Here is a 70,647-nt window from a genome sequence, read left to right as displayed (position 1 = left end):
ATCATGTCAGTGAGGTTTATTGGAATTGAATCATATTGAGTCACTGAGAACATACAGGTAACATTGACCTGTTTGATTGCCAGTCTTTTCATTCGTGGTAGTGGGGAAATGACCTACCTAGTGCTGTACCTTCCAGCAACAGCAGTGGTATATTCAAGAAGAGTTTAAAAACTCACTCAACAGCTAGTGTATTTGTTACAGCCAAACAGTGTATATACAATCATAGTTTTGGGTATTATTATTTTTTTATTATTATTATTATTATTATTAATAATAATAATAATAATAATAATAATAATAATAATAAGTAATAATTGTTATTTTTACTATAATTTGATATTTATTGTTGTTGAAGTTTGTTGCATTATGTATAATTTAATTTCCCAGTGTTGCTATTATGTTTTGTTAGTCGAACTGGAGTGTCTGCCAAATACTTTAAACTTAAACTTTATTATTAACTGTGTACCAGAAACCAAGCTCTGTGTGCAGTGAGAGCTGCCTCCCAGGCTATCGCCAGGCTGCGATCAGAGGGAGGCCCGTGTGCTGTTTCTCCTGTGTGCAGTGTGCTGAGGGAGAGGTCAGCAGTAAAATGGGTGAGAGAATAAGCTGTAATAATCTGTTTGACCAGAATTTGTGAAGCAACTTCAAATAAGAATATTTTGACTGTGCTGTATAATAACAAAGGATGTGTGTTGTTTTAGATTCTACAGAATGCACAAAGTGTCCTCTGGAGTTCTGGTCAAATAAAGACCACAGCCGCTGCACTCTGAAGCAGATGGAGTTCCTCTCTTTCACTGAAAACATGGGAATCATCTTGACTCTATTCTCTCTTGCAGGCGCCTGCTTCACTATTGTTGTGGCAGTTGTGTTCTTTTGTTTCATCGACACGCCCCTGGTTAAAGCCAGTAATTCAGAGCTCAGCTTTCTGCTGTTGTTTTCTCTCACCCTGTGTTTCCTTTGTTCTCTCACTTTCATCGGTCGGCCCTCTGAGTGGTCCTGCAGACTGAGACACACAGCGTTTGGGATCACGTTTGCTCTCTGTCTGTCCTGTATTCTGTCTAAGACTATGATAGTGGTCATGGCTTTTAAAGCCTCAGTACCAGGTGCTGGGGTTCCTCAATGTTCATTGCCCTTGCAGAGACTGAGTGTATTGTGCGGTACACTTCTGCAAGTGATCATATGTGCCCTATGGCTAGCACTTGCTCCTCCAGTTCCAAACAAGAACATGGCTTACTCCACCAATAAAATCATTCTAGAATGTGATCTTGGATCAGCTGTGGGATTCTGGGGTGTGCTGGGATACATTGGACTCCTAGCTGTCTTGTGTTTCATACTGGCTTTTTTGGCTCGAAAGTTGCCAGATAACTTTAATGAGGCCAAATTCATCACATTCAGTATGCTGATATTTTGTGCAGTCTGGATCACTTTTATCCCAGCTTATGTCAGCTCTCCTGGTAAAATGACTGTAGCAGTGGAGATATTTGCCATTTTAGCTTCTAGCTTTGGTCTCCTTTTCTGCATATTTCTTCCTAAATGTTACATAATAATATTTAAACCAGATAGAAACACAAAGAAACACGTGATGGGTAAAGCACATGTGAAATCACAGTGACCTTACCCGGACAGACATCCAACTTTTAAAGGAAACTGATCTCCCATTAAGCTACTTTAAGGACTATAAGCTATCATTGCCATTAAAATACCATAAAGGAAAATAAAAACCGTAATGAATCACTGTAAATCACATGGGTAGATGAAGAATTCCAGTTTCCACTTGATGACTCCTAGATCAGTGCCTCAGCACAGTGATGAAATATATCAGATCTGTATTATGAGGTACTTCGGATTAAAGTACCATCCAAATAAATAAATGTAAAGACTTGAGAAATGTTTGTCTTATGTTGAACTTTCAAGACAATGCAGCGGAGAAACCCTTGAGGATTTAATCTTTTTGTCATAGATGCGAGCTGATTACATTATTTTTGTGTCAGTCAATAGGAATTATTTAGCAATTGGTTGAAAAGCACTGACACAGTATTGAACTCCATGCTGGAGTCCACGCCTAGCCTTAGATTGCCTTATATAAGAACCATGGCATCAGTGTGTTTGCATGCTGTCTGACAGATTTAGTCTGTGGGGGAAAGCAATGTTGTTGGTAGCTCGTTTACTTGCACTTACATTGCTAAATGCAGCACATACATGCAGACCGTATGGATCGCAAGAACTCCTTCATTTTTCGAAAGAAGGCAACATTAATATAGGAGGCATTTTTTCATTTCACCAAAATCCAAGCAGTGTGAATCCATCACTTCAGGTCAACCCAGGACAAGTAAGATGTGAAGGGTAAGATAAAGACATTTAATATTTGTAATAAATAACATGGAAATATATCAAAGTGTAAATATATATGGAGCCATTTTTAAACAATGTTTTCTGTGTTGTTCTTTTAGACTTGATCTTGGAGAGCTGCAATATGCTATGACTATGATCTTTGCCATTGAGGAGATTAACAACAGCACAGAGCTCCTGCCTGGGTTCACACTGGGATATAAGATCTTTGGCTCCTGTCCCAGCATTCCCCTGTCTGTCGGGGCCTCTCTTGCCCTAATGAATGGCCTAGTGTCAGAGAGCTGTGTCAGACCTGACACTGTGCATGCAGTCATAGGGGAAACTACATCCACAGCCACCATAGACATTGCAAGGACCATGGGGCCGTTTCACATTCCTGTGGTGAGCATGATGACCAAAGGGAACATCATCCATGATGAAACTGTCGTTGTTTCTTTTTTCCTTTTTCTTTTCTCTTTTTCTTGTCTGTTTTGGAATATGTGGTGTGGCAAAGTTTAAATTAATTAATAATCCTTCTGTTGGCTTATTTTACTGCAGCTCAGTCATTCAGCCACATGTGCCTGTCTGAGTAACAGGAAAGAGTTCCCCTCCTTCTTCAGAACCATTCCCAGTGACTACCACCAGAGCAGGGCACTGGCTAAGTTGGTCAAGCATTTTGGCTGGACTTGGGTTGGGGCCATCAGAAGCAGGAGTGATTATGGAGACGGTGGAATGGCCACTTTTCTCAGTGCAGCTGAGAAAGAGGGTGTCTGCATTGAATATTCTGTGGCCATCTATAGGACTGACCCACGTGAAAAGTTTCTCGATGTGGTCAATATCATCAGTAAGTCTACATCTAAAGTAATTGTGGCTTTTGCAGATGGCAATGATCTAGATATTCTCCTTAAGGAACTCTTCCTCCAGAATGTCACTGGTTTTCAGTGGGTTGGCAGTGAGGGTTGGATCACATACAGGTATGTTGCAACTCAGACAAACTACGCAGTGGTCGGTGGGGCAGTGGGCTTTGCCGTGCCCAATGCAATCATCCCTGGGCTGCAAGAGTTCATGCTGGATGCCCATCCCTCCATGCAGCCTGGGAATCAGGGGCTAGTGGAGATGTGGGAGAGCGTGTTTGACTGCAGCTTTGACCCTCACTCACACAGCACAGCCAAAGCCTGCACAGGGGAGGAGTCCCTGGGAGACACAGACACTCGTTTCACAGATGTATCGGATGCCAGTCTACTCAACAACATATACAAAGCCGTGTATGCTGTGGCACACTCTCTGGATGAGCTCCTTGCCTGTGAGAATGGTCGAGGGCCATTTGCAAATCAGTCCTGTGCGAGCAAAAACAAAATTGAGCCGTGGCAGGTTTGGTGACTTCCTCTCACTTCCAGGATGCAATTTATTTTTGCTCAGTAATTACAAGAACGTAATGTGTTTAAAGAGCATTTTATATTGTATTGCAGGTGTTACATTATCTGACCATGGTGAATTTCACCACAAAGCAAAGGGAAAGTGTATCTTTTGATCACCGGGGCGACCCAGCTGCTCGATATTCCCTTGTGAACTGGCAGATGAACACTGCTGGCACCATCTCTTTTGAGTCTATAGGCATTTATGATGCATCTCTACAGGCGGGCCAGCAGTTCATGATGGAAAAAGATGTCACTGCAGTCTGGGCTGGAGACAAACAGGAGGTAAATTCTCCGAGAGACACTTCACAGATAACATGTATGTGAGTGTATGTGTCAGACATATACGATGCTGTATGCTTGTGTTTTAGGTACCCAGGTCAATCTGCAGTGAGAGCTGCCTGCCAGGTACCCGGAGGGCATTTGTGAAAGGAAAGCCCATCTGCTGCTTTGACTGCCTCCGTTGTGCAGACGGCGAATTCAGTAACACCACAAGTGAGATGACGCAGCTCCTCTCCTTTACTCTAATACTGATCATGTTACTGTGTGGAAGGATCACATTAAGCACATTTGTCAGATATCTAAAAGCGGCCATCCTCCCGACACTCAATGTGTTTGTCCTTTCAGATGCAGTCATATGCTTGTCCTGTCCACCTGAATTCAAGTCAAATGAAGAGAGAACTCAGTGTGATTTGAAAAATATTGAATACTTAACTTTTAAGGAACTAATGGGGATACTGCTAGTGACATTCTCTGTGTTTGGTGGGTGTTTAACCATCACAATAGGCCTGATATTCTTCCACTACAGGCAAACACCTATTGTCAGAGCCAACAACTCAGAGCTGAGTTTCCTGCTGCTCTTCTCACTGACTCTGTGTTTCCTTTGCTCTCTTACTTTCATTGGTCGGCCCTCTCAGTGGTCCTGTATGTTGCGTCACACAGCGTTTGGGATCACCTTTGTTCTCTGCATCTCCTGTGTTCTGGGGAAAACATTAGTGGTGTTAATGGCCTTCAGAGCCAATCTTCCAGGCACTAATGTCATGAAGTGGTTTGGGCCTCTGCAACAGAGACTCAGTGTTCTTGGCTTCACCCTCATACAAGTCCTTATATGTGTCCTTTGGTTAACTATATCCCCTCCTTTCCCATACAAGAATATGCATCACTATAAAGATAAGATCATTCTAGAATGTGATGTGGGGTCAGCTATAGGATTCTGGGCCATATTGGGATACATTGGAGTCCTTGCTGTCTTGTGTTTCATACTAGCTTTTCTGGCTCGTAAACTGCCTGATAACTTTAATGAAGCCAAACTCATCACATTCAGTATGCTGATATTCTGTGCAGTCTGGATCACTTTTATCCCATCTTATGTCAGCTCTCCGGGAAAATTTACTGTAGCAGTGGAGATATTTGCCATTTTAGCATCTAGTTATGGAATGCTTTTTTGTATTTTTATCCCAAAATGTTACATTATTTTATTCAAACCAGAGAAAAACACAAAGAAGCATGTAATGGGAAAAGTGCCGACTAAAGCGCTCTGACTGCACAACCCTTGCTTTACTGTATATCATGTAGCCTCTGCAACATTTAGTTGTAGGTTGCTTATGTGACAAATGTTCACATATTTATTGCTGTACCTTCAGTTATCAGAAATGTTGTGTTGTTTTATAAACTGTCCAATACAATTATAATCATAGTTTTCTATCATTGTCAGTTATCTTTATTAAAGGCTTTGGCTAATGGAAATGTCTGTTGAATGTAATCATATATGCCACTTGTGCATCAATACTTTTAGTTAGGGGAAATATACAAAAACATCAAAGCATGAGAGACTTCCTAAAAAATTAAAACAGGCCTCGGCCCCCTAAGGGTTAATGGTAAACTGGTCATATCTGGTAATGTAATGACAACTGAATGCATTGATCTTATTATTGCTATTTCTCTACACCAGAACTTCTATCGGATGGATCAGTTTACTATGATGCACTCATAGCTTGCAGCCCTACCGTTTCATTACAAGCCAGAGTGTTAAACATACAATGTAAATCTAACCATAGCATCTAATGGTAAATGCCAAACAGTATTACTTTTGATATGCAGTGAAAGCATTACTGGTGGGTCTGTATCCGGCAGTACAGTGTCCTCCAGAATTATTGGCACCCTTGCTAAAGATGATTGAAAAGGTTTATAATAAAACACTTTATTTGTTATTAATTTTAAAATTATACTGAAAAAAAGAAAAAAAAATATTTATTTGAGGTAAATTTAGTTTGAGAATGAAGAAACCATTACTGAAAAATGTATTTCAAAAACAAAATCATGTATGTCATAATTATTAGCACACCAAGAAATTTGAATTATCCCATGCATATCTAATGATATTTTCGAAACAAAAATGGGGCGGGACCCATATGGATGATTGACAGCTGTCACTCTCCCCGCTTCTGCAGTCTGCCTTACAGGTATACTTCCTTACAGGTAAACCTGCCTTACCTGTCCACTGCATCACATGCTCCGACATAGGAAAGCATCCCACCTCTTTCCCATTCTCCTCCATTTCACTAGTAGCTCTAAGCCTCACATTAACCCTTATCTATCTATCATCACACACGCCATCTCCACTATAGGCATCCTGGGACCACAGCCAGCTACCAAGCCAATCATGCTTATTATTAGTGTTATAAAATCAAGTGTTCCAATAGTCGAACTAGTGAAAACAAATCTTGAGGTGGCCTAAGTGTTTAGGTAGTTTTAAGCAGTCCTTGCACGATAGAGACCACATAACCATTCAATGATCACAAGGCTCTGAAATAATAATAATAAAAAAACATTGCTCATGACACCAAGAGCCTACAACAAATGTTGCTCAGATGCAACAATACCAGCTACACCTGCTGTACAAATGCAGGCACCATCCTCAGCTTTGAGTCTGACCTAAGAGTGTTTGTGCTTCAGCCGCTTGTGTCTGTTACTCTCCAGTGTCCCACTGGACTCTGCAGACCGATGACATTCATTGTTATATGACATTGCATGGAAATTTCCTTTTTTTCTGTGTCATTTGGATGGTGTCAGTGCAGTTGGTGCATTATTTAATATATGATTGCTTGGTGCAGTCCCCAAACACAAATGCAATATTCTCTGTGTCATCCCATGAAATAAGATTCAAACGAGCAACAAGATGGCTTGTAAATTAAATACATTAATTTTATTATTAGTTAGTAAACATATTTATGTGATGCAATGTATTTATTATTTATTAAATCATTTTGTGAGAGTGCACTTTTGTATGTTGGACCCATTGACTGCAAGTGCATTACCCCCCCCCCCCCCCACTGTCATAGGATCCTCTCTAGTTGCCATTGGCAGGGCCGCTCTCTGCGGCCTGCGTGGCTGAATTGGGGGTTGTGAGGCCCGAGCCGAGCAGCTTCCAGCCGAGCAGCTTCTTCCTCCTCTCCACCTCCAGCTGGTCTCTCGCACTCGCGGCTGGTATCTGTTCCAGTCCAGTCTCGGATGAGATACAGGCCTCACTCGGTCTCCATCTCCGAGCTGGTGAGATGTGCTCCTTCCGTCCCCGGCCAGCTGAGGTGTCCCATTGTCAAGAGATGACAAGAGATGTTTTGGTCTGTGGATAGAGATGAAATGATGATTCAAATTAGCAAGTGTTACAACATAAACCTGCAGGCGTCCACTAAAACTCCTTAAGGATGTTAAGCCATCTGAAAATGTTGAACTCACAGCAGTCCTCTTTGCTGAACTCTTGGAACAATTTCACCAGCGAAGTCGCCAGGTCATCTGCATCGTCAACTGTTAAAAAGTGATAAAACAGCGATAGGTTAGGATAGGAGTATACCAAGCCCATCCCATAATGTGTAAGAAGAAAGACAATTGTCAAGGAAGTGAATGAATGAAGATGAGGGGTGCTTGATGTCTTATGAAGGGAGAGTGCTGATGACATGATACTTACATAACAATTAAAATAAGGTGTAATTTTAAGTATCATACAAGTTATTACATAACAAGTTCAGATGGGCAGATCCATTACCCATCATCCCAGAAGGGGCTTCCCCTGCTGGATCACTGCTCTCTTCGACTCTATTAGACATGTCCACACCATCCAACACAGCTGGACTAGCATTTTCCATCTCCAGAGACACCACCACAACTGCTACACTAGCATCTGTGCTAGCGTAAGCCATCTTAGCATGGTGGATGGGTATCTGTGTATTTTCACCTCTGTCCATTCTCTCTCCAGTTCTCTCCTTCCCCTTGTAGTGAGATGAATTCACCTATGCCAACGTCACTGCACTCGTTCAGCACACATGAGTAATTAGTGGCCATTGCTTGGGTGTGGCTATAAAAGCCTGGAAGTGTGCAATATCTTGAGATTGTGAATCGCTACCTCCTGTGCAGAGTGGCTTCCTGTTTCTCCCGCGGTAGGTAGAGTTTATATCACACTGTGGACTAACTTCGTCCTTTATTGTGGCCTGGTGATTTGATCCTCTTCTCCTTCGCTGACCTCGAGAACTGTTGTTCACTCTAGTTCCAGGTATGCTCTGTTCTTGAATGGGTTAGCAGACCTGGTCGTTGAATTTTTATATATATATTTATATCTAGTGTCATGTTTGTTTAGTGAGGACGCACGTTCCCGCGGCAGCCTGTGTCTCCGAGTAACGTGGGTATTTATTTAAATCTCCCTATTGGCATCATTTTACCTCCGTTAGTTTTTAATTATGATTTGTGTTCTGCAGACACAACCCGGCCTGGTGGAGGGCTGGAGTCACCACACGAGCTGCTGTCTTGTCTTGTCGTTCTTTTGTTTTGGTTTATACGAGTTGTTTTGCGGTCCGTGTTTTTATTTCAGTACCTGGGCATAGTTGTGCACAGCACGCCTTTATTCCTGTGTTCTGTTTGTATCGTTTGCATGTGTATAGTTCTTTTAGTACTTCAGGCATCCTGTGAGAGGGGAATCTAACTTGCCTGTAGTTTCCCTGTATATGTGTGTTTGCCCTACAGCTGGGGTCGACTGGTGCTTTCATATTTTCTTTATCCCCTTTTGTTTGTATGAGCAGGCATTGTGTTATCCTGGAGGGGGGCTAGTCACCTGGTGGTGCAGTCCCGTCACTGCATATTCACGTGTGATCATTGGTTGCTGTGTGGTTGCTGTGTCACTCTGGTCACTTTTCGTGTGCTGTGCCGTGTTTGCCTTCACAAGGGTGGTGTGAGTCCTGAAGCACACTTCCCAGTTAGCCTGCCGGCCCTCTAAGGTAAGTCTCTGCCTGCTATAGTTTGTTTCCCTTTAATTCCCTTCCCTAGCGTGTTCGTCAGCCCTAAACCTCAGGGTGCTGATTGTTTAAGCCCTTTTATTGATTATTTAATAAATACCTTTTTCTACTTTGACTAACCTTTCAGTCTAGGTCCATCCCTTCCTCTACAACATCGGTTCCCAAACTGGGGTACGCGTACCCCCAGGGGTACGCGTACCCCCAGGGGTACGCAAAGTGGTTCAGGGGGTACGCGGGGAGAAAATTTCCGCGATAACAGAAAACGGACGGAATTCGCAGAATGTACCGTTTGAAACAGAATTGCAACTTTCAGATTGAAACATCATTTTGTGCATCAAAATCGCCCAAATTCCCCTGTATTTTGTCCTGCAAGGCTGTATTTCTTTCTTATAAACACAACAACGATCGCAACGATGAACAAGCATTAATTAGAAAACAAAACCACTGAGAAAATGTCACGTCTGTGCTGAACTCCGCTCCGGCCACGCCCCCCTCCGTAGCCTGTCAAATGAATTCGCTCGTCTTCCCAATCGCAAATAATGTTTTTTTAGTCTTCTGTTCTGTTGATGGCTGGCAAACAACAACCTTAGAAGGTTTGGGTCACTTGTGGCACTTATTATTCACTAATTTTAAGCCATCAATCTCCCTCTGGGTGAACAAAATGAGCTGAAACGGATTAAAACGGAATTAAAGTAAAAGGTGAAAAGGAAAACCTTTTTTTTCAGCGGGGGGGGGGGGGGGGGGGGGGGGGGGGGGGGGGGTAGGCAGCTGGAGATTAAATGTCTGAAGGGGTACGGGACTGTAAAAAGTTTGGGAACCACTGCTCTACAAGCATACACATCATAATTACATATCTTTATAATAAATAACATCTTGTGGAATTTATGACTCTTGTGTGGTGTGTGTTTCGAACCTGTTCTCAAGGGCTGATGTGCCTATTAGGACATTTAGTTTAAATATTCTAAAAGTTCTTAAACCTTGTTACTTCAACCTCCTTTCTCTTCCTGTCGGCCATCTCCTCCTTCTGGCGCTTGGCCTCCTTCCTCAACTTTTTCTTGCTTAGGGTCCTGCTTGCTTTCTCAATCCTCTGCTTTTTTCTCCTACTCTCTGCCTCCACCTCTGACCTCAATTAGGGTGACCATATTTGAGTTTGTGAAAAAGAGGACACTTCGTAGCGGGGGAGGGGGCGTGGTAGTGTATAGCATACAGATGTGTTCTTTTATCTGGGGCAGCAACAAAGGGTTTAGAATGTTAATTGTATACTGCCCAGCACACACAGCCTTTCCCTCTTATTTGTGCCAAAATATTGAAGCTGTTCCCTTCAATAAACGGGAACCACATCATTATTGCATAAGTTTGCCTTGCTGAGCATTGTAAATTATGTACACAGTATTTTCCCAGGGAAGAAAATACTTTCTTGGCTTTAGCATTCAGTGCAGTGGGACAAGCTAGCATCTTTCTGCCAGTCGGTGATGAGTTCAGGAAAATCATTTGCCTCCATTAAACCTGTTAGGTTGGCCTTTAATGGACACACTTTAAAAGGTAGGGTGGGCAATGTATTTCGGAAGGATTTTTTGTTACGTTTCTTGAAGTTTTTCTCAGTTATACAATTGTTCAACTGAGGCCGATCCTCAGCTTGAGGTTGAGGTTTGCCACCCATCACTACTGCCGACAGAGTTAGGAGATGATCAAGAGTGATCAATGATCGGTAATGTTTTGTACATTTTTGGCTAATCACCTTTCCCCACAGGTATCAAAGGTGAATCACGGTGGGTTGGAGAAAGGGAAACCTTTATCAATCCCACCTTAATCAGCCATTTTTGTGTATGGGTAATGTAGTGAAGGAAGAGAGCAGTCACCACAACTGGACTGAATCCGGGTCTACAGGGTGCCAGACCTGACCTCTGACTGCAAAGCCAAAGAGCCAGGCTTGATGGAAGGGCAGTCAGAGGACATACTCATGTTTAGTGACGGCACTCCGTCACACTGCCCTCCCCTTCGGGAAGTACTCGCTTGCGCTTCACGCACACAGGCATTCCTCACGTACTTCTCCCATCCCATCCCACCGAGGGCAGCACGGTGGCTCAGTGGTTAGCACTGTCGCCTCACAGCAAGAAGGCCCTGGGTTCGCATCCCGGTCCTTCCAGGTCGTTCCAGGTCCTTTCTGTGTGGAGTTTGCATGTTCTCCCCGTGCCTGCGTGGGTTTACTCCGGGTACTCCGGTTTCCCCCACCATCATAAAGACATGCATTGCATTGTGTGAATATGAATGAGTGTTGGTGGTGGTCGGAGGGGCCGTTGGCGCTGATTGGCAGCCACGCTTCTGTCAGTCTGCCCAGGGCAGCTGTGGCTACTGAGGTAGCTTACCACCACCGGTATGACTGTGTGTGTACGACTACTGGACTCTGTGAAGCGACTTCGGGTATATAGAGAAGCGCTATATAAAATTGAATTGATTGATTGATCCCAGGGTGCCCCACACACAAGTGCTTCACCCATCTATGGGATCCCTCACAAAGGGGTCAACCTATCTGGGGGTCCCTCATACAGGGGTCAACCTACCTGGGGGTCCCTCATACAGTTAAGGGCAGGAGTGCAGCTGCAGGTTTGGCACCCTGTAGACCCGGTGTAACAGGCCCTAGTATACCCCCAGTCCGAACTATACCTGGGGTTAAAGGGGCCAAGGCTAGATTATACCCCGGGTATATTATGGCCTAGGCCAATTCATACCCCTCAGGCCAGATTATACCCCCATGATATCAGTAGTGTTGAGTGATATACACAAGAATTACTTAATTTTTCAACATTTTATCGGGGGTTCAGCTTTGTCAGCTAAGTTAAGTGAAAAAGCTACAAAGATCAAAGATTACTACGTCCTGAAACTTCAACTTCTAAGACTAGCAAGTCCTCGCTACAATATAAATGTTCAAAGTTAAACACTGATAACAACATCAAAACATCCACAAAGATCAAAGCTTACTACAACACTTCTCAGTAGTGTTATACATATCGGTAGCTAGTATAACTTAGCTATGCTATCGATACCTCATCGTTAGGTAACGTTAGCTAGATACAAGTTTTGGCGATCATTTGCCAAGGCTAACGGGATGCTTCAATAGATAATTATTAGCTAGCTATTCAAGCTGACACCCTATACACTTGACTGCCCCAGTGAAGTTGACTTAACGTTGGCTAATATACGCTAATAACATCATCACATAACATAATCATTGACAGTTACTAGCTAACTTACCGTAGCATAAATTACAGGGTTGTGCGCTTTCAGGTGCCTCTTGAGGTTTGTTGTGTTCTTCCAACCTATTTTGAAGCCACACGGTTTCTCTCCCATTATTTTCCCCTTATGTTAAATATATATATTTTTAATGTCAGAATATTGGTTGGGGAAATAGAAGGGGCGCAAAAAACTCTGCCCAGCATAAAAAAATCATAAAATATATATACAGTATATATATCCCCATATATATATATATAGTTTTGCTAGGCGCAGTTTTTGGCGCCCCCCTCTTATGGGGCTCCGTTTGTAAAATGTAGCACGTTTTAAAATCCTGCTCAGTTTTGGTACATTTAGCATTATCATATGGGGAAAAAAGCACGACAATTTTCAAATGTCACTTTTTCAAACATTTAGAGAGATATTCATGTAAATTCATGCAATAACTTTTCCAAGGATAATGTTTGGGAGTAACACAAAGTTGTTGAATAATATGAATGTAAATATAATATAAATAATATAAATGTTTCATCGATTTACAGCAACTATAGTAAAGCCAACTAGGCGGAGCTAAAATAGGCTAGAGATCTATTTTATGCAAGTACTTAGCAATCCAGTGTGGTGACTACCAATAGGAGTGAAGACAGCATGAGACACATTGCTAAAACAAATTATACATAAGTTGCGTGCAGTCACAGCTTTTTAAGCATAATAGCTTTAGCTTCAATACATTGCACAACTACCTAGCTCCCTAGCGATAACTAGCTAGCTAGCTACACCAACAAGCAACATTTGATCACGAATATGAATCCAATTGATCTGTTAGGCTAGGGGAAACACTTTTATCGATTAATTGTTTTTTTGTAAATGTACTCACACACCGCAATGTTTGTAACCATAGGATCGGCTATATAGGAAAACCTGTTGTTACATACAGAGATGGGCACAAATCAAAAAGTATCTAGTTAGAAATTACAAATACGTACTATAAAATACTGGTATGACAAAATGCTTTAAACTAAAATATAAGTCATTTGTAATTTGAAAATACAGAAATACATTCTATGCAAACTGATATTATCATACATTGGCCACTTCTAGATCATGTGTTTGCTAATTGCTTGTATTTTATTGTCATTCAGTAGCTTGCCTTAACATGCAGTATCTGGTCATATTTTCATTACATAGACCTGGAAAAGATTGGAAACCTCACAAAGCTCCAGTGGCGAATACCACATCAATTTTAACACACATATCTGTATTTTTCAAGCAAGCTCAGACGCAAAGCAACTAAGCACCCTTCAATCTCCAGACCACAGACAGCTACAGTGTACCACAGACAGCTACAGTGTACAAAATATAAACACATTGTTACTAGCATTCCGTACAAATAAATAAAATGCTTGTAATGTTGTTCATTCCCTTGGAAATTATTTGGGAACAGTGTAATTCCAGGATAATTCCATGTACATCAGAGTGGTGTATTATATAGAACAACCAGTCTCAGGACCTAGCCCCCTCCACCCATAATTTGTCTACACATTGAATTAAAAACCCATCACTCTTTGTTCAGGTTAAATTCGTAGTATAATTGGTTGGAGGAGTTCTGGGAGGGTGTCTGTTCTGCCAGTCCCTGTGGGAGCATCTTGATCACTATAAACTGGGCCCCCTTACCTTAACGCTTCACTGGCCTCCAGTCTGTAGATTATAGTCATGATACAGACGCCTCTATTTCTAGTGTTGGCAAGCTTGTGTGGCAAGGCATTGATGCAGAGCTGCAGTCTGCTGGGCCAGCCAGCATTGCCCCTCTTGTCATCTGAGGCAGACATCAATATCGGGGCAGTTTTTTCTTTACATAGAGAGCCACAGGTGAAGACTCATAATTTCACCTCAGAGCCACAGCTTACGTCGTGTAAAAGGTTTGTACTGAGAGTACCTTATATTACTTACTTTACATGAATGGATAAGGAGTTATACTTTTATATTTGGAATGAGACACAAGTAACAAAAGTATTGTAAAGACTAACTCTGGTGTCCATCAGCTGTTTTAAGTGTTTTTAAGTGTTTTGTATATCATGTATATTTTTACAGACTGAATCTACGTGAGTTTCAGTTTGCTCAGACACTTATTTTTGCTATAGAGGAAATAAACAACAACACAAACCTCCTACCTGGCATGACTCTGGGATATAAGATATATGATTCCTGTGGCTCCATTTCCCTGGCAATCCGTTCAGCTATGGCTTTGATGAATGGCTATGGAGAGACACTGAGTGACACATCGTGCCAACGGCCACCGGCGGTTCAAGCCATTGTTGGCGAGTCCAGCTCCTCTCCTACTATTGGAATATCATCTGCAGTGGGACCCTTCAGCATGCCTGTGGTAATACATTATAAATATGTTTAATCCCTGTGGTAATATATTATATTATAAACATTCCATGAAAAGCTGCAGGTCTGTCACAATAATGTGTTCTTCATGCTATGCAACGTTCTAATATTACAAATGACATTTCTCATTCAGCCTTCTTTTTTCCCATTTCTAGGTTAGTCACTTTGCCACATGTGCTTGTCTCAGCAACACAGACAGGTTCCCAACCTTTTTCAGAACTATTCCCAGTGACTACTATCAGAGCAGAGCCCTGGCACAGCTGGTCAGGCTGTTTGGCTGGACTTGGGTTGGAACTGTTAGAAGTAGGACTGATTATGGTAATAATGGAATGGCCACCTTTGTGGACGCTGCACACGAGCTTGGCATTTGTGTTGAGTATTCCGAGGCCTATTTCAGAACAGATCCAAAAGAGGAATTACTGAGGATCATTGAGGTGATGAAAAGGGCCACTGCCAAAGTAGTAGTGGCATTTCTAGCACTAGGGGACATAATCCCTCTTTTGAATGAGCTGGCGCTACAAAACGTGTCAGGGCTACAGTGGGTGGGCAGCGAGTCTTGGATTACTTCCAAAGGGCTATCAGAGACAAAGGCATACAGATTCCTAACAGGTGCTGTAGGGTTTGCAATTGGAAATGTAAAGCTAGAGGGCCTGAAGGAGTTTCTCACCTCTGTGCATCCCTCCAAAGAAGCACACAACCTCTTTCTCAGAGAGTTTTGGGAGACAGCATTTCAGTGCTCGTTTGAAAACAGCCCCATTGGGGGTTCACAGTGCACAGGATCAGAGAGCCTACTGACTCTGCAGAATCAGTACACTGACGTATCTGAGCTGCGCATCTCCAATAAGGTCTACACAGCAGTATATGCCATTGCACACTCTCTACATAGTCTTCTAATGGATGCTGTAGCCTCCAATGAAACCAACAGGAATGTTTTAGTTCCTGAAAAGGTAAGTATAAATAAAAAAATAAAAAAACATAAAGTAAGTGTAAGTGCTTAAAATACTCTTTAACAATGCTAATTGTCAATTTACCCAGGTGCTTGAATATTTGAAGAAGGTTAATTACACCTCCAAAACTGGGGAGCAGATTTTCTTTGACTCCAAGGGAGACCCTGCGGCCAGGTATGAGCTGGTCAGCTGGCAGCCAGACAGTGATGGAACTGTGCAGTTTAGAACTGTGGGAATCTATGACACATCAATGCCCTCAGATCAGCGTTTTATTTTGAACCGTGGTGGCATGACATGGGCTGGTGGTCAAACCAAGGTAACGTGTAGAAAAATAAGAGCACTGTATAACAATTTGTATCTGAGTTCGCTGATTTTCAGGAAGGAATTTGTTAATACTGTACAGTTGTTCACTGACTGCTAAAAGTTTTATAGCAGTTGATTGTGGTCATTTGATCTCTCTCTGTATCAAAAAGGTGCCTGTGTCTGTGTGCAGTGAGAGCTGTCCCCCAGGCACCAGGAAGGCTGTGCAGAAGGGCAAGCCTGTCTGCTGCTATGACTGTATACCATGTGGAGAGGGAGAGATCAGCAATGAAACAGGTATTGCATATGTCATGAAAACTAGCCAATAATATATATTTTGATATGCATGTAAGGAAGCATTAAGTCATCACCTTTTCAAATATTTTTTTTCAGATTCTAATGACTGCATACCTTGTGATGTGGAGTACTGGTCAAATGAGAGTAGGGATCGATGTGTCTTAAAATATATTGAATTCCTCTCTTACTCTGAAATCATGGGAATTGTGCTTGTATTTTTTTCTTTGTTTGGAACATTGATTACTATTTCGGTGGCAGCTGTGTTTTACATACACAGAGAGACACCTATTGTCAGAGCCAACAACTCAGAGCTGAGTTTCCTGCTGCTCTTCTCACTGACTCTGTGTTTCCTTTGCTCTCTTACTTTCATTGGTCGGCCCTCTCAGTGGTCCTGTATGTTGCGTCACACAGCGTTTGGGATCACCTTTGTTCTCTGCATCTCCTGTGTTCTGGGGAAAACATTAGTGGTGTTAATGGCCTTCAGAGCCACTCTTCCAGCCAGTAATGTCATGAAGTGGTTTGGGCCTCTGCAACAGAGACTCAGCGTTCTTGGCTTCACCCTCATACAAGTCCTTATATGTGTCCTTTGGTTAACTATATCACCTCCATTCCCATATAAGAATATGAACCTTTACAAAGACAAGATCATTCTAGAATGTGATGTTGGTTCAGCAGTTGGATTTTGGGCCATTTTAGGGTACATTGGACTCCTTGCTGTGTTGTGTTTCATACTGGCTTTTTTGGCTCGAAAGTTGCCAGATAACTTTAATGAAGCCAAATACATCACATTCAGTATGCTGATATTCTGTGCAGTTTGGATCGCATTCATACCAGCTTATGTCAGCTCTCCTGGGAAGTTTACTGTAGCAGTGGAGATATTTGCTATTTTGGCGTCTAGTTTCGGATTACTTTTTTGTATTTTCACTCCAAAATGTTACATTATTTTAATAAAGCCCGAGCAAAACACAAAGAAACACTTAATGGGGAAGACAGCACCAAAATCTCTGTAGGGGACAATTTAGTCCCAACTCTTCCTCTACCTGCTCTTTCATTTTTTTTCATCATTCCAAAAAAATCTATATTTACTATAATTTTCTATCATATTTTGTATTCCAACTATAATTTCTTATCAAATCCCAAAAAATGAATAAGTAGATACATCTATATGTGTTGCCACATTAAAATACGAATGGCATTACTTTAAGTGTCATTTAAAGTATTTATTTAGCACCATTAACATTGTCTCAAGGCGCTGAACTAGGTCTGATTAGTGGTATTACTCAGGCCAGAATCCCCACAGGGCTCTGACCCACTAGCTTTGCTCTCCACAGGCCCCAGTCCAGGCTGTGGCGCACTCCAGATCAGACCCAGACACAGTGGACAGCCCCTCATCACATCTTTGTCATGCATGCTGTGGATATGTATTGTATACTATGAAATAAAAAATAAGATTGCCTTTTTACATCTCTGTGACCATAACTGATCATGCTGCTGTTTGTCATGAAGCACATATTTATAGCAAGTAGTTTGTAGTAATGGCAGTGGTATGAATAGTATAACATGTTTTTTTTAACTCTTTATGACACGATATTGTATTGTGAAATAAATTAGAGAGCTCCTCATATGGGTCTGAAATTATTTTGATTTGCATACCAGATTGCGATTCATTAAAATGAGTAAGAAAAACATTTTGGACTTTGTAATATTCATGTACCAATAAAAAGAAAAAATACACTAATTAGCAAATACACTAATTTACTAATTATGGATACTTGTAATGACAGCCTAATGCCTGAGGCTTAACTCAGACGCATGCGTTGCAATGCGTTGATCCAACGGATGACGGAGGAGGAGTCTGCCGCATGGGGTTGTGTTGATAACAGAGACGTTATCGTGAGATTGACAGGTCAACAAACCAGTGACGCCGCTAGCGAGCTGTTTACTTTGTGGGTAGTAGCATGCTAACATTAGATAGCTGGCTCAGACGTATTTTTCAGTTACAATAACAGGTTTTTACATTGTACAGTGTCTATTTCTCGGTAACTTAAAAAAAAACCTAAGCAAAAAAAGGTCAAACAAACAACTTTTAGGTACAAATGCGACCATTTACGGAGTTTGGTTAGACATTTTTCAACTTTTGCCGCAAGAAACGCAACGGAGCTCAATGGAGCCACAATTCAGTTTGGCAACGGATGACGTCACCCATTCAAAGTGAATGGGGATCCGTTAACGTTGACAGTGGTATGAATAGTACAACATGTTTTTTTTTTTTTTTTTTTTTTACTTTTTATGGCACTATATTTTATTGTGAAATAAATTAGAGAGCTAGCTCCTCATATGAGTCTGAAATTATTTTGATTTGCATACCAGATTGCGAATCATTAAATGATTAAGAAAAAAATTGGTTGATCAATTTGTAATATTCATGTACCAAGAAAAAGAAAAAATACACTAATTAGCAAATACACTAATTAAATACACTCATTTACTAATTTTGGATATTTGTAATGGCAGCCTAAGTATGACACTGACCCACTGCCTTAAATACGTCACACCCCTGCATTTGTCACACCAGCACCGGGCTCTCCCTCGGCCACGCCCCCTCATGTCACACCAGCACCAGACTCTCCCCTGGCCACACCTCCTCGTTCCTCACTCACATGGTATCATCACTCCCAATCCCCAGTCTATTAGGCGCTGTATTGACATAGGTATAGGTACCCTCTTCCTCTCGTACTATCCTCTCAGGAACTCTTCTCAAAGCTGGACCTACGCAGCGCTTACAATCTTGTAATGAGTAGAAGACGGCCTTTTTTACCCCTACTGGCCACTATGAATATCTTGTGATGCCATACAGATTAGCTAACGCCCCCTCTGTGTTTCAGGCCTTCATGAACGAGAACTTCCGAGAGTAAATTCACCGCTTTGTTTTAGTCCTCATAAATGACAATTTGGTGAATCCCAATAACATGGCCGATCATCTAAACAATGTCACTAGTCCTCCAGAGGCTCCGCTCTCTTAAAGCTGAAAAGTGTCCACCAGTCTCAGGTCCAATTCCTGGGTTAAAACATCAGCCTCAACCACATCAGCATGGATGAGAAAAAGGCGGAGGTGGTACGCTCTTGGCCCATGCCTACAACAATAAAGGCCATACAGCGCTTCCTAGGCTTTGGTAATTTCTACTGTCGCTTTATTGATGAGTACTGTTGCCGCACTTCCCTCCTCAGAGGCAAACCCAAGACCCTCTCCTGGAACGAGAGTGCCACCCAAGCCTTGAAAAATTGAAGAAGGCCTTCACTACTGCCCCTGTCCTCACACATCCAGATCCAGACAAGCCCTTCATTGTGGAGGTTTATGCCTCAACTAATGGAGTCGGAGCTGTGCTTTCTCAGCAGCAGGGGAGGCCCTTAGAACTCTATCCATGTGCTTTCTTCTCCAAGAATTATGATGTGGGTAATCGAGAGCTTCTAGCTATCAAGCTGGCCTTAGGACATTGGCTAGAGCTGGCTAAACATCCCTTCCTAGTGTTGACTGACCACCGTAACCTAGAGTACCTCCGAGAAGAAAAGCGTCTTAACCCCCGACAAGCCAGGTGGGCCCTCTTCTTTACCCGTTTAATTTTACCATTTCTTTTCGCCCAGGTTCCAAAAATGTCAAGGCAGATGCTTTATCTCGGATCCACACCCCTGAGGAGATTCATGACCAGCCTGAGCCCATCTTGCCACCTGACCTGATTGTCAGTCCCATTGAATGGACCCTGGACAAGGAAATCGCAGAAGCCTCGACCGCTGACCCTGCTCCACCCCAACACTCCAGCACACCTAACCTATGTCCCCAGCACTACGTCACCAGTAGTGAGCCAGACTGTGAGCCTTTTTCTCAGGCTACCACCCTCAGACAAACGGGCAAACGGAGAGGAAGCTCTAGGAGATCGGTCACTTCCTTTGGACCTTCTGCCATGGCCAGCAGCACAGCTGGCATCAGTTCCTTCCCTGGGCCGAGTATGTACAAAACTCCCTCCGACAGCCCACAACGGGTCTCACACCGTTCCAGTGCATAATCGGCTTCCAACCTCCCTTGTTTCCATGGACAGGGGAACCATCAGAGGTACCAGCTATGAACCATTGGTTCCACCACAGTCAGAGTGTGTGGAATGAGGCCCACCATCCGGAGACACAAGCACCATGTTGACGCTCGACGGGGCCCCACTCCATCCTACACCATCGTGCAGAAGGTGCGGCTGTCAACAAGGGACATCCGGATGCGTCTCCCTAGCGAGAAGTTAAGTCCTCGTTTCATTGACCCCTTCACCATTATTGATTAATCCAGTCACCTTTAAGTTACAGCTTCCCCCACAGTATAAAATCGAGGCGACATCCTAGACCCGACCCTACTCGTCACCTTCCACAGAGAACATCCCTCTCGCCCTGCTCCATGTTCTCGGGATCGGGTAACAGCGTCGGGGTCAAAAATCCACCACGACCGTATCAAAACAACCAATCAGAGACAGGAGGAGTGTCCGATGGAGTGTCAATCACAGTTTGTGTACCCAATATGGGCAGCCCCCCTCCCCCGCACATGCTCTTACCCGGTCAAGCAATAGGACCTGAAATGATTCAAAACCAATGCCAATATTAGGTCATTACCCCTGTTGATTTTATTTTTAATCTGATTTTCGAAAACAATAAACCATGTAACAGTAACAATCCATAGCGCATGTGTCACATTACTGTGATGTTGCAGTTGGACTAACATTAGCTTGTTTCCGATGCTAAGGCTAATGGTCAGCATGGTTTTATTTGAAAGTTGCAGAAAATATGTTTGTTAAGTGTCCAGTCGTATCGGTTTGGTGTTTGTCCTGATATGTATGTGTGCTTGTTCTCACAGTTAGATGTTCTCATAAGTGGTTTACTGTTTATTATTTACTATTCACAGCAGTTTCTGTTATCAAACAAACATCTTAGCACTGAAATGAGTGTGTGCAAGTTCTTTCACCGAATAGATATTGCTGTATATTACGCATGCATGGCAGCCTCCTCTGCAGGTAAAGGGCTTTGGTGGCAGGGTTGGAGTGCAACGGAGAGTGAGGGGGAGGAACCTGGATGTTGTACTCAACATCAAACTTCAATTTGCAAGCTACGGAGTGTTACTGTGACCTGATTTTTTCACAGATTGTCTGTCTCATGAACTTCTGTCAGGACATAGTGACAGTATTAACAAAAATTACAAAAAGTTTTTTATAAAGTTTCCATACAGCAGCTTTAAGGTGTAAGTTAAACAAACAGAGAGTTGTTATATTGTTCTCACTCTGTCAATAGTTATAACTTCTATGGTAAGAACGTAGTCACATTGGTCAGAGGGCCAGGCATAAAAAGTGGAACATAGAAATTGCACAATGACCTAGCTACCTAGGGATAACTAGATAACATTGTTCATATTCGTTAGCTGTTGAACAGTGCCTTAATTCTGCCTCCTTATGCCCATGTCCTTCTTAGTAGGGAAAATATTTAACAGGGTAAGGCGGAATCTATGAAGCAGCACTATGGTTCCGACTGAGCTAAAGACCAGGCAGAAGGGTTTTAATACTTTTATTCCTTTTATTCCTTTTATCATGATTTTAGTAATCCAAGAAGCCTATCGGAACATCAGGTTCTGATACGATGTTGATCATTATTCTACTTCATGTTTTGCTCTTGCTGCTTGCTTTTATTGAATTTATGTAAAGCACTTTGAACGGCAACTCTTGTATGAAATGTGCTATATAAATAAAGTCTTACTTACTTACTTACTTACTTAGTATCAATTTCTCTGTCAACCAGGATGGCGCATTTTGAAGACCGTAAGCTCCGGACCCAAAAGGGAATTGAAATGATCTGTTTGCAAAGATTTACAGCTGTACATCGTGGTTAAGTGTGCACATTTTTTCTGTGTGTACAAACCATTATGGAACAAACTGAATGAATTATATTTCATCAGGTTGAGGTTTGCCAACCATCATTACTGGCGACAGAGTTAGGAGATGATCAAGAGTGATCAATGATTGGTAATATTTTGCTAGTTTTTTGGCTAATCACCTTTCACCACAGGTATCAAAGGTGAATCACGGTGGGTTGGAAAAAGGGAAACCTTTATCAATCCCACATTAATCAGCCTTTTTGTGTATGGGTAATGTAGTGAAGGAAGAGAGCAGTCACCACAACTGGACTGAATCTGGGTCTACAGGGTGCCAGACCTGCACTCAGTCTGACCGCAAAGCCAAAGAGCCAGGCTTGATGGAATGGCAGTCAGAGGACATACTCATGTTTAGTGACGGCACTCCCCTTCAGTAACCACTCCCTTGCGCTTCACGCACACAGGCATTCCCCACCGACCACCAACCGTACTTCTCCGATCCCAGGGTGCTTCACCTATCTAAGGGGTCCTTCACACACGGGTCAACCTACCTGGGGGTCCCTCATACAGTTTAGTGCAGGAGTGCAGGTGCGGGTTTGGCACCATGTAGACCCGGGTTCAAGTCCGGGTGGGGTGACTACTCTCTCCCTTCGTTACAGGTAAACACAATAGAAAAAAACGGGAAATATGTTTCAGGTCAAATCCAAACAAGATGCCAATCGTAATCTAGACACCCACCGCTACTGAAATTGATTGATTGAAGACTTTAACTGTTTATCTTTGAAGGGCAAAACTATGGAACACTACAATAGCTAATCAGCTAGTTGTTCATATTAGGCTAGCAAGAAAAGGTTGTTCAGAACTGCAAACTTGCTACTGGTAGTCAGCTACCTTTTGTCAGTCATTATAGCTAGGTTACAAACCAGCTTTCTCTGAGCTAACTAATGTCTTGCCTACTTGTTTAGTTCCATTATCTGGTAACCACAAGCCAGGAATGCCCATAAGCGATAAAGGTTTGTTTCTCTGCTGTGTGATCCATGTGCATGTAGAGTAACTCCTCTCCCCATACAATCACACAGACAACACAGGAAAGACTGTTGAAGAATGAAGTAACCTAATGCAAATCATTTTCAATGACGGCTGGCGATTTACAGCAACAAGAGGCAAGTGGCTATTGTAAAGCCAACTAGGCGGAGCTAAAATTGGCTAGAGATCTATTTTATGCAAGTACTTAGCAATCCAGTGTGGCGACTACCAATAGGAGTGAAGACAGCATGAGACACATTGCTAAAACAAATGATACATAAGTTGTGTGCAGTCACAGCTTTTTAGCATAATAGGTTTAGCTTCAATACATTGCACAACCACTTAGCTCCCTAGCAATAACTAGCTAGCTAGCTACACTGACAAACAACATTTTCTCACAAATATGAATATAATTCAAGTCCAATTGAAGAGAAACCTATTAGGTTAGGGAAGTGCAAAAACACTTTGATTAATGTTTTTTTGCAAATGTATTGATCTCTACATTTTATGGATCGAACGTTTAGGCTACCATGCAATGGTTAAACATAGCCTAAGTGTTATATTAAAGAAAATCGAATTATTACCAGTCCTTCCCATTAGATGTCACTCTCCTGTTCAATTTGTGCGAACGCATAGATAGACCATTACTTCCATGTCGTCACACATGTTGTTACATTGTAGCAGTCACATATTACAAAATATATTCCCACCAACATGTTTGCAATGCTTTAAAGATTTATTTTAACATGGGGTTCCACCCCAAAAGACAGTTGATCACATGCATGTATCAGACAACACTTACAATTCCTAACAGTCTACGACCATCTTGACTATACTTTAGAGGCAAATACATTTATTGAGAGCCTTAGACAGAACATAAAACTTCACATTGGGATTTTGTCTGTTATTAGCATTAGACCGGACAGATATTATTTAATATACATATGATAGATAATGTGAAAGGATTACATGATGTTAAGACAATTAAAGCCAAGAGTCCATTGTCTTCTGGTACTGGTTACTACCTGATGGCTTTCTGCCGCCAGCTAGTACTCACACACCGCAATGTTTGTAACCATAGGATTGGTTATATAGGAAAACCTGTTGTGGGCACAAATACATCAAAAAGTATCTTACAAATACATAAGTATCTTACAAATACATACTTATCAAATGTATCAAAATAAAATACAAAATACTGGTATGGTATGTCATTTGTAATTTGAAGAATACATTCTATGCAAACTGATATTATCATACATTAGCCAGTTCTAGATCATGTGTTTGCTAATTGCTTGTGTTTTATTGTCATGCAGTAGCTTGCCCTAACATGCAGTATCTGGTCATATTTTCATTACATAGACCTGGAAAATTTTGAAAACCTCACAAACCTCCAGTGATGTATCTGTATTTTTCAAGCAAGCTCAGACACAAAGCAACTAAGCACACTTCAATTTCCAGCCCACAGACAGCTACAGTGTACCACAGACAGCTACAGTTTACAAAATGTAAACACATTGGGCCTCATTCTCGAACATTTTCTTAAGTATCTTCTTAAATATCTTCTTCCGAACTTCGAAAGACCAACGTAAGAAAAGATCTCCGCCGGATTCATGAATGCCTGGAAATTGGTTCTTACACAGCCAAAGTGCTCTCAGCTGTGCTCCCCCGAATGAGGACTCTTAAATTGAACACGCGTTCTCGTACACCTGGATTTGCATACATACACGCCCGCCAGCTCCTGATAAGGGCACGCAACCGTAGTGACGTGTGCAGTCAGAATCGACAGAATCTACACGGAAGCAACTCGAAAGTAACACAATCGACAGTCATGTCACTTATACACCGGTGGTGCACAGGTCAGTAAATGAAGACCTAACTTCACCGGTGTAGAGGTGGAGGTACTGTTGCAGAATGTAGATGTGTCCATTCTATTCCACTATGGCTATATCCACGAGATTGAGTTTAGTGCTTATTTATTTATTCACTTACATTTGCAGTGTTCGTGTAGTGCTTTTATTTATTTTAGGACATCATATTGCCTCATAGAATCATGACTATAAATGTGAAACGTAATTGTTAATGATACAAATATTCTTGTATTTATTATTATTATAATTATTTAAATCCGAGGATGTCTGTAGAATTGATGTGAAAGATTCGCCAAAGATTTCTCACAAATTCAGCCCTTAAGAACAATCTGGCCAATTTACGACTGCTATTTAGCGTTCTTAAATTCTGGGCTAAGTTAAGAACGAATCCCAGATGAGAAAATTCATGAATGCCAGATTTGTCCTGGGAATGTCGTAAGTGGAGTTAAGAAGAAATTTCTTCCGAACTTTTTCGAGAATATGGCCGATTGTTACTAGCATTCTGTACAAGTAAATAAAAAAAATTCCATGTACATCAGAGTGGTGTATTATATAGAACAACCAGTCTCAGGACCTAGCCCCCTCCACCCACCCATAATTTGTATACACATTGAATTAAATAACCCATCACTCTTTGTTCAGGTTACATTCGCAGCATAAGTTGTTGGAGGAGTTCTGGGAGGGTGTCTGTTCTGCCAGTCCCTGTGGGAGCATCTTGATCACTATAAACTGGGCCCCCTTACCTTAACGCTTCACTGGCCTCCAGTCTGTGGTTTACAGTCATGATACAGACGCCTTTATTTCTAGTGTTGGCAAGCTTGTGTGGCAAGGCATTGATGCAGAGCTGCAGTCTGCTGGGCCAGCCAGCATTGCCCCTCTTGTCATCTGAGGCAGACATCAATATCGGGGCAGTTTTTTCTTTACATAGAGAGCCAGAGGTGAAGACTCATAATTTCACCTCAGAACCACAGCCTACGTCCTGTATAAGGTTTGTACTGATAGTATCTTATATTACTTAATTTACATGAATTGATAAGGAGTTATACTTTTTTATTTGAGACACAAGTAATACAATTATAGTAAAGACTAACTCTGGTGTCCATCAGCTGTTTTTAAGTGTTTTGCATGTCATGGATATTTTTACAGACTGAATCTACGTGAGTTTCAGTTTGCTCAGACACTTATTTTTGCTATAGAGGAAATAAACAACAACACAAACCTTCTACCTGGCACGACTCTGGGATATAAGATATATGATTCCTGTAGCTCCATTTCCCTGGCAATCCGTTCAGCTATGGCTTTGATGAATGGCTATGGAGAGACACTGAGTGACACATCATGCCAACGACCACCGGCAGTTCAAGCCATTGTTGGCGAGTCAGGCTCCACTCCTTCTATTGGAATATCATCTGCAGTGGGACCCTTCAGCATCCCTGTGGTAATACATTATAAATATGTTTAATCCCTGTGGTAATATGTTATAAATATGTTTTAAAAAAACATTCTATGAAAAGCTGCAGGTCTGTCACAATAATGTGTTCTTCATGCTATGCAACGTTCTAATTTTACAAATGACATTTCTCATTCAGCCTTCTTTTTTACCATTTCTAGGTTAGTCACTTTGCCACATGTGCTTGTCTCAGCAACACAGACAGGTTCCCAACCTTTTTCAGAACTATTCCCAGTGACTACTATCAGAGCAGAGCCCTGGCACAGCTGGTCAAGCTGTTTGGCTGGACTTGGGTTGGAACTGTTAGAAGTAGGACTGATTATGGGAATAATGGAATGGCCACCTTTGTGGACGCTGCACACGAGCTTGGCATTTGTGTTGAGTATTCCGAGGCCTATTTCAGAACAGATCCAAAAGAGGAATTAATGAGGATCATTGAGGTGATGAAAAGGGCTACTGCCAAAGTAGTGGTGGCATTTGTATCGCTAGGGGAAATGATCCCTCTTTTGAATGAGCTGGCGCTACAAAACGTGTCGGGGTTGCAGTGGGTGGGCAGCGAGTCTTGGATCACTTCCAAAGGGCTATCAGAGACAAAAGCATACACATTCCTAACAGGTGCTGTAGGGTTTGCAATTGGAAATGTAAAGCTAGAGGGCCTGAAGGAGTTTCTCACCTCTGTGCATCCGTCCAAAGCAGCACACAACCTCTTTCTCAGAGAGTTTTGGGAGACCGCATTTCAGTGCTCGTTTGAAAACAGCCCCATCGGGGGTTCACAGTGCACAGGATCAGAGAGCCTACTGACTCTGCAGAATCAGTACACTGACGTATCTGAGCTGCGCATCTCCAATAAGGTCTACACAGCAGTATATGCCATTGCACACTCTCTACATAGTCTTCTTATGGATGCTGTAGCTTCCAATGAAACCCACAGGAATATTTTAGTTCCTGAAAGGGTAAGTATAAAGTAAGAAAAAAACAAGCATAAAGTAAGTGTAGCTTAAAATACTCATTAATAATGCTAACTGTCAATTTACCCAAATTAACAGGTGCTTGAATATTTGAAGAAGGTTAATTACACCTCCAAAACTGGGGAGCAGATTTTCTTTGACTCCAAGGGAGACCCAGCAGCCAGGTATGAGCTGGTCAGCTGGCAGCCAGACAGTGATGGAACTGTGCAGTTTAGAACTGTGGGAATCTATGACACATCAATGCCCTCAGATCAGCGCTTTGTTTTGAACCGTGGAGGCATGACATGGGCTGGTGGTCAAACCAAGGTAAAACGTAGAAAAATAATAGTACTGTACAACAATTAGTATCTGAGTTCGCTGATTTTCAGGAAAGAATTTGTTAATACTGAACAGTTGTTTACTGACTGCTAAAAGGTTTATAGCAGTTGATTGTGGTTATTTGATCTCTCTCTGTATCAAAAAGGTGCCTGTGTCTGTGTGCAGTGAGAGCTGCCCTCCAGGCACCAGGAAGGCTGTGCAGAAAGGCAAGCCTGTCTGCTGCTATGACTGTATACCATGTGGAGAGGGAGAGATCAGCAATGAAACAGGTATTGTGTCATGAAAACTAGCCAATAATATATATATATATATTGATACATTTGTAAGGAAGAATTAAGTCATCACCTTTTCAAATATTTTTTTTCAGATTCTAATGCCTGCATACCTTGTGATGTGGAGTACTGGTCAAATGAGAGTAGGGATCGATGTGTGTTTAAATATATTGAATTCCTCTCTTACTCTGAAATCATGGGAATTGTGCTTGTATTTTTTTCTTTGTTTGGAACATTGATTACTATTTCGGTGGCAGCTGTGTTTTACATACACAGAGAGACACCTATTGTCAGAGCCAACAACTCAGAGCTGAGTTTCCTGCTGCTCTTCTCACTGACTCTGTGTTTCCTTTGCTCTCTTACTTTCATTGGTCGGCCCTCTGAGTGGTCCTGTATGTTGCGTCACACAGCGTTTGGGATCACCTTTGTTCTCTGCATCTCCTGTGTTCTGGGGAAAACAATAGTGGTGTTAATGGCCTTCAGAGCCACTCTTCCAGCCAGTAATGTCATGAAGTGGTTTGGGCCTCTGCAACAGAGACTCAGTGTTCTTGGCTTCACTCTCATACAAGTCCTTATATGTGTCCTTTGGTTAACTATATCACCTCCATTCCCATATAAGAATATGAACCTTTACAAAGACAAGATTATTCTAGAGTGTAATGTTGGTTCAGCTGTCGGATTCTGGGCCGTATTAGGGTACATAGGACTCCTTGCTGTCTTGTGTTTCATACTGGCTTTTTTGGCTCGGAAGTTGCCAGATAACTTTAATGAAGCCAAATACATCACATTCAGTATGCTGATATTCTGTGCAGTCTGGATCACCTTCATACCAGCTTATGTCAGCTCTCCTGGGAAGTTTACTGTAGCAGTGGAGATATTTGCTATTTTGGCGTCTAGTTTCGGATTACTTTTTTGTATTTTCACTCCAAAATGTTACATTATTTTAATAAAGCCTGAGCAAAACACAAAGAAACACTTAATGGGGAAGACAGCACCAAAATCTCTGTAGGGGACAATTTAGTCCCAACTCTTTCCTCTACCTGCTCTTTCATTTCTTTTCATCATTCCAAAAAAATCTATATTTACTATAATTTTCTATCATATTTTGTATTCCAACTATAATTTCTCATGAAAAAATTAAGATGTAGATAAATCTTTGTGTTGCCACATTAAAATATGAATGGCATTACTTTCAATCCCCATTAAGTGTCATTTGAAGTATTTATTCATTAACATTTTCTCAGTGCACTGAACTAGGTCTGATCAGTGGTATTACTCAGGCCAGAATCCCCACAGGGCTCTGACCGACTAGCTTTGCTCTCCACAGGCCCCAGTCCAGGCTGTGGCGCACTCCAGATCAGTCACTGACACAGTAGACAGCCCCTCATCACATCTTTCTCATGCATGTTGTCAATGTGGATATGTATTGTGTACTATGAAATCAAAAAATAAGATTGCCTTTTTACATCTCTGTGACCATAACTGATCATTCTTGTCACGGCAGAGCCCGGACCTGCTTCAGCCACGCCCCCGTTGGTTTCCACTCGCTCACTCTCACCGGAATACTGATCACGTACACCTGTATCCTCACTCACCTGCACCGCGTTTATACTCACCTGGTTCCTAATCACCCACACCTGTCACAGCCCCTACATATACCTCACTCTCCCTTCACGCGGTGTCTGGTATCGCACTTCAACGGATTAACCTTGACTGAACTCTCATGTGGATTACTTTCGCTCCGGTCCGAGTTTGTATTTGTTACGTTCCTCGCCTTAGTTACCATTTCTGTATTAGTCTTCGTTCTTGTTTAGTTTGTACCTTGCCGAGTGTGACTCTAGTTTTGTTTGCCGCAACGGCGTTTGAGTTATAGTTTAGTTCGCTCAGAGGTTACCTCTGCTTATTTCCTTTCTGCGCTCAGAGCGCCAGCTTTCTCAGTTCGCGGCAGAGCTACGAGCCTGCGCCCCTCCGAGGGTAGTGACTGTGGTTGAGGATTCTCCCGCAGCCTCTCTGTGTTCATATCAGCATCTCTGTGTCTGCACCCTGTTGTCTGTCGTGTGTGTTCCTGGCTGTCTCCGTTTACAATAAACTCTGTTCCAACTATACACACCTCGAAGTCTGTTCGTTCCGTGACAATGCTGCTGTCTGTCATGAAGCACATATTTATAGCAAGTAGTTTGTAGTAGTGCTGTCAAACGATTAAAATATTTAATCGCGATTAATCGCATTTGTCATAGTTAACTCAAAATGAATCGCAATTTTTTTTTATCTATTCTAAATGTCCCTTCGTTTATTTATTTTTTGCATCATTTTAATTTTAATGCCCTTATCAACATGGAAAAGTGGATTGGCTTGCTTTATGCAAATGTTTTATTTTATTGAAAACCAACATTGCCAAACAGGGCAAAATTAAATTATAAAGTGCACATTTCAGGTAAACAAGGACACAGCCTATAGTGCAGTTAAACCATGGCTTAATATTTTCTTTTTTTCCAAGTTTGCTGGGAACATAGCAGTCAGGCCTCTTATTTCAGAAACAATGAACCGTAACAGTTAGGTTACCAATAAAGGTAAGCCTACTTCTTTGCTTTCAGCCAGCTGCCTGTTGACATTTTAGACAACAGTGAAGCTGGCTTCTTTTGCAACACAACTTTTAAAAGTAAACTTTCCATTCAGAAGCTTTTTATCATCCATTTCGCCGTATCGCGCTCACCATTCACTCAAACCGTAACGTTAGCCTACGACACAGTTTGCGGGGCCAAAAAGAATGTTAATCTTAAAAAAAAGAATAATAATTAAAAAAATAAAATCGCGTTAATCTCACGATAAAAAAATTAACGGCGTTAAAATGGGTTTGCGTTAACGCCGTTAATAACGCGTTAAACTGACAGCACTAGTTTGTAGTAATGGCAGTGGTATGAATAGTATAACATGTTTTTTTTAACTCTTTATGACACGATATATATAGAGCTCCTCATATGGGTCTGAAATTATTTTGATTTGCATACTAGATTGCGATTCATTAAATGAGTAAGAAAAAAATCTGTTTTATGAATTTCTAATATTCGTGTACCAATAAAAAGAAAAAAATAAGCAAATACACTAATTAAATACACTCATTTACTTATTATGGATACTTGTAATGACAGCCAAATGCCCGGGGCTTAACTCAGATGTGTGCGTTGCAATGCGTTGATCCAACGGATGACGGAGGAGGAGTCTGGCGCATGGGGTTGTGTTGATACCGGAGCGGTTACAGTGAGATTGAAAGGTCAACAAACCAATCACGCCGCTTGCGAGCTGTTTACCTTGTGGGTAGTAGCATGCTAACATTAGATAGCTGGCTCAGACACCTCGCAAATCCCCTCAGACATATTTTTCAGTTACAATAGCGGGTTTACTTTGTACAGTGTCTGTTTCTCGGTAACTTTAAAAAAATCTAAGCAAAAAAAAGTCAAACAAACAACTTTTAGGTACAAATACGACTATTTGCTATAAACTGCTATAAACCCCTCCCATGCTTGGGATAAGCCAGACTCTCTGATTGCTAGCCAGGGGGGTATTCGTCGTAGCTCGCTAAGCGGTTTAGCAAGCTCATTTCCAGGCTAAGATAAAAAAAAACTCTTTTTGGGTCGTGGAAGCAACTTTTGATGAATCACCATAGTAACATATCAATTAGCACTAACCTGCTCCAGCGCAGGCTAACTTAAGTGTAGCTGGATAAGCTTGCCACACCCCCGGAAAAAGGAGGGATCCCATTGACCAAGGACTGATATTAGATAGTTAGATTAGCGTAGAGAGAGAGTTCTTTGCGATCGCCAAGATCCATTATTCCATTATGATGAGTTCGTATGAGCGCTACCGATTCAGCCGACAAGGAATAATTAATTTACAAGACCTTCTCGAGTCATTTATTGCAAACACCACAGTCGAACATTGACTGTCTTGCGCTTTTTTGCGAGTGGTACATTTTTGTAGTGTCGGTGATGCGGAGAACAAAGCACTCATAATTATATGAGTGTTATTAGTACACCATAGCATATCATTATTGTAGAAAATGATTAAGGTGGACTCATGATAAGAATAGAGTGAAATACAGACAATTCATTTTCACTGCTTCAATTTATTGCATTTGTTATTAATACATTTAGTCATTTAACAGATGCTTTTATTCAAAGCGACTTACAAGGAAATGTAAAACTACATCGAGGAAGGAGGTGAGGGGATACGAACTAGCAACCTTGCAGATTTGAACTGGTAGAGGAAACCTCTGTACCAGTTGACACTTACCGTCAGGTATTCATACATAGATATCACCCTATAAACATTCCAACACACCTTGCTCTCACAGCGGTGGCGGTGTTGAATTTTGCCACGATTATGGTCTTGTATTCTTCATAAGCCTTCATGTTTATATCCTGCTCGCCAGCGGAGAAAAAAAGAGCCCTTTTCTTTGAGTTTAGAACCATTATACCGTTCGAAAATCATTGTTTTGGTGATCGACCTTTCCTGCCTTTTAAAGTAGGACGTGCACGCGCAATTTCCCTGATAAGTTTAGCCTGGTTGAAATTAACCACATGATTTGGAGGTGGTTGAGCCGTTGACGAACCGATATTTGCTGTTCTCAATCAGCTCGCTAATGTTAACGGGCTAAAAGGACAATTGATTAACTTAGCTTCAACCCTTACGACGAATGGGGCCCAGGTGAACTCAAAGGTGAAAATATCAACGTATAAAAGAACACCACCCCATTCATTCCCTCAGTTACAGTTGCTAGCAGCTGGCCAGGTTATCTACTTAAATGAGAATGTTTTATACAGGTTGCTACAGACGTACCTATACAGTTAGTGAATCTTGTCATTGTTTAGTGTTTACTAAAGTTTCAAATCACTCAAACTTGACTTAAATCACCCAAATCAAATGTTATGTTTTTGAGGCAGAAATGTCCTTACATTCACCAAGATGGCATTAGTTTTCAGTATATAAAAGATTGTTGCTGAAATTTTTACGGAAATGACTATTTTGAAATGAGCTTGATCGACTTTTTTCTGAATGAGAAGTGCCCTAGCGTTTACTATAATTAATTTATGAAGGATGGATGGAAGAATGGGCTGAAGAAGATGGCCAATGTCTTAGAAAATATGTGGTCAGAGATTAATCAATATTCCTTTCATTCTACTGATAATAAAGGTGAAAATTTGCAAAATATCCAAAATTGCCAATGCAACTGTATAAGTTCTGCTACTTCAGAACACTATTTCAGGTCATATGAGTACCGCTGTAATTTCTGCTTCATCTGGTTCCTAAGATTTCTTGATGGTTTGTCACAACATCCCATATAATTATAACTTCATTTTACCATTTGGCATGTGCATTACAGCCTTGATGCGCAGGGTAAAGCTGCTGTTTTAGCACTCAATTCGATTTTTAGATCCAAATCAGGCTCATAAATTAGTCCATATTTTGTTTACAATGCAGTGGAATTCAATAAAGAATTTAATAAAAATCACTGACTATGATATTCAGGGCCAGATTTACTAACAGAATTGTTTCCACTTTAGGCGTAATTTCTACGCAATATGGGGGTAAAGACATGGAACCGTATTTACAAACGATACGCACTTAGGTAAAATGAAGCGGATCGAGGCAAGTTACGATTCCCGTCTCATATATATATATATATGCATAAATGGGAGGGTATAAGAGAGGGTGGATGTTCGCGGAAAAAAGATGGGAGGAGATGCGTAAAGTGCGCCTAATTATATATTCCGTGGTATTTACTAAGACTGCCTGACGGAGAGCGTGTCTCTAATTTGCGTGAGAATTCTCTGCCTCATAAAAGCAGCTCTAAACCAGGTCTGTTCCATTTGTAACGAAACAAGAGGTGTTTTAGAATGACATATCAGCTGCTAAATGAAAACTATGTGCATGTGAGAAATTGACGCAATTCGTTATAAAAAAAAGAAATACGAACATCAGGGTTTTGGGTGGGGATACAGGTGAAAATATTACAGAAATGTTATTTGTTTAAATGTTTATATTTAATATATCCTTTAATATAGGCATATCAAAAATTGTCCCACCAGCTAGCTGTTCGGCCAGGTCTTACCCAGAATCGCCACTCCATGTAGGGTTTAAACCGTCTTCTTTGCCTTTTACCCCCATCGTTCAAGCACACCGAGTACAGGGCTCGCCTTCTGCGTAGGAGTAATGCGTATCTATTCAGGAAAAGTACTTGTACCTGAAGTACACTAACTAAACTAAGTAAATTGTAGAGACAGAGCAGCATATTCATTTCACCTTTCATGTTTATTTTGATGTTATAGCCTCTCGAGCGCAAGCTACCCCCAGTGCCATGGCAACCGAAAGTCGAAACCTCTGTTTCCCCTGTTAGTTAGGGATAGTGTGGACGGGGTCCAAGTTTGCTGTAACCTCGTGAACCAAAACCATTCTAACTCATCATCCATAGTGGCAGGAACACGCAGGCCCATTCTCCCCTATTTTAGCGGCCCGCTAATAACACTAGAGGGCGGAGTAAGGCGCTGATCATGCGACGAAGTTCTTGTTTGCAAAATGCGGAAACAAGTGCTGTCAGTTTAACGCGTTATTAACGCCATTTAACGCAAACCCATTTTTTGGGTATTTTTTTTTATCGCGAGATTAACATTTTTTTTTTAGATTAACATTCTTTTTGGCCTCGCAAACTGTGTAGTTTTTTTTTTAAATGCTGTTGCAACAACTAGTAACCTTAGAAAAACTACAGCAACATTTGAGTGAATGGTGAGTGCGATACGGCGAAATGGATGATAAAAAGCTTCTGAATGGAGAGTTTACTTTTAAAAGTTGTGTTGTGCAAAAGAAGCGAGCTTCACTGTTGTCTGAAAATGTCAACAGGCTTGTCTGTTTGAGTACCTGGCTGAAAGCAAAGAAGTAGTAGGCTTGTATTGGTTACCTAACTGTTACGGTTCATTGTTTCTGAAATAAGAGGCCTGACTGCTATGTTCCCAGCAAACTTGAAAAAAAGAAAATATTAAGCCATGGTTTAACTGCACTATAGGCTGAGTCCTTGTTTACCTGAAATGTGCACTTTTTAATTTTATTTTGTACCGCCCCTTTTGGCAATGTTGTTTTTCAATAAAATAAAACATTTGCATAAAGCAAGCCAATCCACTTTTCTATGTTGATAAGAGAATTAAAATGAAAAAAAAAATTATGGAAAAAAATTAATTAAGGGACATTTAGAATAGATACAAATTTGTGATTAATTGCGATTCATTTTGAGTTAATGACATAAATGTGATTAATCGTGATTAAATATTTTAATCGTTTGACAGCACTAGCGAAAACACATCGTGCACTGTATGAGGTTTGGCAAAGGCGCTGATTACGCTGCGCTCGCATATGTTAGTAAATGAGGCCCTCATTGTTTTCTGCAGGCTGCAAGTGCCATTGTTTTTTTCTCTCTCTTGCCACGTATGGATTCAAGTATTGTTGTTGTCTTTCATGTGTCGTGTTGATAAAAGCTTTGAGCCTAGTGTTTGAACAACAGACTTGAACTATACAATTATAAAGAACCAGTTGCAAACATAGGTTGTACTGCCAATGTCATTGAGAGTTGATTTATCATTACAGGCAGTGTGAACTCGAATTTGAACAAGAGTGGACACAAATGGGAAGGAAAGACTTGATTGGCCTTCCTCCATCATTTAAATTTCACCTCCAGTGGAGCACCTCCTTCTAAGTAAGGAACATGTGTATACCTCAGAGAATTACGTATGCCACATGGTATAAATGTTCTCCATTTCATCAGATGCAGTCATAATTACTGCACTTTGGGAAATATGCTTTGCGGTGGTAATTCAAAAAACTGTGCAATCCTAATATTGTTTTTTGTGTCCTCATTGAAGTTTGTTGAACCCCAGTGCAAACTCAGAGGAATCCCTTTTTACCCTCTTTTACAGAAGGATGGAGACATCACCCTTGGAGGCATTTTTTCTTTCCATAGTAATTGGAAGAATAATAAAAATTCATACTCGGAGGCTCCAACTCCACTACAATGCACCAGGTCGGCCAAATTGTATTATATTGTATTCTGTTGTATTGCTTTGTATTGTATTGTACTGTACTGTATTGCATTGCATTGTATTGTATTGTATCAAGTTGTATTATTAGAAGATTATTCCAGAGTTTATCATAATTATAATGAGTTAATATTTTGTCATTTTCTTGGTTATCCAGTCTTAATTTCAGGGCATTCCAATATGCTCAAACAGTACTGTATGCAGTGGAGGAGATCAACAACAGTACATCTTTGTTGCCGGGAGTCTCACTAGGATATAAGATTTATGACTCCTGTGGCTCTATGGCTATGGGAGTGAGTGCAGCCATGGCATTAAGTAATGGTTATGACCACACCACCTCTGAAGGACCCTGCACCGAATCAGCCCAGGTTCTGGCTATCATAGGGGAGACGTCTTCCTCACCTTGTATGGCTATCGCAACCAGCATCGGACCTTTTCGCATTCCAATGGTAAGAAAAAAATACTGAAATCCATATTTATGCCCACTTTTGATTTTCCCAAAGTTGAGTCAAACCCTTGTGTGTTTATTTCAGATCAGTCACTACGCCACATGTGCATGTCTTAGTGACAAAAGCAAATATCCATCATTTCTCAGAACCATTCCCAGTGACTACTACCAGAGTAGAGCACTGGCTGAGCTGGTAAAGAAGTTTGGCTGGACATGGGTTGGTGCCATCAGAACGGATGACGACTATGGAAACAATGGGATGGCCACGTTCCAAGCAGCTGCTGAACAGATGGGTATTTGCCTGGAGTATTCTATGCCCTTCTTCAGAAATTATCCACAAAAAAAGGTGTTGCAGCTGGTGGAGCAGGTGCGTTTGTCCACCTCACGGATAGTGGTGGCATTCCTCTCCCATCTGGACCTGGAGGTGTTGCTGGATGTATTTGCTGAACACGACCTAGTAGGATATCAGTGGGTCGGCACTGAAGGGTGGATCTCAGACTCTTACATCGCCAGTTTGGACCGTCATCACATCCTAAGTGGGGCCATAGGGCTGTCCATACCCAAAGCACAGGTAACAGGTTTGAAAGACTTCATCCTGGATATACAGCCACTGAATTCTTCAGGCAATGCCATTTTCACTGATCTCTGGGAGGCTTTGTTTAAGTGTAAATTTACCCCTCTGAATAAATCTGTGGAGAAAACATGCACTGGCCAAGAGGATTTGTCTGGAGTCAATAATATTTTCACAGACATGTCTTTGACACCCATCTTTAATAACGTCTACAAGGGCGTGTATGCTGTGGCTCACGCGCTGCATCAGGCACTAAACTGCAAAGACACATGTGTTGCCAAGGGGCAACCTGAACCACATATGGTGGGGACCCTGATTTTTAAATAAATTACTTTATTATTCCTTACATTTTTATGAAACAAGAAAAGTTGAAATTATGCGTCACTTTTTAAGCTTCTTGATGCTCTTGTGTAATAAGTGACTGTTTTTATGCCCTTGTTATTAGATGTTAAAACAACTGAAAAAAACAAGATTTAAGACTAAAGAGGGAGAGGAGGTGTTTTTTGATGCAAATGGAGACCCTGCTGCTAAATATGAGATAATAAACTGGCAGCCAAGAAAAGATGGGCAGCTTGGGTTTGTGACAGTGGGACTTTATGATGCTTCTTTAGCTGCCAATAGCCGACTGACAGTAAATGGAGGATCCATTCTATGGACTAAAAATGCTACAGAGGTACCAATTAGTTCACATTCATAAACTTTAAAAAGTTCCTTTAAAAAAATGCTTCTTTAATTATAATGTATTGTAATGCTTGAAATGTAAGTGCAGTGAAGATGATTCATTAACAAAAGTTTGTAAAAATGGTTACAGTTTAAACCTATGCTTAAAGTTTAATTGTTTAACATAATCTTTTTTTAGAATTTACCCTAACTGTAAGAGACAGGAAGTTTAATGCATCACTGTGTCTATGCCTCTATGTCATGTAGGTACCTGTGTCTGTGTGCAGTGAGAGCTGTCCCCCAGGCACCAGGAAGGCTGTGCAGAAGGGCAAGCCTGTCTGCTGCTACGACTGTATACCGTGTGGAGAGGGAGAGATCAGCAATGAAACAGGTATTGATGTCTACACTAAAATACCTAATGTTTCATATACCTGAAAATATAAATTTCAGGAGAAATCACTGCATTACATACATACAAATGTACCAAAATCTTGGCTTAAATGTACCAGAATCTTGGCTTAAATGTAGCAGAATCTTGATGGACCTTCATGAGGATAAGATGGAAAGAAGAATAAAATGCGACAGATTGAATTGATTTACTGTAGACACAATTCTTCTCAAATAATCAATACCTGTATAACCAGATGTTTTGAGAGAGGGACTTTGAAGCTTTAAACCTGCCAATATCTATGCTATTACTTTATGTTCTACATATTTAAGGCAAGATCACATATGTTTAATGAATGGTTTCTCCTATATATTGTTGATATTTGTGCCAAAATATATGTATCTGTTTTTTATTTCTAGACTCCATCACCTGTGTTCTTTGTAATGAAGAATACTGGTCCAACAGACAAAGAGTTACATGTTTGAGGAAAGAAACTGAGTATCTGTCCCACAAAGAGATTATGGGGATACTACTCACCATTTTCTCAGTGATTGGAACCTGCTTGACATGTGTAGTAGCCATTATATTTTTTAAGTACAAGCGCACTCCACTTGTTAAAGCCAACAACTCTGAACTGAGCTTTCTGCTTCTGTTTTCACTAATGCTGTGTTTCCTTTGTTCTCTTACTTTCATTGGTCGGCCCTCTCAGTGGTCCTGTATGTTGCGTCACACAGCGTTTGGGATCACCTTTGTTCTCTGCATCTCCTGTGTTCTGGGGAAAACAATGGTGGTGTTAATGGCCTTCAGAGCCAGTCTTCCAGGCACTGATGTCATGAAGTGGTTTGGGCCTCTGCAACAGAGACTCAGCGTTCTTGGCTTCACTCTCATACAAGTCCTTATATGTGTCCTTTGGTTAACTATATCCCCTCCATTCCCATACAAGAATATGCATCACTACAAGGAAAAGATCATTCTAGAATGTGATGTTGGATCAGCTGTTGGATTCTGGGCTGTGCTGGGATACATTGGACTCCTTGCTGGCTTGTGTTTCATACTGGCTTTCCTGGCTCGTAGGTTGCCTGATAATTTCAATGAAGCCAAATTCATCACATTCAGTATGCTGATATTCTGTGCAGTCTGGATCACCTTCATACCAGCTTATGTCAGCTCTCCTGGGAAGTTTACTGTGGCAGTGGAGATATTTGCAATACTGGCGTCTAGCTTTGGTGTCCTCTTCTGCATTTTTATACCAAAATGTTATATAATTCTATATAAACCAGATAAAAACACCAAACGACACCTCATGGGAAAAATGCCCTCAAAGGCTCTCTGACTGTCAATGAAGTAAAAAGCTAACAGATGGTATCCATATATGCACATTTTGGTGCAAATATGGTTTGGTGCAGTTTCTGTAATGAAAACTTATAATTTGCATCTATTATTTGATTTATAATAAATAAGTATGTGTTCTATATTATACTACATGTTATTTAATAGTAGATGGTCCTCATGAAATGCATTTGTTACAAAATAATTAAAACATTCACATAACATGTACTCAATTTGCAGCTTTTACCTAAAATAACTGACAGTATAGTGCAGGTATGTGTTTTAACCTAAAATAACTCACAGTATAGTGCAGATATGAACTCGTGACCTTGGCTTGCTCTGACAGTCGAGCCACAGGGACACAAACACACATCTGAAAGTATTTACTGCTATGAACATGGGTACTCTTTCCGTAACCTGTGTGTCAACGTCTGTATGACCAATCTACTATGTTAAAGACAGGAGCTCTAACAAGGCGTTTCAGACAAAGGGGAAATAGATGTTCAGTATGAGAAAAATAATGTGCTCTTAGGTCATTGAAGCAGGTAAATCTATTCTAGTAGACTCCAAAGATAAAAATGAAAATTATGACAACAGTGACGTGTGATTTTTTTTATTATTATTCCCATGGCACATTTCCTCTTCTCCTATTTGTGCACCTAATCTGCCACTAGTGGCAGCAGGTGTTGAGATGCAGAGCACATGCTATATAAGTTAGGGCCAGGGTTTAGGGGCAAACAGATGCACAGTGTCATGCGGCTGCTGGTGCTTGTCCTCCTGGGTCTCCTGATCCAAGCAGAGGAACCCAAGTGCAGCCTTATGGGCCGGGCACAGCTACCTGAATTCGACAAAGATGGACACTTTGTCATTGGGGGAATTTTTTCCTTCCGCACTGGAAAAGATGGCACAACAGACACTTTCAACAATATGCCAGATCGACGCCAATGCAAAAAGTAGGTATACCCTGTCCACAAATTTAGAAAATATGTTTTTGCCTTTTCTTTATTGAACAAACAATTTAAATTGGATGGATGGTTCTGTATACCTGGATATGTTATGCAACTGATCAAAAATCTTCAGTTTCAATTTCAGAGAATTCAAGTTCGCTCACACTGTTATTTTTGCAGTAGAAGAAATAAATAGAAACCCAGATCTTCTGCCCGAAATTTCTTTGGGATACAAGATTTATGATGACTGTGGCACCACGGATATACTGAGGGCAGCCATGAATTTGATAAATGGTCCGCAGAGGGTAGAGAACTGTACTAATCCAGATGCTGTACAAGCCATAATCGGGCACTCTGGGTCAACACCAACTATAGGATTTGCAAGAGTACTAGGACAGTTTCAGATACCAGTGGTAAGGTTAAAACGGCTGATTTATTCTATAATTACTATCACTGATGCATGTATGTTTTTCTTATGTTCATGACGTTAACACATCTGACAGCCCTGTGTCTGATGCCCTTACAGATCAGTCATTTTGCCACATGTGCCTGTCTGAGTAACAGGAAAGAGTTCCCCTCCTTCTTCAGGACTATTGCCAGTGACTACTACCAGAGCAGGGCACTGGCTCAGCTTGTCAGACACTTTGGCTGGACCTGGGTGGGAGCCATAAGCAATACAAATGACTATGGCATCAATGGAATGGATGGTTTTGCGAGAGCTGCCCAAAAGGAGGGGGTGTGTATCGAGTATTATGAGGCTTTTGAGAGCACGGATCCAGAACATTCAGTTCGAGTTCGCCAGATAGTAGACGTCATAAGAAACGCCACATCAAAAGTGATCGTTACTTTCGTGTCTCACAGGGAGATAAAAATTTTAGTGGCAGAACTGCAGAGGCAGAACATCTCTGGACTGCAGTGGGTTGGCAGTGAAGCATGGCTCACAGATGATTCCCTTATAGACAGTGAAGGGCACACTGCTCTCATCGGAGCCATAGGATTTACAGTCAGAAAGGCAGACATTCCTGGTCTGGGACCTTTTCTACAGGAACTGCACCCTTCCCAGTATCCTAACAGTCAGTTCCTAAGAGACATCTGGGAATCTATTTTTGGCTGTTCTTTGAATCCACCAATGGAGAATGATGACAGAAAACAGTGCAATGGATCTGAGCATCTCAGAAACGTCAATAATCAGTTTACTGATGTGTCTGAACTAAGGTTCACCAATAATGTTTATAAAGCTGTATATGCTGTGGCACATGCATTACACAATCTGTATACCTGTCAGCCTGGTAAAGGGCCCTTTATCAGTGGTACCTGTGCTATACCGACACAGACACAGCCATGGCAGGTGAGCAATAGCATCCCATAAACAAGGAACATGCAGAATTTCCATTAATCCTTGGCATGATTATTGTGACTAATCAGAGATGTGATCATGTCCCCTAACATGACATTCCTATTCCCATTTATAGGTTTTGCATTACCTGCAGTCTGTAAATTTGACCATGCCCGATGGTGAGGAAGTGTTTTTTGATAGCAATGGAGATTCACCAGCAAGATATGAATTGATACATTTAAGAAATATCAGAAAAGGAACTACAGAGATTGACATAATCGGCAACTATGATGGTTTCTTGCCTAAAGAGCAGCAGTTCAGAATGAATAATGTGAACATTAAGTGGGGCGGAGGGCACAACGAGGTAAACACACAGTTATAGTAAACATTAGACACATATAGCAGGGAAGGGATCTGGGTCTGATTGGTGCCAATCAGTGCCATAACAGTCCCAGGTCCAACTGCTATCTGGCACACTGAAAGGCATACTTATACTATACGGTTAAAAAATGAGATACATGTGTGTGTGTGACTGAGTCAGTGTGTAAAGGCATACGTGTATCTTTGTCTGTGCCAGGTGCCTGTGTCTGTGTGCAGTGAGAGCTGTCCCCCAGGCACCAGGAAGGCTGTGCAGAAAGGCAAGCCTATCTGCTGCTATGACTGTATACCATGTCCACCTGGCGAGATTAGCAAGACTGCAGGTGATGCATAAATAGCTTCATTCACTAGTCTCTTTTTTAATGTGTTTCATAAGTGACACATTGTTCAACGCTGAAAGTAACATGAACCAAGTGATAAAAACTTATGTTTTAGGCATACGTCTTAACGCAGTTATTTCTTTCTTCTGCATTAGTGTGTCAATAGGAAATATCATATTTAGATTTGCAAACATTCTTTTTGAAAATAGTGAAATAGATTTGGGTATCTTTGGTTTGTTGCACTTTCGTATGTTGTTAAATGAAAAGTGAAAAAAAGCATCTTTACTTTCCAGCATTGTTTCAAAATGTGCCTAAAACATTTGCACAGTACTGTATATGGTCTATTCATAAATAATCATTATTTATATGTCAAAGATGAACAACTGTAAAATAATATCTTTTTGCAAAAGTAAACCCTGTCATTTTAATTTTGTCCCCACAGATTCTGCTGATTGTATGCAGTGCTTAAGTGAGTACTGGTCCAACAAGAAAGGAGATACCTGCATCCCAAAAGAAATAGAATACTTGTCATACCATGAGGTCATGGGGATGCTCCTAGCATTGTTCGCTTCTTTAGGAGTCCTCTTTACAATGATGACTGCAATGATTTTTTATTGCTACAGAGAGACACCTATTGTCAGAGCCAACAACTCAGAGCTGAGTTTCCTGCTGCTCTTCTCACTGACTCTGTGTTTCCTTTGCTCTCTTACTTTCATTGGTCGGCCCTCTCAGTGGTCCTGTATGTTGCGTCACACAGCGTTTGGGATCACCTTTGTTCTCTGCATCTCCTGTGTTCTGGGGAAAACAATAGTGGTGTTAATGGCCTTCAGAGCCACACTGCCAGGCACTAATGTCATGAAGTGGTTTGGGCCTCTGCAACAGAGACTCAGTGTTCTTGGCTTCACTCTCATACAAGTCCTTATATGTGTCCTTTGGTTAACTATATCACCTCCATTCCCATACAAGAATATGAACCTTTACCAGGACAAGATTATTCTAGAGTGTAATGTTGGTTCAGCTATTGGATTCTGGGCCGTATTGGGGTACATAGGACTCCTTGCTGTCTTGTGTTTCATACTGGCTTTTCTCGGTCGTAGATTGCCTGATAACTTTAATGAAGCCAAAATCATCACATTTAGTATGCTGATATTCTGTGCAGTCTGGATCACCTTCATACCAGCTTATGTCAGCTCTCCTGGGAAGTTTACTGTAGCAGTGGAGATATTTGCTATTTTAGCTTCAAGTTCTGGTTTATTATTTTGTATTTTCTTACCAAAGTGCTACGTTATTTTACTAAGGCCAAACTTGAACACTAAAAAACACGTAATGGGAAAAACATCAACTGATATTCATTATTGAATATTGCCATCATGCAGATTAAATCCTGCATGGCAACAACAGGACTTAATTTAAAACAAATGTACTCAGTAAAGTCAGTTGAGTCAGTAAATTCATTTTCCTTTATAATCTTCACAACAGAGGTTTTCAACTGAGAATATTGAAACTGTTATTTTGAACCTGTGAACCTGTGAATGTCATTAGGCCCTTAGGGGTTGCAAACTAAGTCTTGGTATTCAGTTACATTACATTCATACATTCTCCCTTGTATGTCGCTTTGGACAAAAGCGTCTGCTAAATGACTAAATGTAAATGTACATGAATGTAGTTCAGGACCTTCAAGTTGACCCAATAAAGTGAAGATGGCTACACAATTAAACTTTACGTGTTGCACTTATACACACAGACTTGGTTTTGAAGGACAAAATATAAACGTAAGTGTACTTGCTCGGTTAGTTGCATTTTAAGTCTCTCTGATGTTTATTACATTATTATCATAATTCATATTCAGGAATTTACCTCTTTTGAGGTATATTTTTATAGGCATTTTGTTATCATCTCCAAATTCATTTTGATGGTTTACTTGGTGGTGTGACCGATAAACACACCAATCGTTCCCTCTAGCCGCCTAGGCTCTGCACTATGTAGTTCTGTGGTCTGGGTCGGAAACCCAGTGAAAATGTAAGAAAGGCTTTCACTGCAGGACGTCACCAACTATATCACTAAAAACACCAGTTAGCAAGCTTTTATCAGTACCAACTTTAACTCCTTACCCTGACTTGGAAAAACATTAAAATCAAGATCAACATCTGGGCGATGACAATGTACCTTATATGCATTATATTTAAGTACGAGGTCTATTTTCCATAGAAGCTATTAACCAGGAGTAACTTTTTTTAATGCGAAAAGACTAGACAGGAGAAGCCGTTTTACATAAATAAAAGCCGAAGGAACATTAAAACAATTAAAACAGCATAGAAAAATAAAAGCTAAAGAACATAGGGCCTCATTCTCGAACATTTTCTGAAGTTTCTTCTGAAATGTTTCTTACGGGCTTCGAAAAAAACAACGTAAGAAAAAGACATCCGCCAAATTCATGAACGCTTGAAAATGTGTTCCTACGCAGCAGAAGTGTTCTGAGCTGTGCTCCACCGGAAGAGTTTTCTTAAGTTGAAAGCGCGTTCTCGTGCTCCTGAATTTGCATACATACACGCCCCGCCAGCTCCTTATAAGGGCATGCAACCGTAGTGACGTGTGCTGTCAGAATCTACCGAGTCCACACGAAAGCAACTCGAAAGCGAGTCATGTCAAAGCGGAAAGCGAGGACAAGTAAACGCAGATCTAACTTAAAGTAGCATAACGGAACAATTGCTAATCGCTAACGATATGCTAGCGGCTAAAACTAACGAAATCTCTTGAAATATGCTGACTTTGACATTATGACAAACTAGTTAGTCAACAACTGTCCTAACACAGTCAAACATCAAGCAAGTGGAACACAAGACAAAGCAAGAACGGCAAATAAGCTACTTACTAGTTCGGCAGACAGTAGAAACCCGGCGGCTTCAGGCAAACCTACATTTAGCAGTAATATGCCTATGGACCCTGGTATGGCAATGGCACTGAGGCGATTCTCCATATTAAAAGTCATTGTAGCGCCCCAATTTTTTTAAAGCTGTTATTTTAAGGTAAAACTGCTTATCCTAAACCTAATCCTGATGTACAATTACTGCATAATGCCACTTTAACTGGTGCAGAGGTGGAGGTAGCCTACTGTTGCAGGATGTAGATGTGTCCATTCTATTCCACTAAAGCAGTGTTTCAGTTTTCAGGCCAAGGACCACTTAGCCAATACATTTTTTTTTTTAATGCAGCTCCGCGGCGGGAGTGACCCTTCTCTTTGTCTGTGTCAGAGGCATTCTCATTTAATTTTCTTTTCATTGTCCCTGTCTTAAACCACCGATCCATGACCTTCTTAATAGATTAGGCTACTCTTTAATAGATTAGGCTTCTACTGACTGTGTTCTCTTCGTTCTGAGTTGTATGTTAGAAATGTCGCAATAATTTACTTGTGGCCGTCGCGGACCACTACGGGGCACTTGCGGACCACACTTTGAGAACGACTGCACTATAGCTATATCAACGCGATTGAGTTTAGTGCTTATTTATTTATTCACTTACATTTGCAGTGTTCATGAACATTCACATTTACATTTAGTCATTTAGCAGACTCTTTTTCCAAAGCGACGTACAAGGGAGAGAACAGTCAAGCTATGAGCAATAGAGACCTAGTGTAACAATAAATACTACTTTACATATGAAATAGAAAAACTAAATAGAAAATAAAAAAAGAAGTGCAGGAATGTAACTGCTGTAAGTGCAAGTTAAGCACTAGTCAAAGTGCCAGTTAGGAAGGGAGGTGCTCTCTGAAGAGTTGGGTCTTCAAAAGCTTCTTTAAGGTAGAGAGGGACGCCCCTGCTCTGGTAGTGCTAGGGAGTTTGTTCCACCAACGTGGAACTACAAATTAAAATAGTCTGGATTGCCGTACTTGCACAGACAGCAGTGCCAACGACGCTCACTAGACGGGCGCAGCATTCTGGTGTAGACCTTTTATTTATTTTATGACATCACGGTGCCTCGTAGAATCATGACTATACGTGAAACGTAATTGTTAATGATACAAATATTCTCGTATTTATTATTATTATAATTATTTGAATCCGAGGATGTCTGTAGAGTTGATGTGAACGCAATCACCAACGATTTCTCACATTCATTAACACTTCTAACACGGAGAGTTTTCTTAAATGTGATTCATCAAAAAAGGACAAATCCCAGATGAGAAAACTTTCATGAATGCCAAATGTTTTTCTAAATCCAATTCAGAAGAAATTCCTTCTTATAGTCTTCTTAACTGCGTTCGAGAATGAGGCCCATAGTGACTAAATAAAGGACAAAGTCCATAAAATAGAACAAAAATATATTTAAAGGACCTACAAAGTACATCAAATATAATAAAAACATTGAGTAAGTACTGTGTTTAACTCTTTCGGATCACCAAAAAGAGAACCATAGAACATTAGCCTTAATAGTATCCATAATGTATTCCGTAATAGAGCCCGATAGCAGTTTTCAGATAAAGGTTGAAAAAGAACCTAGTCCTAGACTATAATCTTAAAATGGTGCGACCGCACAGGGACAGCACACTCCTGCCCTGTATTAGCGACCGCTATTGAACACAAAACACAAACACACAAATGATTGCACAAACTTCCATAAAGTTGGAACCATTTATTTAAATGAACTAAGTTGGTGCACCAACAGTGTCTCATTGAACAAGGAAATGGATTACCAACCAGTTGGGAGTTTGTCCTCTGCTAGCTGGTCGGTCCGACACAAAGAAGCGCCGCCGGAAACCAAGAACATTTATTTAGGTTCCTAGCTGAATTACACCGCTAATTGCCAAAACTGGCAGAAGGGACACTGGGAATGGCCTGGGCTGTTTTTTTTACATACCGGTAAAATGTGATTTTATTACATTGTTGATTGCTTGATTTTTGAGTCTACCCCTTTTTTTAAATGGTGCTGGCCACCTCCTATATATGTTAATAGTTCTGTCTAGCATTTCTTTGAGTCTGGTCTTGTCAGGTATGTGCATCTATGTAGACCTTGTTACTGCTGATTATTGTCCTCTGGTAAATGAGAGGCTTAGCAGGTATTTTATAGAGATTGGGAACTGCTGATTGTTGTCCTCTGCTCACATTTTCAAACCATCAGAGACAACACCAAACTATTTGATTGGCCGCTACTGGCGAAATTCGCTCCTCATTTGCATAGGATTAAACTTTGCCCATCTTTTTTCAGCTTGCTTCGCCCAATTCGCTCGTCTATGTCCAAATCGCCTGCCTTCAACATAAATCAATGGGATATAGAATTTAGCTTCCGTCGCGTCGCTGGCATGTAAACGGGGAGTTAGGCTGAAGGTATCAAGTAGTGCATTTAGGATAACCTTTCAGTACAACTGGCGTAGTCGGCAGGACCCCTCTTCAGACACAACACCATGGCTGACGAAGAAGGTGTGGCAGCACCAGGTGTGGTAAATAGCATGATGGTGCCTTGGTTCCTGGGTAGGCCCTGGGTACCTAAGTATGGGGATAAGGGCAGCCAGCAGCCCTTCATAGAATGGCGCAACCAAATAGAGGTGTATTTGCAGGCACAGACACTGTCAGCAGAACAAAGGGTTGACTTTGTAATGAGTGCACTCCAGGGGGATGCTAGGAGAGAGATACTATTACTCCCAGCCACAGAGAGGAACACTGACAGTAAAATATTTACTGCCCTTGAGAAACTGTATGGGGAAGTTAGAGCAAAGTTTTCCAAATGTCAGCAACTAGTGGGAGTAGGGGTGGGGCATTTAATTTTGCGTCACCGTGAGTCCCATTTCAGATGGCGTAGCAGAGAGGAAGGGTCTGATGTGGAGATGCTGTGGAGCCCGTTGGTGCTGGGACTACTGCCAGGACCTGTGCAGACGGAACTCCGCACAGGGATCCAGACCTAACCTTCAAGGAGGCGTGTAAGGAGGTCATTTCCCCACTGTAAGTACTTGCCTCCGGCCTATGGGGTTTTAGGCATGAATGTGATTCAGCATTGTTGGGATGGCCTCCGTCAACAGGGGGGGCACAAATTCACTATGTTCAAGTCTACCTTCCCCAAGTCAGCAGTGGTGGCCTGGGATCGGGCCTTTGCCACCTGCAGGAGGCTTGAAGCAGAAGAGCACCGGGGACCAAGCCTTGGAGTGGCCCGGCTGCGTACAAGTGACCCCGTCTGGCTGGCCCCACAAACAGAGTAGCGGTGTGGGCCCACGTCCCTGAGGCGCCCAAAGCCAGTCAAGAAGATGTCTTATTTGAAGACTGCTACCATGGTGGGCAAGAGTGGTGTCCTCCTCCGCGTATGTAACCCTCACACCTACCCTGTGCAGACCCTCCAGGATTTCGCGATGTTGTGATCGCACCAATTCACGCGAATTCAGCGATTCCCCGCAAATTCAGCGCGACGTTGCAATTTTAACACATCACCGCAACTTTCCCGCAAATTTGACAAATCATTGTCGTCTCCCACAACTTTCTCCCTTCTACACCAAGGGCGGAAATTCTGCCCTGCGGACAAGGTGCAGACTCTAGCAGAGTTCTAATCCGTTGTAAACAATGAGAATGGCTACACCAGAAGTGGACACGGAATGCAGCCCATATCCTCCGATAATTCAGAAATAGATCTGGCTTCAATTTTTATTATTTTCTGCAAGGTGTGCATGGCCCTTTTTACATAGAGTCTGGTAATACATCTATGAAATGTAATGAAAATTATATATTTTGCTGTAAATAATGAAGCAATGAATCCGATTATTTCCCAAACCCTCTAGAGCTGTTGCCATGGAGATTTAACGTTACTTTATGCTGGTAAGGTAGCAGCAAGTGTTGAAGAATGGATAACTTGAAATTGGAAGACTTTGAATTAATATATGAAATTGAACAACATAAACACCTATACGGATAAAATAAATCAACAAGGATAGCAAAACAGATTGATCAGCATAGAATGAGAACGGCAGAAACGCAGGAAGGACGTCAGACAGACAGATCAGTGACACAGGCTGTTTTTTTCCGTTATATGTGTAGGCTGAGACATTCATAACATTTTATTCAGTCTTACTGGTGGTCCTTTTGTAATACCAACAGGTGCACTTCGTTGTGGATAAGTAAAGCCTATGTACTGTTCCCGCTACGTGTTTTACACCACCAGTGCGTTAACGTAGGTAAACAGACAGCCTCGATTACACAAGCCAGGTAGCCAGCGCCTTGCTCCTTTATTGATTGTCAGGTGAAACTTATGAGTGAAACTGTGATACAGAAAATATTTAGAAGGTATACTAAACACAGCAAGTTACTATTATACTCGTTACATCAAGAATCAGAGCAACAACAGATTACAGCACAGCTGGCTAACAATTGCTAACGTTAGCCATCAACGGAATTATGAATGAATAACGGTCATATCGCTATATTACTAATAATTAACACTAACACAGTTCATGGTAATTAAATGTAGGTCACTTAAACATGTTTATCACAGTATGAAACAGTAAAAACACGTAGTCATTGTTTTCGCGGGTGTGAGGGAAAGCATAACACAAGGTTTACTATGAGCATACCGTAACTAGCATACCGGTATGTTTCTAGACAACTGACTAACAGCTGTTGCCATTCTCACGAGACGAACATTTTAATGATGTCAAAGTAAAAGTCCAATACTATACTGTGTTCGTTTCTATAACAACAATACAAGCAATATACATTTGCTGACCTAAATAAGCAGAGGGCAGAACAGCCTATTTTGCTACATTTTTGTAGTCCTGGTAATCTTTAGTTTGGCATGTTGGTAAGGTTATTTAGGGGACCATTTATCAATAGTTTTGTTCTTTAATGAATGTTTGTTTATTAATTACTTATTTTTCAACCAATAACTCAATTATAATTACAAAGAGGGAAATTTGCAACTTTTTTATCGCAACTTTCACTTACTCCCGCAATTTCATCGCAACAAACACCTAAAAAACACAGCAACTTTCATCGGAACTTTTTTGAGAAGCCCCCGCAAAATCAGGAATTTTAGGCCGCAACTATCACAAAAAAGGCCCGCGAAATCCTGGGGGGACTGCCTGTGGCGCTACCTCCCCGACGGCCCCTTGCCCATGTCCTTCGTCTGGGACAGGATGATGTCCAAATGCCAAACCAGCTGATCCTCAGGCAGGAGAATGATGCAGTGGTGGAGGTAGACGTGAGACTACGGGTGCACAAATGCCGTGTACCAAACCATTCTCACAGGGGGTGCTGCACCAATTCGCCAACGATATCGACCCGTGCCGCCTAACCTCTACGTGGAATTGGGGACATTGCTGCGTGACATGCTGGATGGAGGAGTTGTCCGAGAGAGCTCCAGTCCGTTGGCGTCCCCGGTGGTCTTAGTGAAGAAGAAGGATGGCTCCTGGAGGTTTTGTGTTGACTACAGGAGATTGAATGCAATCACACATAATGTTGCCTACCCCCTCCCACAACAACACTGCTCGCTTGATCCAACCATGTTTCAGTTAAAAGTAAAATCAAGTTTATATGTGCAAATAAGATCATTAATTAAAAAAAATCTGTTTAGAAGAGATCTGATGTTCAGAAGAGCTAGCTTTACGGGGTTGCGATGGAAGGGGGTGTGATGGATTCATGTTGACATGTAACATTTAATGGATTACACTGGTTTCGGGTTTCGGGTTCTGACATGTAACAGGTTGTGGTCAGTCTGGTTTTAGAACCTCAAACTGTGTGCTATAGAATAGCAGATGTGCTTCTTCAATCCCACTACTACTACTACTACTACTACCACTAATAATAATAATAATAATAATGTATGAAGATGTATAAGAATGATACTGAAAATGCATATTTTGAAACATTCACTCTGAAGTCCTCCTGGAAAAGTTATTGATCAATTCCTCATCCACCTGGTCACAATAATACTCCCCTCTAGCAGTCCTCTTGATTGTGTGCCAGAGAGGTGCCACCCCCATGTGATATAAAGTCAGATAATTTGGTGGATGACCTGATAAGGAGTTAAGATGGTGCTCCTGTGCACATGGTTTCTTATAACACTGGCACCCACTGCCAGTCCCCTCTGCAGACTTTGGAGAGAGCATGACCCTCCACAGCTCAGCATGGGTGGGGACGTGATCATTGGAGGGATTTTCTCTTTCCACAACAGCTGGATAGAAAGGAGGCCCACATTTACCACAGGGCCAGAACATCCACGGTGCAAAAGGTGAGCAGCCAATCAGAAGGATTGAAAAGCTTAGAATTTCACACTGCACGCTAAAATGGTAAAAAAAAATATGCTCTTGCTGAATGTGCCTGTTTGCAGTCTTGGTCTTTCATCTCATTTATAGAAACAGAACATTTGAGATAATCAACTGACTCCATTTGATCAAATACTGTATAATCACATACATTATCTGATTTGTTGATTATCTTTTCAGATAGCATCATATGGTATATGCAATGGTTCTAACTGGCTTTATTTTTCACAGTTTAAGCCTCAGAGAGTTTCAGAATGCACAAACTATGATATTTGCCATTGAAGAAATTAACAACAGCACCATTATTCTTCCCGGCGTGCGACTCGGATACAGGATCTATGATTCATGTGGTTCTGTGGAAATGGCAGTAAGGGCTGCTTTATCTTTGATCAATGGCCAAGACTATACAACAACCAATACTTCATGTTCTCGTCCAGATACTGTCCAAGCCATCATAGCAGAGACATCATCGACTCCTACAATTGCTATTTCTACGGCAGTTGGACCTTTATATGTGCCTGTGGTAGGACGATGTACAATCAACATTTCAGCTAACTTGACTCATGTGAATCTGAGTTTGAAATAATATTGTTGTAGTATGCACCTAAAGTGCTCACAACACCTACTGAATATTGATTGATATACTAAATTATGTGTGTACAAAAGACAATGTTACAGCAAATCGTAATGTTACAGAAAATAATAAACTTTTAAGGATGGGAAATACTAAACAGTCATTCCTGTTTTCTCTTATAGATCAGTCACTTTGCTACTTGTGCATGTCTCAGCGACAAAATTAAATATCCATCCTTCTTTAGAACCATTCCCAGTGACTACTACCAGAGCAGAGCGCTGGCCCAGTTAGTCAAACACTTTGGTTGGACGTGGGTAGGAGCTTTATGCAGTGATAATGACTATGGGAACAACGGGATGGTCACTTTTATCAAAGCTGCCTTGGAGGAAGGAGTCTGTATTGAGTTCTCAGAGCCCTTCTTCAGAACCAACCCGAGGAAGGACATTTTGAGAATAGTTGATACTATTAAACAGTCCACATCAAAAGTCATTGTTGCATTTGTCTCCTACTCTGATATGGAGGTCTTATTGAAGGAACTCGCCCTCAAAAACATTACTGGCCTGCAGTGGATTGGTAGTGAATCCTGGATTTCTGACAAGAATATTGCAAATGGTCCATGGCACAATATTCTACAAGGTTCGATGGGTTTTGCAATTCCAAAAGCTAAAATAAAGGGCTTGCAAGATTTTCTTGTTAACGTTGACCAGTCAACAGAAATACCTATTTATAAGGAATTGATGGAGACCATATTTGGCTGTAAACTTGGAAGAAACAGCCAAATGGACAAAGAACAGTGCAGTGGGAATGAACGCCTGAGTGATGTACACAATCAATACACAGATGTATCTGATTTGCAAATTGCAAACAATGTTTACAAGGCAGTGTATGCTGTTGCCCATGTTTTGGATGGCATGAGGGCCTGCCCAGACACAGACACTGAGAAAGCCAGTGGCAAAAACTGTATGAAATCCACTGATGAAGTCAGACCTTGGCAGGTAAACCATTTTTTTAAGATACAGTAATGAGCAATGAGAATTTTAAACTATTCCTTCACATAATTACACAAAATATTGTTTAAGGTTCTTGAAAACATGAGGAATGTGCATTTCTCCATCGAAAGTGGAGAGGACGTATACTTTGATGCAAGTGGAGACCCTGCAGCTAGGTATGACCTGCTCAACTGGCAGCAGGATCCAGATGGTGAAATAACGTTCATTAAAGTGGGCTTCTATGACGCCTCTTTACAAGACCCTCTCCAGCTGTCTGTAACAAACAGTAGCATAGTCTGGACTCAAAAGCAACATGAGGTGAGATTTAAGTAAACATGCCACACTGTATAAACACAGTGGGTTTTAAATGCAAACTATAACAGACAGTGTTATTTGTGATACAGGTGCCTGTGTCTGTGTGCAGTGAGAGCTGTCCCCCAGGCACCAGGAAGGCTGTGCAGAAAGGCAAGCCTATCTGCTGCTACGACTGTATACCATGTGGAGAGGGAGAGATCAGCAATGAAACAGGTATTGGAGTACAGTGCAGTAATCACAAATAATGTTTCATACAAAACAGAGCTCAAGACATATCTCTGCATAGAAATAATGCCAGAATCTGTTGCTGATTAAGCCGTCATGTCATCTCTTTATGAGCACTGCACCTCTTACAGATATTGACAACCACAATTTATCAGTTTATAATGTAATTACATTCGGTAAAAGAACATGTTCTGAAAATGCTGACACCTTTCAAAGATATTTATTTAAAAGCTTCACGTCTCAGACTATACAAAGCCAATAATTGCAATGCATATTGTTCACAGATTTAGTCAGCTGCTTCAGATGTCCACTGGATCTCTGGCCAAATACACAAAGAGATGTGTGTGTCTTAAAGTCCACGGAATACCTCTCATTTGAGGAGATCATGGGAAGAGTTCTACTGACTTTCTCATTACTAGGTGTGTCAATGACTTTTTGCACAGCTGTAGTTTTTTTAAAACACAAAGAAACGCCCATTGTAAAAGCCAACAATTCAGAACTAAGTTTTCTTTTACTATTTTCATTAAAGTTATGTTTCCTTTGCTCTCTTACTTTCATTGGTCGGCCCTCTGAGTGGTCCTGTATGTTGCGTCACACAGCGTTTGGGATCACCTTTGTTCTCTGCATCTCCTGTGTTCTGGGGAAAACAATAGTGGTGTTAATGGCCTTCAGAGCCAATCTTCCAGGCACTAATGTCATGAAGTGGTTTGGGCCTCTGCAACAGAGACTCAGTGTTCTTGGCTTCACCCTCATACAAGTCCTTATATGTGTCCTTTGGTTAACTATATCGCCTCCTTTTCCATACAAGAATATGCATCACTATAAAGATAAGATCATTCTAGAATGTGATGTTGGTTCAGCTGTAGGATTCTGGGCCATATTAGGCTACATTGGAGTCCTTGCTGTCTTGTGTTTCATACTGGCTTTTCTGGCTCGAAAGCTACCTGATAACTTCAATGAAGCCAAATTCATCACATTTAGTATGCTGATATTCTGTGCAGTCTGGATCACCTTCATACCAGCCTATGTCAGCTCTCCCGGAAAATTTACTGTGGCTGTAGAGATATTTGCCATTTTAGCTTCTAGTTTTGGATTGCTTTTCTGTATTTTTATTCCAAAGTGTTATATTATACTACTTAAACCAGAACAAAATACCAAAAGACACATGATGAGGAAAATGCCAAGGAAAACACTGTAGAAAGAAAGTTCCACTGAATAAGCACTTGAAAGGTATTTCAACAGAATGTTTGTTCACCTAAGAATAACTTAACAAATACCAGACATATATTAATAAACATGAATTACACAGTGCAATATAATTTATCATCTTTGTATACATTTTGTAAAAGATGCTTGAATGATAATGATACCCTGTAGGAGGTTACTACTGTAATCTCATGAGGCCCCTCAAAGTCCTTCCGTTTTGCTGAACTGATACCTCTACCATACAGATATAGAGTTACCCAGATCAAAGAGGTATAAAGAGGCTGGTGATAGACCTGTTGCTCACAGTGTTCATCTTGATCGCCCCACTCATACGGGCCGAGCGAGCCTGTCTGCAGGCTACAGGGAAACGCATTAGAACCTGAGCTAGCAGAATATGGAAACAGGATAATTGGCAGAATCTTTACATTTCACAAAGTTTATGGTAGGGAGAAGCTTGCCGTATGAACCCAAATGCAAACTGTGAGTGCTCTTCTAACTTCCAATGCCTTTTACTCTAATATACTCAGTTCATCAGCATGCATTATTTAAATCCTATACATAAATACATATATAAATGTTTTAACTAATGTGCCAGTCTATTACTTGTATTGTAAACCTATTGATGTACTTTTTGAAAATGACTAAAAAGTTTGGTTGTTCTGAAATTAACACTGAATAATTCATCAATTCATTTTCTCTTCACAGTCAAAATTACAGAAAATACACATTTGCTATTGAATAGATACATAAATATCCAAGTATTCTGCAATATATCTGCAATTGCACTAGCAAATGGTGTAGAAAAGGTCACTGACAGAAAGAATTGCTCAAAAACAGTCACAGCTCAAGCTATAATAAGTCACTCAGCATCAGCTCCAACTATGGGTTTTGCACAGATAATAGGATGGTTTCATATTCCAGCGGTAATACCTTTCAATTTAATATTCTTATAAATAATGTAAAACTTCATTATGCATGTTATTGTATTTTTGATTTGTAATTACCTGAACAACTTTATCAGATTTTCTAAGTAAATATATTTAACTGTCCCAAATATATGAAAGCATAAAATAACAATATGCAGACAACTGACATGGTCAGATGTAAGCCTAGGCCGCTTTTAACTGTTTTAACTTAACCTTTTATCTAGTCATCTTGTTGTATACAGATCAGTCATTTTGCCAAATGTCCTCGTCTGAGTAACAGGAAAGAGTTCCCCCTCTTATTCAGAATCATTCCCAGTGACTACTACCAGAGCAGGACATGGGCCGTCATAAGAAACTCCACATCAAAAGTGATCGTTACCTTCATGTCTCACAGGGAGATCAAAGTTTTAGTGGCAAAACTGCACCGGCAGAACATCTCTGGACTGCAGTGGGTTGGCAGTGAAGCATGGCTCACAGATGATTCCCTTATAGACAGTGAAGGGAACAAACAAGTCTGTATAGGTGCTGTTGCTTTTATTCAAATGCAGATGCAACTGATTATCTGAAGTGTCCTCCAACACACTGGTCCAAATGGAAAGGTGATTGGTGTTTCTTACAGAATACTGACTATCCTACACAGAAGTCATGTGAATAATTGTAACATTGTTTTCTTTGTTGGGTGCCTCTTTGACCATGTTAATTGCAGTAGAGATATACTTCAACAACTCAGAGCTGAGTTCCCTGCTGCTCTTATCACTGACTCTATGTTTCCTTTGTTCTCTTACTTTCATTGGTCGGCCCTCTCAGTGGTCCTGTATGTTGCGTCACACAGCGTTTGGGATCACCTTTGTTCTCTGCATCTCCTGTGTTCTGGGGAAAACATTAGTGGTGTTAATGGCCTTCAGAGCCAATCTTCCAGCCAGTAATGTCATGAAGTGGTTTGGGCCTCTGCAACAGAGACTCAGTGTTCTTCGTTTTACACTCGTACAAGTCCTTATATGTGTGCTTTGGTTAACTATATCCCCTTCATTCCCATGTATGAATATGAGTCTGTACCAATACAAAATTAGAGTGTAATTGGGGTTCAGCTATAGGTTTCTGGGCTGTCTTGTTTTTTTTAATGGCCTCTACAGCTCACAATCTACCTCATAACTTCAACAAAGGCAAATTGATCACATTCAGTATGCTAATATTCTGTGCTGTCTGGAACACTTGTATCCCAGCTTATATCAGCTCTCCTAGTAAAATGACTGTGGCTGTAGAGATACAGTGCCCTCCGCAATTATTGGCACCCCTAGTGAATATGAGCAAAACAGGCTATAAAAAAATATGTCTTTGCTGTTTATCCTCTTGGTCTTTCACTCAAAATATTCACAAAAATCCTACCTTTTCATTGAAGTAAAACTATTGAAAGAAAAAAAACTGTTGACATTAAATACATATTTTCCCCCAAAACATGTGTGCCACAATTATTGGCACCCCTTAATTTAATGTATTGTGCAGCCTCCCTTTGCCAACATAACAGCTCTGAGTCTTCTCCTATAATGCGTGATGAGGTTGGTGAACACATGGCACAGGATCTGAGACCATTCCTACATGCAGTATCTCTCCAGATCCTTCAGATTCTGAGGTCAACGTTTGTAGACTCGGCTTCAGCTCATCCCACAGATTTTCTATGGGGTTTAAGTCGGGGGACTGTGATGGCCATGGCAAAACCTTTATTCTGCGGTCGGTGAACCATTTTTGTGTTGATTTTGAGGTGTGCTTTGGATCATTGACCTGCTGGAAGGTCTAACCACAGCCCATTTTAAGCTTACTGGAGGGGGCTGTTAGGTTTTCATATAATATCTGCTGGTATTTGATGGAGTCCATGATACCATGTATCCTAACAAGATGTCCAGGGCCTTTGGAAGAAAAACAGCCCCACAACATTAAAGATCCGCCACCATACTTCACATTGGGTATGGGGGTCTTTTCTGTATGGCTATGTTTCTGTCTACGCCAAAACCACCTTTGATGTTTGTTGCCAAAAAGCTTTATTTTGGTCTCATCTGACCATATAACTCGGCCCCATTGAAAGTCTGACTTACATTTGGCAAACTGTAGGCGCTTTAGTTTGTAGTTGATTGACAGCAGAGGCTTTTTTCTGGCAACCCTCCAAAACAACTTGTGGTGATGTAGGTGGCGTCTGATGATAGTTTTGGAGACTTTCTGACCCCAAGACTCAACTCACCTCTACAATTCTCCAGCTGTGATCCTTGGAGATTCTTTTTCCAGTCGAACCATCCTCCTCACGGTGCGTGGGGTCAATGTACACACACGTCCGCTTCCAGGCTGATTCTTAACATCTCCTGTCGCTTTAAACTTCTTAATTATTTCCCTGATAGTGGAAATGGGTATTTTCAACTCTTTAGAGATTTTCTTGGGTCCATCTCTTGATTTGTGCAGCTCCACAACTTTCTATCGCACATCGTCACTGTGTTCTTGGGTCTTTCCCATAGTGATGAATGACTAATGGAATTTGGCCTGTGTCACCTCATATTTGTACACCAGTGGAACAGGAAGTCATGGTTGACCTCTTAAGAGTTCCTTATCAAACAGGTGAACTTAAAAATGTAAAACATGACTAGAAATATACTTCAGTTAGATTTTAATTATAAGATTTTTCTAGGGGTGCCAATAATTGTGGCACACATGTTTTGGGGGAAAATATTTATTTAATGTCAACAGTTTTTTTTTCTTTCAATAATTTTACTTCAATGAAAAGGTAAGATTTTTGTGAATATTTTGAGTGAAAGACCAAGAGGATAAACAGCAAAGACATATTTTTTTATAGCCTGTTTTGCTCATATTCACTAGGGGTGCCAATAATTGCGGAGGGCACTGTATTTGCCCTTTTAGCTTCTATTTTCAGTTTGTATAATCATTCCCAAATGTTATGTTATCATTTGTACATCATTTGACAGTTTTTCAAAATCTATGTAATTTGCAATGCTGTTACAGCATTCAAGTGTGTACTGTATGTTTACATAATGGTCTGTGTAACGTCTATCAGTTACATTTTCTAATCCCAAATTAACATGTGAAATAACAGAAAATTGAGTCAAAATAAGTTTTGATTTTTTTTTCAGCATTGACAAATATAATTTAGGATAATGATAATGATAATGATAATTTAGAAAAATTAGTGTTGGACTATTCTACATTGTAGTGATATCGTATCTCATCCGTATAGATAACAAGGGAGTGCTGCCTGATAGGCTAGTTGTCATAGGCTAGTTCTGTAGATAGTCTAAATAAATCCTCTTTTTTATTATACTCTCAAAATGATCTGCCAATGACATGATGACTGTGTTGGCCGATGAGTGCCGGATCAGCATTGGATACATGAATTCACTGTAGGCCTACATTAGTTGTTTGTCTAGATATGACATAAGGGTAACCATTGGCTGCAATCAAGTGCATAGTTCCACTTGACACCCACAAATATACGAAGATTATTAATGTTCTTCCAGAGTTTGGTAAATAGCCTAATTTATGCCAAGCCAACCCTACTTCTCATAGGCTACACCCCCACGACAACTAGAAAATCAGGCAACACTTCACATTCACCTTGGCAGAACTCAGGATACAATACCACTACAATTTTGAATAACTGATTTTGAATAAATCATTTTCTGATCTTCAAATTGAAACAGAAAAATGGGAAAACCTGTTAATTATCCCAAATTTGTATTTGCCAATGCTGAAAAAACTTTGAATATTTGAACCCAATTTTCGGTTTTTACAAGTGTTCGCTTGTTATTAGAAAATGTAACTGGTAATTGTTACACAGACCTTCCATCAATGTAAAAAACCACTGTTTTGTTTTTCTTGTCCCCCTCCTATCGCCTGCCCTTTTGTTTTGAATAGTGTTAATAGACAGGTAGTTCCATTCCATGCTGTTGCTGCACTGTAGCCATTACGAAGATCCTAGCAAGCTAATGGTATGTGGGGAGTTTCTAGACAAGTCATTGTAGTCTCCTGCATGAAATCATAGGTTACAAGGGGGTTCTCACAGCATTGCTGCTGCTGTGGACACCTTAAAGGAGCTAAATACAGTTCTGGCTAACTGTCAGCTAGTGAGCTAAATTATTCCATATTCCACACTCTAAGCAGACTGATGTGTCACTACACAGGTCTACTTCCTCTCCCTTCGCAGAAGTAACCAAAAGGGTTGACCATGATGGAGGCTACATGTACCATTAGTGTATTAAATATTTTCCAAATATTTATTCGCTATTCATATGTTACATTAACCTACTCAAGGCAAATAGACCCCTTTAGGCAGGGACATGTACAGACATTTTCAGGGGCTGTTGCTCTGACCTAAAAAAAATGGTAAACCCCACCCCCAACCCAGATTTTAGTTATCACCCACCAGCATGTACTTAAATGGTATAAAATATGGTCATTTAACTAACCACAAATTAATTTTAAAAGACCTGGTCCAGTGAAAATCAAGTTTTTAACCATGACGAACTTGTTCAAGTGGTGTTTTTTATATGATACATGACATCACAAGCAAAATGTATGCCATGCAATCAACGCCAGGGCTGACTATTTCAACCTTGGAACTGTTACACCAAACACGGAACCAGACAGCCTGGGTTTCATACGTCACATACCTAAGGAACCAATACCGTCAACTTGCTGGCTTTACATATCATTAGCATAAGGCTACGTCAAAGCGAGAACTGTCAGAGGAGAAGCCAGGTGTGGCTAATTTGCATATTCATCAGTGAATACAGAATGAGGTAAAGATGTAGAATAACATCCATCCAATAACAAGCCATTTTTAGGCCATCAGGGGAAACTTCGAAATATGTAATTTTGATGAACAAACATGAGTTTGTAGGGGTTTAATTAATGCCAGGAAAGAACATTAAATGTGTTATTTTTTTTTTACATTTTAAAGAATAATGAAAAAAATAAAAATGTTGCACTGCTTTGTTAATAGGCCCGGAATGCATCTTGCCTGGGCCCAGGATGATCTCCAAATGTTTTTCTTACATTTATTTATGTAACAACTAAGACAATTTGCAATATAGATACCCAGCTATCAAGTATATATCGGTCTACCAGTGGATTTTGGTTGGCACCCCACTGGTGGTATGCCACTTCTTGTCCACCACTATCATCTTCAGTGTAACTGGGCGTGGTTATTGAGAAAATAAAATAAATGTTTTGCCATTCCTGAAATTTCTAAATAATATCCTTGTCATAGTCTGTTGAAAATAGTCATACCCTACTACAAGGCACTGGTAACATCTTTGAAAAGTCCATGAAAATGACTGAAGACGTATAAATGAATAAAGAAAAAAAAGCAGTGGGCCTGTAACTCACCAGCGGCCCACACGGAAACCAATGAGCAAAAGGCCAGCCAACCACCAGATCAGTGGACCACATGCCTTTTTCTTAAGGGTATTTCTGTACTGATTTAGTTATTGTTTGCCATGATGTGTCATGAAACAAACATGTCTAATTCTATCCGCTATCCCCATCTTCTTTTAGACTCAGATGTAAAATTCACAATTTAAACTAACTTTAAAAATGTTGTAACTAACTTTCATAATTTATAACTAACTTAGTTAACTAACTACCACCTACAATGTTGGTATATTACTATTTATATTTCATGTTAGCAGACAAATAACTTATTTTGCCTTTGGTAATATACAAAAGCATAAATGTTCGCAATGAAAATACTAATTGGGAAAATATGTGTAAGTATCTTTCTACTTTTTCAAAGCACCGGACATTCCACAGTCCTTTTTACTTCACCCTGACCCAAAGAAGGCTTTTGCTACTTAGGCATTCTGTCTTGAATTTTACACTTCTGTCAACCATCTAACCTCAGCTCAGTTTTAACCCTACATCAACCATCTTTAATTCCATGATTCCTCCACCAGGTGTCAAGAAAGCGCACAGTGGAAATGTGCAGCAGCCCAACAGTAAGTTAAGCATAATCATTTATGACCATGTCAGGACTAACATGGCTCTCACAGCCTTTTATATTTCCTTTTTTTTCTAAAGAAATGAAGTGAGCAAGCAACTCACAATGGTGCTTTACCTATGAAACAGGACTACATTTGGTGAATATTATCAAGGTTTCTCACTTGCATACTGTCCTCAATACCTTTTGGAAAGCTTTGGCTGTCTGATGCTGAGATGTGCACGTAGCACTGAAGGAAGACTTTGCACAAGCTGTTGGCTTCTCTTACATAGGAAAATTAATTGTCATCTAGCTGTGGTAATCATAAAAGCTGTGTGATGTAACTCATAATCTAACTATAGCACACCTTTGGCAGGTGCTGGCTCTACTGTTTTATATGTGAGAATTTTACTCACTAGCTTAAACCTAAAATGTATTGAGTGCTTTGCCCTTTCGACCTTCTCAGCAAATAGGCCACATATTCATAACCACTGTTGATGATGCTGGTTCAAGAATATTTAAGTGTTTCATGTACATTTGTGCTTTAAATGTGACATTTTCTGGGTGATTGCAGACTTTTGCACAGTAGTGTATATAATAGGGGACATTTAACATTGTGCTCTCCATCAGAGAATGCTAAATTCACGGCCTCTTAATGATGAAAAGGTGCCCAAAACTGGATGACATGATAGCCAGTAGTACCTTATCTTTACAGACCTATACGTTTGTCATATCTTAGATACTTTGAGGTAATACATAATAAAACCACCATTCACACATGTACATTAGAAGTACTGTCCATTTACAAGTCCATTTCCCTCCAAAGCAAAAACGAAGTGGGGTGTGTTATTGGAATATATGAAACTGTGAATGTTACGTAGAAATATGACTAAATTATTCTTAAATACTGCTGACATAGACATGTTTGCTCAATGGTTATTCATGAAATAGAGGTGAACTGACCATTCAGGCAAGAGCAAGGTAAACGTTTAAAATCGGTCTCCAGACAGAACTCTTTATAGGCCTATCCAAACCTTGGGTACCAAATAAAGGCTGACATAAAATATAATTTCTGTCTATAAAAACCTGTACATGTTTTCTCTGATATCAACGCGAGTTTATGGGTAACCTATGTCAAGTGTCAGTCAGTGTGACCCATCATAAAAGTGTTTTCAAGTATACAACCAGTGTGATATAATGGATGGGGTAACATTCATGAGAGTCAGACAGGCGATGGGCTCTACATGCCATGGGCTGTCTTTAAACTACAAGAAAATGGTGCATTTAGCTGCCAGAATTTCCCGGGGGAGGATGCCCCTGGACAGGTCTGGGCTAAGCCCTGAATGTTATCAACTCCTAGCAACGCCCCTGGTCTGAGTGCAAATAACTTGTCAATATGCACACCTGAACTGCGATTTGTGTGTCATGTTTGTTGTTGATGATGTGCTGAAGGCTTTGCGCACAAGTCAGGCATACCTTTGAGAATTGGTCATCCTTCGGCAGATCAAAGGGCCCTCTCCTTCCACAGCCCGCTAGGGTATAAAAGTAAGATACCTTCCAGGACAGTGGATCTTCTTAAGACAAGCCTAGGAGATGAGGGTAGACACACTAGTACTCTTTGCTCTTCTTACAAGGGCTCTTAATCCATACTGTACATTAATTTGCCTTGAGACATGTTTAGTTCATTGCAAAGGGGTTTTTGAGCTGCACTGTTGCAGTGATATTGCTTTGGGTCATTGCTTTGGGTATACGAGGACAGCTGAAAGGTGAGTAACATACAGATGTTTCACATATTTCTCTTCCTTATGTTGTCTATGAGGTTACTTGTTTCCCATTCATTTATTTGCAATAGGTTTAGGTTCAGTACTCTGTTATGAGTCAGTGCTCAACACTGATACAAAACAGAGCTTTTCACTGATGCATTAATGCCTTGTCTAATTGTTGATTTCAGGGCTGAAGAGATGTACAAGTCTTTGTGTGATATGATGCCCGTCTCAGCAAATATCAACAGAGATTCAACCTTTCACAGTGTAACCTCTCTAAACAACAGTGTCTGTGGAACCCTGAGCCTCCAGAGGTCTGCACTGGAGAGTGTGAGCAAGGGAAAAGGGAGCCAGCCGGGCTGTAGCAGAGTGCAGAGACTTTGTGTCATCAGACACCTCTCTGTCATATGCATTCATCACATTGACCTGGTTACCCTTAGCATGCAGCAGGTGAAGTGATAGAACATAGTATTTTAAGGGTATTATTTTTCAGGACAATACTACTGTTGCTATTCTGGTGAAATGTTATCTTACGTATAAACTATGTGTTTGTTTCCAGTACCTCTGTATGCAGACCATTTGTCTCCATTTGCAATTAAGATCTAAAGGATCTAAAGTCTAATAGTTCCTGCTCTGAGTAATGGCTACTTTCATGTCATTGTTCTAGTACAGGTCACAAATCACTGGATGGGAGTTGTTGGCTGTGATATGATAAATACAAAGCAAGATGAAGCACAAATTATCACTTAACAATTTAGAATGTACCATGAGATTATGAGATTATGAACATTTTACCAGAGGACATTCCAAAAAACAAACGGAAACTGTGTTAAAATCTAAACAGAAAAAACATTTTACAATTAGCCATGAGATTTTGTTGTGCCTGAAATGCTTACATCTCTGGAGCCTCTGCATAGGGCCCATCTATAGTGCCCGTGTCTGTGCCTACATGCCTGATCTGCACTCTGTGCATTTCGCCTCTGTTCCAAGCCTCTGTCAAATGCTGCAGGGAGCTTTGTGCACAAACATGTCCCACAGGAACTGTGATACTACTTACTGACACAAGAGTGACTGTCTGTGTTTTACCAGATTTTGAATGAAAGGTTTAAGACATACTGTGCCTGAAAGAACATTCCGTAAATTATTTCATGCAAATGTTGATGATTTATGTGAATGTGAAAAGACTGAATGTTGTCTTTTTCAGGTTGTTGAGGCTGTGTTACTGAAAACAATACAATCAGTGTTCATTTTGAATAGTTGTTGGAGAAGATGGAAGGGCTCAGATGAAAGACCACAGATGAAAGAACACAGTGTTTTAAATGCTAAGATGGAATTGAGATGCCTGCATGGTAAGGGGAAGCCTTGTAAGGAAATTAGAGTTAAATTGGAATAGTACATATGATAAATGTAAATTCAGGCTTTTCTTGACACTGTAGATGGATGTATAATATTTATATTACATATATGTTAAACCATAAGTGTATCATTTAGTGGTTATCAAAACTTTCATATATCAAAATATGTCTTTAATTCTTGTATGTTCCCTGTTGTCTTTATTTAGATGCCAAAGTCAACATACTTCAGAAAAGCTGTACAGATGATGCCACTAAGACTGTATCTCTCAGATGGACAGTGGGATCACTGTCAAAATCCCTGTTGCTACCGGGGCTTTCTGTGTTGGTAGCTTTGACCTCTGCTGTTTATCTTTGCAAAGGCCCTCTTATCTCAAGAACTGCTTTCTCCACACTTCACACATTAAGGTTGTGGTTTTTGCACACTGTCTACATAACCCAACAACCATGTTCATATACATTGCTTAAAAAAACAGTTGGGAGCACCTTCATTCTCAGTATCACATATGTTCCAGGAAAAAAAGTAGTGGTGTTTATGGCCTTCACCACCACGCTTCAAAACAGAAATATTATGAAATGGCAACACCCTTGTCAGAGACTCAGTGTTCTTACCTATATACACTGTCCCATTAATATAATGCTGTTGATAATGACCCATTCATTCCTCCTCACAAATACAAATGGCTGTGTAGGCAAGGTTACTCTAGAATGTGATTTAAGTTTAGCTGTAGCTAACTGGGCTTGGTTAAGGTATGTAGGAACAGTAGCCTTGTGCGTACTGCTGGCTGGTCTCACCACTCACATTCTCTTTACTGTTGCTAACTGTTTTTATCTAAAATTATTTGTATATATGCTCATGACTCCAGTGACTGCAGTTCTGCAAATTGTTAGAGCATCAAGAAAGTATGCCGTTATTATTAAAATTGTCTAGACATTGGTATTATTATTAAAAACTACCATGCTGAATTGATGACAAGCACAGTGGAAGTTGATATTGATGTTTTGATGGGAAAATGTTTTGTTTTAAATTTGTTTATTCTGAAAGCGACGTGATCATGAAGAAATAATGTATAATATGGAACGTTTTTTTTTTTAACTGTATTTGTTCAATGTAAAAAAAAAAAAACTGTTGTCAGAAAACTGAGGCAGGGCCAATAAATGATTTCACATTACCCAGGGCTCAGTATTATCAATCACATTGTCAAAGACAGGTGGGACCAAAGTGAGCAACTAGCTTAGTTTTGATATTCAGATATTCATGGTGGTAAATCTTTTTTTCTAAACCAATCATGCTAGGGTCATCTAATTCTGCAGATAAAATTAACCAATGTGCCCTTGAAACCAGGCATCTTGATTGTTTATTTCAGGTGTTTCATGATTATTTACTCAGCCAGGAAATCTCAACACATGCAATAAAGTGTCCGTCATAGACAAACAAATTGGATGCTATATGCACATGAACACTGTGCAACATTGTCTCTCTGGTTCTCTCTGGAGAACCAAAACTATACACTGCACTTTTAAAGAATAAAATATATAGAGATTTAAAAAATAAATCCAATCCAACCATATCCTGTATCCATGTATCCAAATAAGACATTGACTGTGAATGTGCAGGAGTAAATCTTAAATCATGACACTTAAACAAAGAGTGAAGCATCGTGTTGCAAAATATACCTGCAAAATTCAGATTATACCTGATAGTATAAAAACCCATTCAAGTTCCAGTAATATCTCAACATTTTGTGTTCTGTTTCTGAACAGTATGTGATGCATGTAATCCATATGATATGGGCCGCTGTTACATTTATGTTACATATGACTGCAGTATTGTATTGATAGCCACTAGAATAATAAAAACTATAAAAAATGACAAAAGATAAAAATTGTGGCCTCTGCTCACAGTACAGAAGAGAGGGTTTATTAAACAGGGCAATAATAATGCAGAGCATTACTGTTATCAAGTCAAGTCAAGTCAAGTCAAGTTTATTTATATAGCACATTTCATATGGCATACATAGACACAATGTGCTTTGAGTGGAGGGATGACACTACATGTGGGATTTATTGAAAATACCTGGAGGTCACTCACACGCTTTGTTCGAACCAGAGTCAGCAATCAAGCTTTTTAGCGAAAAGGCCTTCACTTCCAAAGACTCAATTGACTCAAATGGACCCTGACACCGGCATTCATGAAGCAGCACGCCAGCGGATGCTGACCCATTGGTGCCCCTTTGAAGTCAATGTGACATGTGACAATGTGAAATGGTCTCAGGCCTCTCTGCTCTGTTGATATATGTTACACGAATTTGGGTGTGGTTATGCCAGACTAGTAGTTTCCTGGAAAAATTAGGCCTTCCCATGGTATCTCCTCTAGGCAGGACCATAGGACGTACTGATGTTGCCAGCCTGCACTTAGGAATCATTAATGCAGTGCAAGCCCCCTCTAGTGGTTTTACAGACAACTGACTAAAGAGAGTCATTTGCAAGTTTTTTTTTTTTGCCTAGATTATTTTAATTTAATTCAGTACTTGACTAGTTATTAGAACTGTTGCTTTCTGCTCCCAGGAGGAACTCCCTATGAAGAGCAACACGTGTCATGTGCCAACTTGAAGTCAGCAAGTAATGGGTTGCTACACAACACCTGAAACTTTTAAGTTCTATCTGTGTGAAGAACAATTTTTTCTTAGCGGAAGTCACGAAACAGCTACATAATTTTGGAGGAATGTTTATCGCTTTGGCAAGTAAAGTAACCGTGTAGTTCCGCATCGGGGTCCTGTTAGTCCAGTCAGGGTTTATTTTTTTAAACTGACCGGCGTACTATACATTATCCCTTCTGCTGAGCATGTTCTACACCGCAGTCATAGAGTCTGTTCTGTGCACTTCAATCACTGTCTGGTTTGGATCGGCCACCAAACTGGACAAGAACAGACTCCAACGGTCAGTCAGGTCTGCAGAAAAGATCATTGGTGCCAACCTGCCCACCATCCAGGACCTGTACACCTCCAGAGTCAGGAAACGGGCAGGAAAAATCACTGCAGACCCCTCACACCCCGGACACAAATTATTCAAACTCCTCCCCTCTGGTAGACGCTACAGATCACTGTTCGCCAAAACCTCCAGACACAAAAACAGTTTCTTCCCCCTCGCCGTCTCAATACTGAACAACTAACCCACTGTAGCATATATATTTATATTTATATATTTATCCCTGCACTTCTCACACTCTCCACTTCTTCTTTGCACTACTGTTGCGCAACATTTCACAGCTACTGTATATAGCCATTCCGCCTTGTACATACTTTTTTAAACTCCTTAGTCCATTGCACTGTTGCACTGTTTGTTTGTTTGTATTGTATTGTATTGTATTGTGTTGTATATTTTGTGTAAGCACACTGAGAGTCACTTTACCAAGTCAAATTCCTTGTTTGTGCAAACTTACTTGGCCAATAAAACCTGATTCTGATTCTGAGGATGGGTAGTTTGTCTTTTCATTTGTCAAAATATCATCATCCAAATTAGTGATACCACTGATGATGACTGATGATGTCACTGAGCCCTTGGGATTCTTCCTTGTCCTAGATTGGACAGAGAAGTCTTTATAACCCAGGGATCAACTTCTTAAAGAACGCATATTGGGCATATGCAGACTGTTCCAGCAATGAATATAGTAATATTTATCATATTTGCTATTCTGAAAAACATCACAGCCTACACTCCTACATGTAAAATGATAGGGAGTACTGGCTATACAGAACTATCAAATGATGGGGACTTTATCATTGGAGGTCTATTCTCTCTTGATAACTCAGCGCTTAATTCTGAACGGGATTTTAGAACACCACCAACTATGGCAGTCTGTAGGAGGTGAGTAAAAATTACCGGGAAAGATATAAACTATTCCCATTTATCTCTATATGAAGATGTTTCAGTGTCTTTATTTTACTTCTTTTTCTGCAGGAAGAATTTCAGGGAACTCAAGTTTGCTCGTACATTAATATTCACTTTGGAGAAGATCAATAACGACACAGACCTTCTTCCTGGAGTCACTCTGGGCTACAACATTCTCAACACCTGTGGAACTGAAAACCTTATGAGGGCTACTCTGGAGGCTATAAATGGGATAGAAAAGAAACAGGAATGTGTCAAAGTCAATGCGTTTATAGGGCACTCTTCCTCAGGACCCACAAAGCAAATAAACAAAATACTAAGCCCTTTTGGAATACCACAGGTTAATAACACATACAATGTTCATATAAAAAATTAATTAAATAGATTCTGATTTTTGACTTGAGCAGGTTATTCATAATGTTCTGTCCTGTACTGTTCAACCAATAATTTATTGCCAGCCTATAAGTTGCCCACCTATTTGCATTGTTATTATGTCAATATGTCAAAGAACATGATTTAAAACTGTACTAATATATTAGTCAGTAACATGATTTGTTTCTATGTCGTCTCATTTCAACAGATCAGCCATCTTTCCACCTGTGCATGTTTAAGCAACAGACATATCTATCCCACTTTTTTCAGAACTGTTCCAAGTGATCACTTCCAGGTCATTGCACTTATTCAGCTCATGAAGCAATTTGGATGGAACTGGATTGGACTTGTTTACAGTTTTGGATCATACGGATCACAAGGGAAAAATGCATTCATTGATCAAGCCAAGAAGGAAGGAATCTGTGTAGAATATGAACAAATTTACCTAAAAAAGTTCTCAGAAGAGAAAATGGCCAATATTGCCGGCATTATAAATAATTCTACATCGAAGGTCATTCTGTCTTTCATGTCATCATCTTATTTCAGAAGCTTTATATCAAGAATCGAGTATTTCAATATTACTGGAAAACACTGGATTGGCTCTGAAGCCTGGGTGACAACACCCGATCTGGCTTCTATTAAGAGCATGGGAATTTTACAAGGCACCATGGGGTTTGCCATTCCAGAGGTCAAAATACCTGGTCTTACTGAGTTCTTACTGAGTCTGCAGCCTTCAGATGCACCAGACAGTGCTTTCATCAGGGATTACTGGGAGACAACTTTTCAGTGCAGCCTCTCAACATCAAATCAGTCTCAGTACAAAAGGCTGTGCGATGGGTCAGAGGATCTACGGTCAATAACCAATGATTACACAGACATGTCAGAATCTAGGTCGGTTAATAATGTATATAACGCAGTTTATGCAGTGGCACATGCCCTTCACAATCTCTTGCAGTGCAACAATGGAACAAATACAGTCACAGGGCAAGGCTGTCACAACAAGACTGATATTCAACCGTTGCAGGTAAAATCCTAGTTTAAACCTTACCTTCATTAAAACCATGCCTCTCATAGCCCTCAAAACAATGTAAATAATTCCGGGTTACTTTTAGGTGCCCTACTCACTACTTAAAGAAACAAAGAAATACATCATTAACGTGTCAGTTACTGTAAATGGAAACACATTATAGTAATATGAGTTTGAAATGACTGTTTTTTTATGTTGCCAAACTTTATTAAGGAAAGAAGAGAGCAATACAAAATAAGAGAGTAATATAAGTGTGAAACAATAATTCTATGTTCCCTTCAGAAATGTTGTAACTGACAGTAATGCATAAGAGGATGGTTATATGGAATAGAATGTGGCTTTAGAAGGGAT

The 70,647-nt window shown here is 40.6% G+C and overlaps 8 protein-coding genes and 1 pseudogene across 8 annotated transcripts in view; all 9 read left to right on the top strand.

The window, feature by feature from the left end:
• Positions 1–1,612, top strand: part of LOC105904805 (extracellular calcium-sensing receptor-like) — a 3,954-nt gene extending 2,342 nt beyond the window's left edge. Inside the window, exons 5-6 of the mRNA XM_012832740.3 lie at positions 470–593; positions 702–1,612. Coding sequence (XP_012688194.2) covers positions 470–593; positions 702–1,612 — 1,035 coding nt within the window. The remainder of the gene's footprint in view (positions 1–469; positions 594–701) is intronic.
• Positions 1,613–2,445: 833 nt separating this feature from the next.
• Positions 2,446–5,284, top strand: LOC105904804 (extracellular calcium-sensing receptor). The gene is made up of 5 exons (XM_012832739.2): positions 2,446–2,730; positions 2,887–3,699; positions 3,798–4,028; positions 4,115–4,238; positions 4,371–5,284. Exons 1-5 carry the CDS (start codon positions 2,479–2,481, stop codon positions 5,282–5,284), a joined length of 2,334 nt encoding a protein of 777 aa, XP_012688193.2. The 5' UTR covers positions 2,446–2,478.
• Positions 5,285–13,969: 8,685 nt separating this feature from the next.
• LOC105904785 (extracellular calcium-sensing receptor-like) lies at positions 13,970–17,201 on the top strand. Its single transcript, XM_012832719.2, has 6 exons — positions 13,970–14,175; positions 14,348–14,639; positions 14,803–15,594; positions 15,683–15,910; positions 16,068–16,191; positions 16,288–17,201. The coding sequence occupies exons 1-6, from the start codon at positions 13,970–13,972 to the stop codon at positions 17,199–17,201; spliced, it is 2,556 nt and encodes an 851-aa protein (XP_012688173.2).
• Positions 17,202–25,777: 8,576 nt separating this feature from the next.
• Positions 25,778–29,024, top strand: LOC105904786 (extracellular calcium-sensing receptor-like). Its single transcript, XM_031572880.2, has 6 exons — positions 25,778–25,969; positions 26,128–26,419; positions 26,593–27,384; positions 27,478–27,705; positions 27,863–27,986; positions 28,085–29,024. The coding sequence occupies exons 1-6, from the start codon at positions 25,818–25,820 to the stop codon at positions 28,996–28,998; spliced, it is 2,502 nt and encodes an 833-aa protein (XP_031428740.2). The 5' UTR covers positions 25,778–25,817; the 3' UTR covers positions 28,999–29,024.
• A 4,544-nt stretch (positions 29,025–33,568) lies between these two features.
• On the top strand, positions 33,569–39,470 carry LOC105904787 (extracellular calcium-sensing receptor). Its single transcript, XM_012832721.2, has 7 exons — positions 33,569–33,574; positions 35,897–36,054; positions 36,228–36,519; positions 36,604–37,392; positions 37,535–37,762; positions 38,017–38,140; positions 38,557–39,470. Exons 1-7 carry the CDS (start codon positions 33,569–33,571, stop codon positions 39,468–39,470), a joined length of 2,511 nt encoding a protein of 836 aa, XP_012688175.2.
• Positions 39,471–40,219: 749 nt separating this feature from the next.
• LOC105904788 (extracellular calcium-sensing receptor-like) lies at positions 40,220–43,806 on the top strand. Its single transcript, XM_031572879.1, has 6 exons — positions 40,220–40,419; positions 40,547–40,826; positions 40,940–41,761; positions 41,886–42,113; positions 42,327–42,450; positions 42,890–43,806. Exons 1-6 carry the CDS (start codon positions 40,220–40,222, stop codon positions 43,804–43,806), a joined length of 2,571 nt encoding a protein of 856 aa, XP_031428739.1.
• An 8,114-nt stretch (positions 43,807–51,920) lies between these two features.
• Positions 51,921–54,983, top strand: LOC105904789 (extracellular calcium-sensing receptor-like). The gene is made up of 5 exons (XM_012832724.2): positions 51,921–52,205; positions 52,439–53,251; positions 53,336–53,563; positions 53,650–53,773; positions 54,070–54,983. The coding sequence occupies exons 1-5, from the start codon at positions 51,948–51,950 to the stop codon at positions 54,981–54,983; spliced, it is 2,337 nt and encodes a 778-aa protein (XP_012688178.2). The 5' UTR covers positions 51,921–51,947.
• Positions 54,984–56,530: 1,547 nt separating this feature from the next.
• On the top strand, positions 56,531–60,165 carry LOC116221748 (annotated as a pseudogene).
• An 8,691-nt stretch (positions 60,166–68,856) lies between these two features.
• The window catches only part of LOC105904790 (extracellular calcium-sensing receptor-like), a 3,619-nt gene continuing 1,828 nt past the window's right edge, over positions 68,857–70,647 (top strand). The window contains exons 1-2 of the mRNA XM_031572877.1: positions 68,857–68,873; positions 68,967–69,156. Coding sequence (XP_031428737.1) covers positions 68,857–68,873; positions 68,967–69,156 — 207 coding nt within the window. The remainder of the gene's footprint in view (positions 68,874–68,966; positions 69,157–70,647) is intronic.

Source organism: Clupea harengus, chromosome 9, assembly GCF_900700415.2.
Source record: "Clupea harengus chromosome 9, Ch_v2.0.2, whole genome shotgun sequence".
NCBI lineage: Eukaryota > Metazoa > Chordata > Actinopteri > Clupeiformes > Clupeidae > Clupea > Clupea harengus.
This window is presented reverse-complemented; position numbering and strand designations above follow the sequence as displayed.

Excerpts from the sequence above, each read along its gene's own strand:
- LOC105904804 (XM_012832739.2), top strand. The coding sequence starts at position 2,479 with ATGACTATGATCTTTGCCATTGAGGAGATTAACAACAGCACAGAGCTC. Across the intron at positions 2,731-2,886 it reads GGCCGTTTCACATTCCTGTG|CTCAGTCATTCAGCCACATG; the intron begins GTGAGCATGATG and ends ATTTTACTGCAG. Across the intron at positions 4,029-4,114 it reads GGGCTGGAGACAAACAGGAG|GTACCCAGGTCAATCTGCAG; the intron begins GTAAATTCTCCG and ends CTTGTGTTTTAG.
- LOC105904785 (XM_012832719.2), top strand. The coding sequence starts at position 13,970 with ATGATACAGACGCCTCTATTTCTAGTGTTGGCAAGCTTGTGTGGCAAG. Across the intron at positions 15,911-16,067 it reads GGGCTGGTGGTCAAACCAAG|GTGCCTGTGTCTGTGTGCAG; the intron begins GTAACGTGTAGA and ends TGTATCAAAAAG. Across the intron at positions 16,192-16,287 it reads AGAGATCAGCAATGAAACAG|ATTCTAATGACTGCATACCT; the intron begins GTATTGCATATG and ends ATTTTTTTTCAG.
- LOC105904786 (XM_031572880.2), top strand. The coding sequence starts at position 25,818 with ATGCAGAGCTGCAGTCTGCTGGGCCAGCCAGCATTGCCCCTCTTGTCA. Across the intron at positions 27,385-27,477 it reads ATATTTTAGTTCCTGAAAGG|GTGCTTGAATATTTGAAGAA; the intron begins GTAAGTATAAAG and ends CCAAATTAACAG. Across the intron at positions 27,987-28,084 it reads AGAGATCAGCAATGAAACAG|ATTCTAATGCCTGCATACCT; the intron begins GTATTGTGTCAT and ends ATTTTTTTTCAG.
- LOC105904787 (XM_012832721.2), top strand. Across the intron at positions 37,393-37,534 it reads GGCAACCTGAACCACATATG|ATGTTAAAACAACTGAAAAA; the intron begins GTGGGGACCCTG and ends CCTTGTTATTAG. Across the intron at positions 37,763-38,016 it reads GGACTAAAAATGCTACAGAG|GTACCTGTGTCTGTGTGCAG; the intron begins GTACCAATTAGT and ends TATGTCATGTAG.
- LOC105904788 (XM_031572879.1), top strand. The coding sequence starts at position 40,220 with ATGCGGCTGCTGGTGCTTGTCCTCCTGGGTCTCCTGATCCAAGCAGAG. Across the intron at positions 41,762-41,885 it reads CACAGACACAGCCATGGCAG|GTTTTGCATTACCTGCAGTC; the intron begins GTGAGCAATAGC and ends TCCCATTTATAG. Across the intron at positions 42,114-42,326 it reads GGGGCGGAGGGCACAACGAG|GTGCCTGTGTCTGTGTGCAG; the intron begins GTAAACACACAG and ends TGTCTGTGCCAG.
- LOC105904789 (XM_012832724.2), top strand. The coding sequence starts at position 51,948 with ATGATATTTGCCATTGAAGAAATTAACAACAGCACCATTATTCTTCCC. Across the intron at positions 53,252-53,335 it reads ATGAAGTCAGACCTTGGCAG|GTTCTTGAAAACATGAGGAA; the intron begins GTAAACCATTTT and ends ATATTGTTTAAG. Across the intron at positions 53,774-54,069 it reads AGAGATCAGCAATGAAACAG|ATTTAGTCAGCTGCTTCAGA; the intron begins GTATTGGAGTAC and ends TATTGTTCACAG.